The following is a 71853-nucleotide window of genomic DNA, read 5'->3' as shown; positions in this document are numbered from 1 at the left end:
CCCTGAGTTAGCATGTGCTTAAGTCTCCCATTCTTATCTTTGCCTCAGTGCTACACTTGACATTGCTCCTGGAGTCTGCTGCAAGCGAGGCAAGGGGCAGGATGAGTTTCCTCACGATTAAAAAAGGATGTGGGCTTACAGGGCAGCAGTTGAAGAAGGAGCAAAAAGGGTTTTCTTGTGTGTGTGTGTGTGTGTGTGTGTGTGTGTTTCTTTGTGGCCTAGCAGCGCGCGCAGTTTGATCCATCTTTTAGATTTAGGGGAGCTAGTCTCAAACGTTTGTCGGGGGAGACCTAGGTTTTTTTGTGGGGGGAGTTATTTGTCCTGTCTTCACGCTTTTTATGATGGACCATTGCTGTAGCCACCCCCAACAACACGTTCTCAAGATGGAGGGGGAGGGAACAGCTGCAGTCGCCTGCGGTTCCTGCGCAATGTTTGCCATCTTGCCAAAGGTTGCAGGCAGCTTTACCTGCAGCAATTGCATGTTGATTGCCCTCTTAAAAGACAAAGTCCAGCAACTGGAGGAATGTGTATCTATGCTCCAAAGAATTAGAGAGCTGGAGCTCTTCTTGGAAGCAACAGAGCACACCGTCTCCACCAAGGAGGAGACAGGGGACTCCCCTGAGAAGGAGGCTAGTTCACCAACACAGGAGCCAGATATATGAAAAAATGTGACTCAAAGAAGTAGGAGGCCCAGGGTTCGCTCTGATTGTTTAGAAATACACAATCGCTTTGAGGTCCTCTCTCCTAGCATGGAAGACGAAGAGCAGACTCCATTTAAGGATCTCTCCCTCATTACAGTCGATCAGGTATATGAAGACGAGCAGCAAAGTCAGTCCTCAGGGAATGTGCAGGCGACCTTGGAACGGACAGCTCACGGAAGAACCCCGACCAAACCTAAGAGGAGGCGTGTAGTGGTGATAGGGGATTCCCTACTGAGGGGAACAGAAGCAGTGGTCTGTGGGCCTGACAAGATGTCTTGGGAAGTGTGCTGTCTCCCCGGGGCTAAGATCCAAGATGTAACTGAACGACTGCAAGGAATCATAAAACCCACTGACAAATACCCCTTCCTCTTGGTTCATGTGGGAACCAATGACACTGCAAGCAATAGCCTCCAGAAGATCAAAAGAGACTACGAGGCTCTGGGCAGGAAATTGAAGCAATTAAATGCACAAATTGTCATCTCATCTGTCCTCCCAGTTGAACGACGTGGCCCAGGGAGAGAGGGAAAATAGTGGAAGTGAACAGCTGGCTTCGCAAATGGTGTAAACAGGAACGATTTGGATTCTTAGATCACGGACTGCAGTTTCTTGAAGATGGACTTCTGGCAAGTGATGGGCTGCACCTCACAACGGTTGGGAGAAATGTTTTTGCCAAAAATCTCAGAAACCTCATCAGGAGGGCTTTAAACTGACTAATGTGGGGAAGGGAGACCGTGCTCCTGAAGGTAGGAGTCTATCAATTGATGAAGATGATCATCCAAATGTCATAGACCAAATGGAGCAAACAGCACGCAGACCTAGTGGTGGGAGGAAAAAATCCTTAAATAAGAGACACGGGGGAATGATTAATGGACTTCAATGCGCAAAGCATGGGAATGCGCAAAGCATGGGAAATAAACAAGATGAGCTTGAGCTCTTGGTACAGCAAACTAAATATGACATAATAGGCATCACTGAAACCTGGTGGGATAAGTCCCACGACTGGAATGTAATAATGGGGGGATACAATCTATTTCAGAGAAACAGACCAGACAAGAAAGGAGGAGGAGTGGCGTTATATGTCAGGGATGTGTATACCTGTGAAGAGATCCAAGATTTAGAACCTCAAAGCCAAAGTGAGAGCATTTGGGTCAAAATTAAGGGAGAGAAGAATAACAGTGATCTCATTGTGGGAGTTTACTATAGATCCCCAAGCCAAACGGAGGACATAGATGATGCCTTCCTGGAACAGATGGCCAAGCATGCAAAAGGAAGGGAGATAGTAGTAATGGGGGACTTCAATTACCCGGATATTTGTTGGATGTCAAACTCAGCCAAGAGCATAAGGTCAAACAGATTCCTCACTGGCCTTGCAGACAACTTCATTGTCCAGAAAGTGGGAGAAGCAACAAAAGGAACAGCCATTTTAGATCTGGTCCTAACCAATGTTGATGACCTGGTTAGTGGCGTAGAAGTGGAAGGATCATTAGGCGCGAGTGATCATGCTCTTCTGAAGTTTACTATACAGCGGAAAGGCGCAGCCAAGCATACTAGGACTCAATTTCTTGACTTTAAGAAAGCCGACTTCATAAAACTTAGGGAAGTGCTGGGTGAGATCCCATGGACAGTAATACTAAAAGGAAAGGGAGTTCATGATGGCTGGGAGTTTGTTAAGAGGGAGATAGTAAAAGCACAACTTCAGGCAATACCAATGAGACGGAAACATGGAAGGTGCCTAAAGAAGCCAGGGTAGCTATCTAAAGAACTTTTAACTGAGTTAAGATTAAAAAAGGATGTGTACAAAAAATGGAAAAGGGGGGAAACCACCAAAGAGGAATTCAAACAAATAGCCAGCACGTGTAGACACAAAGTCAGAAAAGCTAAAGCACAGAATGAACTCAGGCTTGCTAGAGAGGTTAAAAGCAACAAAAAGGCTTTTATGGATATGTTCGTAGCAAAAGGAAGAACAAAGAAACAGTGGGGTCACTCAGAGGAGAAGATGGTGAAATGCAAACAGGGGACACAGAAAGGGCTGAACTCCTCAATGCCTTCTTTGCCTCAGTCTTCTCCGATAAAGAAAACAATGCCCAACCTGAAGAATTTGAAGCAAATGATTCAGCAAAGGAAACACAGCCCAGAATAACTAAGGAGATAGTACAAGAATACTTGGCTAATTTAGATGTATTCAAGTCTCCAGGGCCAGACGAACTGCATCCAAGAGTATTAAAAGAACTGGCAGATGTGATCTCAGAACCACTGGCAGTCATCTTTGAGAATTCCTGGAGAACAGGCGAAGTCCCGGCAGACTGGAGGAGGGCAAATGTTGTCCCTATTTTCAAAAAGGGGGAAAGAGAGGACCCAAATAATTACCACCCAGTCAGTCTGACATCAATACCAGGGAAGATTCTGGAGCAGATCATTAAGCAAACAGTCTGTGAGCACCTAGAAAGGAATGCTGTGATCACCAATAGTCAGCATGGATTTCTGAAAAATAAGTCATGTCAGACTAACCTGATCTCGTTTTTTGACAGAATTACAAGCCTGGTAGATGAAGGGAACGCAGTGGATGTAGCCTACCTTGATTTCAGAAAGGCATTTGACAAGGTGCCCCATGATATTCTTGTAAAGAAGCTGGTAAAATGCGGTCTTGACTATGCTACCACTCAGTGGATTTGTAACTGGCTGACTGACCGAACCCAAAGGGTGCTCATCAATGGTTCCTCTTCATCCTGGAGAAGAGTGACTAGTGGGGTGCCACAGGGTTCTGTCTTGGGCCCGGTCTTATTCAACATCTTTATCAACGACTTGGATGATGGACTCAAGGGCATCCTGATCAAATTTGCAGATGACACCAAACTGGGAGGGGTGGCTAACACCCCAGAGGACAGGATCACACTTCAAAACGACCTTGACAGATTAGGGAACTGGGCCAAAACAAACAAGATGAATTTTAACAGGGAGAAATGTAAAGTATTGCACTTGGGCAAAAAAAAGGAGAGGCACAAATACAAGATGGGTGACACCTGGCTTGAGAGCAGTACATGTGAAAAGGATCTAGGAGTCTTGGTTGACCACAAACTTGACATGAGCCAACAGTGTGACGCGGCAGCTAAAAAAGCCAATGCAATTCTGGGCTGCATCAATAGGAGTATAGCATCTAGATCAAGGGAAGTAATAGTGCCACTGTATTCTGCTCTGGTCAGACCTCACCTGGAGTACTGTGTCCAGTTCTGGGCACCACAGTTCAAGAAGGACACGGACAAACTGGAACGTGTCCAGAGGAGGGCAACCAAAATGGTCAAAGGCCTGGAAACGATGCCTTATGAGGAACGGCTAAGGGAGCTGGGCATGTTTAGCCTGGAGAAGAGGAGGTTAAGGGGTGATATGATAGCCATGTTCAAATATATAAAAGGATGTCACATAGAGGAGGGAGAAAGGTTGTTTTCTGCTGCTCCAGAGAAGCGGACACGGAGCAATGGATCCAAACTACAAGAAAGAAGATTCCACCTAAACATTAGGAAGAACTTCCTGACAGTAAGAGCTGTTCGACAGTGGAATTTGCTGCCAAGGAGTGTGGTGGAGTCTCCTTCTTTGGAGGTCTTTAAGCAGAGGCTTGACAACCATATGTCAGGAGTGCTCTGATGGTGTTTCCTGCTTGGCAGGGGGTTGGACTAGATGGCCCTTGCGGTCTCTTCCAATTCTATGATTCTATGATTCTATTCTATGATTCTATGACTCTCAACTGTTGCTGCCTGTTTATACTTTATCCCATTGAAGTGAATGAGAGTCATTAAGAGCAGGGTCATCTCCAAGTTAAAGAGGGCCCTCAGCAAAGTGCCCCCAGGGGACCCAATCCTGTGAGGGTTGAGTCCCCTTCAGATTTGCAGGAGGGCTCCCCTTGCAGGGCAGAAGGTCTTCTATTCTTTTTTAAAAAACTATAAGGCACAGCAAAGCTTCTGAGAGGCAGCATCCTTGCAGACACAGCCCCCCCCCCCCATGCATCAGACTAACAGGACATCCAGTGCATTGTGGGGGGAAATAACATGGTGGCCACCTGTTGGATTGTGGCTTCCAAAATTCAATCTTCCAGGAGAGCTAGTGGACTGAAGGAGGGCAACAGAAGAGGCTGGTCCTTTGGGGCACATGGGGCACTGCCCCACTAACCTCAGCCGACCCACACTTGATTTCCTTCTTACAATGAGTTCAGGGGGTGGCACTTCTGGTCAGCTCCCTCCTCCTTCATCTCAGGCTGCACACACACACACACACACACACACACACACTATAAAGCACATTTGAGGAACAGTCTTTCCCTCAAAGAATTCTGGGCGCTGAAGTTTGCCCCTCGCGGGGAATCCCCAGCAACCTTTAACAAACTACGGTGCCCAGGATTCTCTGGGGAGAGTGCTGTGCTTCGAAGGTGCTTTAAAAGTGTAGTGTGTACGCCGTCGCAGAGTTGCCTTCCTAGAATCACTTGCAGTGGAAGATGGAGACAAAAATATAGTGACCCATCTGCTCTGCCTGGCATTATTATGAGTCTCTCTGCCATCTAGTCTACCGGCACCCAGGAGGAGGAGCCACCGCTGGCAGGCAAGTTTCAACACCTTGGACCTTCCTGCTGGGTCATGTGGCACTGGCAAGTGCCTGAAGATGCATTGATAGAATCGATCCTGTCTCTTTCTGCATAGTTCTGCCTCTTCGCCCACACAGCCTAATTTTGCATTGCATTTCCTTGTCGTACTACAAGTTGGGATGTGACAGAATCTTGGAACCTGGCTTTGAATAACACACACACACACACACACACACACACACACACACACACTCAAGGCACATTGCCGCACCTAGAGAGAAAGGGGAGGTTGTTTCAGGGTGCAGCATGCGGCACGCAGCTTTCCTTAGATTATGTATATTAGCAGGTTGTCAGATTCCAAGAGGCCGCCTTTGCCGCAACAGCTGCAGCGTTCCTCTGGCAGCTGTCACATTCTGCGGAGACACTTTGTTCTCCTTTGAGAAGGGGTCACTCAGGTGGCAGCTTTGATGGGAGCAAGGCGCTGAACTGCCGGGGCTCAGCCCCTGCTCCTTAATTTGAGAAGCAGCCTATGGCAGGCGAGCTCATGCATCTTCCCCACAAACCACCTTGTCGACCTGCAAAGCTCTGTCACTGCTGTTCACTGGCTGCGGTGGTCTATTATTCTACACTTCTAATAAAGGAAGCATTGCATATTAAGAGAAAATGTCCCACAGATGAGGCTGCTCTGAAGGGGGCCGGCCTTGATTAAACTAGGTTGTTCCGCTAAGAAGTCCTCGGCGTGTTCTCTGAGCTATAGCTGTTAGCGTTGCAGCAGGGTGACAAGAATTGCCTCTTAACTAATTGGAAAACTCCCACAGAGTTTCAAAATACTCATTTGGATCAGCAAATCAGTAGCAGAAACGGTAAGCATGCGAATGTGGAGGAACCGTGGCATCTGCGCAGAGCCTATGTGCATCTATTAATTCTGGCTGGTTTGTTGCCGTCGTTCTCTCTGAGAATCAGCATGGTTTCATCAAACAGAGGGGCAGGGGATACAAAACTCTTCCTTTTCAAAGCCCATTTTTGTAGCTTGTTCCTACCTGGAAGACACACTAGCTAAAATTTGAAAGACTGGCTAAAATTTGAAACACTGGAATGTTTGCATGTTATAAACTCCTGTCCCCTGTCCATAGCTGTCCGCTTTCAGATTTGAAAATAAGGGATCAGTAAGGAAATCAGCCCTGAGTGCTCACTGGAAGGACAGATCCTGAAGCTGAGGCTCCAATACTTTGGCCACCTCATGAGAAGAGAAGACTCCCTGGAAAAGACCCTGGTGTTGGGAAAGATGGAGGGCACAAGGAGAAGGGGACGACAGAGGACAAGATGGTTGGATAGTGTTCTTGGAGCAACCAGAGTGAGTTTGACCAAACTGCGGGAGGCAGTGGAAGACAGGAGTGCCTGGCGTGCTCTGGTCCATGGGGTCATGAAGAGTCGGACACGACTAAACGACTAAACAACAACAACAAGCCTCGCAAATAAGGGATCAGCAGCCAAAATAAGGGATCAGCAGCCTCACCTGTCCCAGGGACAGTCTACGGTTCAGCTTTGTAACCAGAGGGTCAACTGAATAGAATCTGAATCACATGCACCACAAGGCCTATGCAGCCTCAACTTAAGATGGCTCCCTGAGCTGGCTTTGCAGCAGCACGTGCAACAAAACAGTGTCCAGCATTCAAAAAAACCCTCAGCTTGCATTAACTAGCCACACTCACACGAGGCTGTGGCAGCCTCCCCTGCTCGCCATGAGATCACCGCCTGCCATTTTAGTTAACCAGCTCCTTTCCTTTCCCCCATAACAGTCAATCAAAGGAGCCTACAAAACAAATCCAAAAGCTCCCCCCACGAGATCACTGCCCTCCGTTGTACTCAACCAGCTCCTTTCCTCTTCCCCCACCATGTGCCCCCGCTCCAGACAGACCTTATCCCTGGCAAGGGTGAGTGGGCCGTCGATGTATCCATCCGATTCCGAGCACAGGTACGTTCCGAGCCCCTCCGAGCCAAAGGCAGAAAGCCCAGCCAGCAGCCAAACGAAGCCTCAAGCGGTGGTTCCCACAGCGCAGCAACCCAGCAAAGGGATACAGCAGCAAGGAAGCCACCACACCGCTGGGAAGCGCTGAAGCAAAGGCGTGCCCCCAGGCAACGCAGCCAATTTGATTGGCACAAGGCATGCAAGCTCCATCCACCCCCCAGTCGTTCTCAGACTCCTTATTGGTGAGCAACGCAGCCGAGCAACGCAGCTGAGGAGCCTCCCTGGCCGGCAGGGAGGGAAAGGAGCTGCTTCCTTTGAAATCCAGGAAATTTATGGGATATCTAACAATCCAGGATAGCAGCGGGAACGGCACTGGAATAAGGGAATTTCCCGCCAAATAAGGGAAGGTTGACAGCTATGCCTCTGTCTGTTTCCTTCATCTCTTTTCCTCCTTTGCTTCTCTCTCTCTCTCTCCCCCTGAACATCTTAGGAAGTCTAATGCCAGTTATGGGAGAGAAAGCCTTCCCCCATATGAACTGGCCCATGACTCCAGAGGATCCTGTCCTAGGCTGTATACACACCATACATTTAAACTACAATTCCCCCCCCAAAGAATCCTGGGAATTGTAGTTTACTCCCATAGAGTAAACTCCAAGCACCCTTAATAAACCACAGTTCCCAGGATTCTTTGAGAAAGACGTGTGATTTTTAAAAATGTATTCTGTGTGTGCGCAAAAGCCTAGTGGTGCCAAAGCCTGCTCTGATCCATCTGTCATCAAACAGGAGAACAACATTATGTTCAGTGGCGCCTGTATAGTCTTCCCTCAGAAATCCAGCAGGAACCCTCAGTGATGTGTTACTGTTGGCAATTAAAAACACTTCTATTCATTTAGCTCACTCAGATACTCTCGTTTGCTGTCTTTATTGTGTGATTCCAGATTCCTTGGAGGGTATGGAGTTATCCAAACCCCAAGCTGTCTGAAGGCAATCCTGTATAGGGGGGGTTTTTTAAAAAATGTTTGATGTTTTATTCTGTTTTTATATATGTTGGAAGCCGCCCAGAGTGGCTGGGGCAACCCAGTAAGACGTGTGGGGTATAAATAGTAAAATGATCATTATGGAATGGGACGTCCCTATTTTCTTCAGAGAAATGTTGGAGGGTATGCATTCGGAAGTGCACAGGAAATAGTTATAAGCTCAACTAGAAAATAAATTGAAGCATTGAGAAAGTATTGGGCATGGAAAGAGGTGTAACAGAAAGTGACCAATGATCCTTCCACACCCAAACAGCAAAAGAAATCTTCTGTGACCCCTAGTGGAGTGATTTGGGGCCAAATTTTCCCAGATTTTTGGATTATCCCTGTATCAGATATACCCAGACTTACAGAAGTGTCAATATTTGTGTTCCTTGAGGACCACATGAATTAAATGGGAATGCAAACAGCTGCAAGCACACAGTAAACAGTATGGACAGCCCATAGTCTCACTGAACAAATGGAAACTGCTTATAAAAGTATATGCATCGTATTAGGAATACGTATACTATAGCCATTGTCCTTATTGGCTCATAATATGCTATTAGCCTATTGCTTTTTCACTAAGATGTTTTCTAAGGCTTGTAAGCTTCAGCCTAATTCATCAGATCTGACACAATTAAAAATCCCATTGAAATGAAAGCTTTTCATTTATGCAAATACGAACAAACAAATATAAATGTTCACTAAAATTAATTGTCTTTTTATATGAGTACCTTTCATTCTGGTTGACCATGGGCATATTTAATTAGCATTGAATGACTCCTTAATCCCTCACTGAAGTCACAGTCCAATGCTTTGGGCACTAGTTTGTCGCCATGGAAATATCACAAATAACAAGGCATTATGATTTGTCTCCATCAGTGCAGGAGAAAGAGAGGTTGTCGAGTATCAAGTTTTTAACAAAAATAGCCTTTTGTCTCTCACAAAGAAAGAATTATATGGGGGGAAATGTTAAAATCGCATGAATTGGCATTATGTAGATATATAAGCTCGGGTGTTTTAGGAGAATTCAGAGTAGTCAGAGCACATCCTAATTATTGACCCACAAACATCGCTTCCTTCGAAACCTCTTCCTACATTAGCAGAGTCTCTGTCTTCAGCTTCTGTCCTCCTTTGTGATAAGAACCTAAGAAATAACTTGGTCGCCATCAGAGGCCCAAGGCCCACCTTGTATCCTGTTCTCACAGTGGCCAACTGGAAACCTTTGAAGAGCATCCAAGCCAAACATGACCACAGAGCAGCACTCTCCTCGCTTGTGATTCCTGGCAGCTGGTATTCAGAGGCAGACTGCCTCCAAGAGAGGAGATAGAACACCATTCGGCGTTTCCTACAGAGCGTTTCTGTACTAGAGTTCCTTCCCTCATAGGACCATAGGAAGCTGCCTTATATAGTGGTACCTCGGGTTACAGACGCTTCAGGTTACAGACGCTTCAGGTTACAGACTCCGTTCACCCAGAAATAGTAACTCGGGTTAAGAACTTTGCTTCAGGATGAAAACAGAATTCGCGCGGTGGCAGCAGCGGGAGGCCCCATTAGCTAAAGTAGTGCTTCAGGTTAAGAACAGTTTCAGGTTAAGAATGGACCTCCAGAACGAATTAAGTACTTAACCCGAGGTACCACTGTATTGAGTCACTCCCTTGGGATCATCTAGCTCAGTAGTTCTTAAGCTGTGGTCCATAGATGGGCTTTAGGGGGGTCTCACTCACACACACACACACACACACACACACAGATTTTTCCAATGTAATAAAATAAATTGTATATAGAATTGTGTGTGCATTTGTTTATGTACATTTTTCTGGGATGAGAGTCATAGCTTTCACCCGATTTACAAAGGGGGCTGTGATGCAAAAAGGAAAGAAAGGAAAAATGCAGTGGCTTTCCAGGATTTCAGGCATGAGACATTCTTTTTAATAATAATAATAATAGAATTTCCAAAAATAAAGAAAAAGAAAAAAAGAAAATAACACAAGAAAAAATAAACTTACATCAAAAAAATCTTACAATTCCACATATTGAGATTACCCTGAATCTTACTGAGTTCCCCCCATTCCATCCATGGGTCCTCTTAATTCTATTTTAACTGCATATCAATATTTCTCCAATTATTTCGTCTTCCTAAATTATCCATACTTTCTATTTTGTTACAAGTGTATTTAGAATCCTGCTAATGTTTTGACCTGTTTACAATATTTTTGTATATACCTTTAAACATTTCCCATTCTTTTTTAAATTTATTGTCATCTTGGTCCCTGAGCTTCCCAGTTAACTTTGCCATTTTGGCATAGTCCATCATCCTGATTTGCCATTCCTCTTTAGTCGAGGTTGTCTCTTCCTTCCATCTCTGGGCCAGCAACATCTGAGCGGCCGTAGTAGCGTACACGTATGCTACTAAGGCATGAGACATTCTCAGTTTTACCTGGGGGTGCCAGGAATTGAACTTGGGAGCTGCTGCCTACAAGGCAGATGCTCAACCACTGAGCTACAGCCAGACCTATGGGAAAGGGTGAGATAAACTGATGCACTACCGTCCCCACAGAGTTGTGCTTCATTTCCCCCCGACATTGCAGACAGCAAAATGTCTTGAGGAGGTCCTGCCTGGGAACCAAGTTGTTATAGGTTTTGGGAGTGGGACCCTCCCCTGCAAACCCTAGAAATTAATAAATGATAGGATTTTGATTTTTTTTAAATATAATATTTTTATTGATTTTTACAAATAATTTCCCAAAATCATATAACATACTTTCTTATCTTATACAATATTTTGGACTTCCATCAACCTCATCTAAAGATTTTTCAATCTACATTTCTTAATTTCTCTATTACTTTGAATTATCCTTAACTAATGGCTCTCTTCATAATCTTCTCTGCAATATTTCGCATAATCCTCCTTACAAAACTTCTTGCAGTCCTACTAGCATAATCTGTTTGTTACAATTGCTTTTCAAATAATTCAAATATTTACTCCAGTCCTCTGAGAATCTCTGGTCCCGCAGGTTTCGGATACTTCCTGTCATCATATCTAATTCTGCATAGTCCATTAATTTCGTCTGACTTTCTTCTTTCGTCAGTAATTCTTCTTGTTTCCATTTCTGTGCCAGTAATAGTCTTGCTGCCGTTATTGAATGTAAAACAATTTACTATCCTGTTTGTTAATATCCTCCCCTACAATGCCAAGTAAAAATGCTTCTGGTTTTTTTATAAATGTATATTTCAACATCTTTTTCATCTCACATCATTTCCCAGAAGCTTTTCACTTTCTTGCATTCCCACCACATGTGATAAAAAGATCCTTCTTTTTCTTTACATTTCCAACATTTGTTACTTATTTTAGCTAATTTCACTGGTGTAATATACCATCTATACATCATTTTCATCACATTTTCTTTCAAAGCATTGCATACTGTAAATTTTAATCCTTCCTTCCACAGTTTTTCCCACTCTTTTAGCTGTATATTATACCCAAAATCCTTGGCCCAATGTATCAGAAACCGACCTTACCTCTTCATCTTTCAAATGCCATTCCTGCAGCAATTTATACATTTTAGACAATATTTTACAATCATTATTCAAAAGATTTTGATTTTGGGGGATATGAAGGCGATATACAAGCTGCAGAGGAAATCCTGGGCTAGTCTATACAAAATGACCTGGCCAAGCTCAAGGCCATGAAGAAAGCATACAGGGCCATCAGGGGCCATTCACAATGCAAGTTGAACTGTCCTTCCCCCATCCTCTGAAGTGTGAAGAGAGACTGGAGATTGGGAAGGTTGCCAGGGTAGCTGAGTGTGATGTCACAGGAAGCGCTTTGGGCCCTTGACATCAAAAAAGGCCGGATCTGTCTTGGGCAGGCTGGCTAAAGGTAGGCTGGGAGAGATGCCTTGGACTCCAGTGATGCACTGCTGTGGGGAACCAGCCCCTATTGACATGACCATGCTGCAAGATTTGTACTCTCTCCATGCAAACTGAAGGTATAAATCATATTTCTTAAAGCTGCGACAGCCTCCTCCGTGTCTAAATTCTCCAAAGATCCCTGGAATCCTGTGCACGAGTCAGCAGGGATTGGGGGAGGGGGAGGCTGTAACAAAAATACTTCCTATGTCATACCCTCCAACCTTTCTGTGATGAAAATAGGGAAGGCCTATTTAATAATAATAATAATAATAATAATAATAATAATAATAATATTGTTATTATTTATATCCCACCCATTTGACTGGGTTCCCCCAGTCACTCTGGGCAACTTCCAACGTATATAAAAACATAATAAAACATTAAACATTAAAAAAACTTCTCTATACACGGCTGCCTTCAGATGTCTTCTAAAGGTTGTATAGTTACTCATCTCCTGGGCTCTGAGGTCATATAACTCCATACTGTCCAATTTCTCTGATGTAAATAGGGATGCCCTACCACACCCTCCAACATTTCTGCGATGAAAATAGGGACATCCTAAGGAAAAGTGGGACATTCCGGAATCAAGTCAGAAACCGGGACGGCTTCTGTAAAACCGGGACTGTCCCTGGAAAACAGGGACACTTGGAGAGTCTGCTATGCCATGTTTTAAGATCTGCAAGGGATCTGTGGTTCACTTTTCAACAACATGGAAGACAGATCTTTCAGTCTTAGGGCAGCTCGGATGTGGAACGCCCTCCCATCAGATTTAGGACTGTCCTCTGCACTGACAGTGTGACAGCAGCAACTTAAGACACAACCTTTTCAGTGGGTTTATTGGGGTGATTGAGTTGAAGAAAGAACTGCAGTCCTTGCTACTGAATCGCTTTCTTTCATTACAGGGGTCTCTATGTTGGACATGTATTTTACTGGAATGCTTTTTTCCCCAATCCTGTGCATGTTTTATTTTAATTAAATGCTGTGTACCACTCTGGGAACTTCTAGGTTAAAGGGTATAAGAAAATGAAATGAAATGAAATGAAATAAGGGATGGGCACACTTCATTTGGGAGAATCAAACATAAAAGTGTATTATCTCTTCCAACATTACAAACATATTCCAACAAAAAAGTCTAAAGAAAATTAGTAAAGCCTGTCTTAGTAGAAGTCTGCTTAGTAAAGTCTATCTTTTCCCTTTTAACATTTTCAATATTTGCCTCTAGACATTTTAATCTTAAATGTCATTCTAAAGTGCACTTCTCCACCGAAAGGTCCAATCACATGGCAGATATTTAATTATCTAAATCAAGTACCCTCCAAGAAATGAATGTTGGGGTTTATTTCTTGAAGACTCTTACTCGGCTTGTATTTTCTCCTGCTTAATTGAAACTAATTTTCCTGTTGTTACAGAAAACACCTGGAATGGGAATGATATTTCCAAGAGGTAATTATGAAATCAAAGTGATACTTATTTGCTTAATTGCTAAATCTACATAAACTGAGGAATCTCAGTAATGCTCACAGATTCTCCCGCAATAAAAAATGCATAATTTTCTTCTTGTCCTGCTTACCTTGTTCCAAACAAAAGCCCTTTTGATGATGTCAACAGACAAAACTGCTTTTGATTGAACTTTTTATCTCTAAACTGACAACGATTCCTGTGATTCTGGGGTAGTTTAAACCATATCTTCAGCTGCCTTTGGTGTAAGTATATTTGGAGCTTGAGGGGTGGTTCAGGATCCTGGCTGAGTTTTAATTGGGGTATAACAAAGTCTCTCTTGCACAAACACATGCATGCGAATGCCAACACTTAGCTGAGGAGCAGTCAACTAAACTAAGTATTAAACTTCAACATCAACTTCATTGGACTGGCCATGTTGTGCAGATGCCTGATTATCATCTTCCAAAACAACTACTGTATTCTGAACTTCAAAATGGAAAGCGTCATGCTGGTGGTCAACAAAAGAGGTTTAAAGACTCTCTCAAGGCAAATCTAAATAAATCTAGTATAAACACCGACAACTGGGAAACACTGGCCTGCGAGCACTCCATTTGGAGAAAAGACTTTACCATAGGCGTCATGAGCTTTGAAGATACCTGAACTCAGGACAAAAGGGAGAAACGTGCTAAGAGGAAGGCATGCTTGGCAAACCCTCACCGTGATCAGCTCCTGCCCGGAAACCTATGTCCCCACTGTAGAAGGACGTGTGGATCCAGAATTGGCCTCCACAGTCACTTACAGACTCACTGTTAAGACCATGTTTTTGGAAGACAATCTTACTCGGCTACGAGTGATCGCCAAAGAAGAAGAAGAAGATGCCTACATTTTACATGATGCATCATGATGGAGCATAGATCTTGATAGCAACATGTCACACAGTGACCCAACATGTCATGCAGGTCTGTGCCCTTTCAATGAAGTTGTCTTTAAGATACACTCAGGTTGTCCTGGTCTTTATTCTACTCCCTCCCTCAGTAACTGTAGGTATAACAAGATCATGTCCCTCAAGGCAATCACACATGCACACAGCGGTCCAGTTTTGGACTCTGAACCTGATGGTTTTCAGAGGAGTGTATTAGTTCACTTATTCCCCAATGTAATAAGCCAGCCCTTCTGTGCTTTGGGGCTTTCCAGTTCTTTCTGTAGAGTAAGGTCCCAGATGTCTGCTCCCCAAGCCTTCGTCTTCATAAGAAAGATGTTTTCAGATGAAGAACTGTGAGGGTAGAGAGACTTCGCTGACCATCACGCAGTGGCTTTTTCCATCTGCCTTGGCCCACCCTCCAGCCGTGGGAGCCTTTCCCAGACCATGACTTCTGAGAAGAGAGTAGAAGAGAGAAGAGGGGTATTTTTAAAATAAATAAATTATAACTTGTGTGTCTTTGTTTCTCAGTTTGATCCTTTTGTATGCTTTGTGGTATTTTGTGCATTTGGCTGGCTGTTATTTTGATTGATTATAGTTTAGTAACTCTTAATTGTAATTGTTAAGTGTGAACTGTTTAATTATTGTTTGCCGATGTTTAATTTTACTGTTTACTGTTATATTCTAATGGATCGTTGAATATTGCTTTATTTGATGTGTTTATTTTAAAGTTATGCTTTTATCGTGACTTGTATTGCATCAGATTGTTATTAGGTGTGTGATCTTTGCTGTCAATTTTGTTGGTTCTTCAGCTCATAAACCGCCTTGCATGTGGTAATAGAGGAAGGCAGTACACAAAGGTGAAATGAAATGAAATGAAATGATGGCACCATTACACACACTACCAAACCATAGAGAAGGTGCCAGCTCCAGGATGTAAGGGGCAGCAAGAAATCGCTATTTAAAAGTACTCCTAAACAGCAAGTGGTACAGGAAGGTATGAGGCTGCCTAAGACCAAGTCAAAGTATTGGTGCATTTAACCCAGTATTACCTCCCTCAGGGACAGCTGGTGTTCTCTGTATGTTGATGGACTCCAACTCCCATGAGCCACAGCAGGAATAGCCAATGGTCAGGGATGATGGAAGCTGTAGTCCAGCGACATCTAGAGGGTAACATGTTGACTATCGCAGATCTACTTTATCAGAAGCTCTCTAAAGCCGGGGTAGGGCATTGGGCCTGGCATGAATCCCAGTTTGGTCTGCAAAGCTATTTTCTCCAAACTCTGTGAGCCTGTCGCACACATGGCATCATTTTTTTAAAAAAAAAAAGTTTAAAATTTTTATTTTTTACCAACAAACAAAGCACAAACAGTGAAACCCCCCAGGCGGCTGATACATTGGGTATACATAATCAATAATAACATATTCAAATCAACCATATGTACAATTTTATATACCGGTACATTTAACACTCCTCCATCCACAAGGTTTATTTAACTTTTAACATTATAATTACCCCAAATTGTTCAAACCTACTCAAATAATTCAATATCACACATGGCATCATATATGGCACAGGCACAGCTGCAAAGGAGCAACAGGGAGCCTTAAAGTACACTTCCTATCAGGGCACTATGTCAGAGGACTTGGGGGGGGGGGAATATTTATTTGGCTGCGGCAGCGCCCCCACCCCCACCCCACCCCCAATGTTCAGGGGACAGAGGAGGCCAAGCATGGACCCACAGCTTCCATGGCTGACTTCTCCTCCTCCTGCCACTGCAGCTGCCGGGGAAAGAGGCCCTGGCTCTTCCTGATGTTGTGCGTGTGGCACGCAACTTGTGGCATGCACAGCGCACACAGCCTGTAGGGAGTGGGGTGTGTCACAACAATGGCAGGAGCTGGGGCCTCTTCCCTCAACAGCAGCAACTGGAGAAGCCGGTACTCAGGGCACTCAGCACATGTGTATGACATCACACACACATGACATCACCGCCCACTCCTCTTATGCTTCTTAGTTGACGCGTATGCTTCTTATCATTCTTTGGCACGGAAGCCTTGTGGACTGCTTTTGGATGTGGTGGCAGCAAGCCAGAGAAGGGTGGGCAACAGTATAGACAGTGCTATTTTTCTAGGAGAAGAGAAGAGTTTGGATTTGATATCCCACTTTATCACTACCCTTGGGAGTCTCAAAGCGGCTAACATTCTCCTTTCCCTTCCTCCCCCACAACAAACACTCTGTGAGGTGAGTGGGGCTGAGAGACTTCAGAGAAGTGTGACTGGCCCAAGGTCACCCAGCAGCTGCATGTGGAGGAGCAGGGAAGCGAACCTGGTTCATCAGATCACGAGTCTACTGCTCTTAACCACTACACCACACTGGCTCTCTAGGGGGGAAAGGTGCTGGAACTCACCATGAAGACCTTCCTTGTTCTCTTAGAATGACAATGGTGCCCACCTGAGAGGTGCTGGAACTGAGTTCTGGTAAGTTCTGGCTGGGAAAAAAACAACAACAAAAGTTATTAAAATATAAAGTACCCCTTATTCCACATCATCGCTCTCATTTGGGGACAGTCCCTAGTTCAGTGGTAGCACATAGCTTGCATTCAGAAAATCCCAGGTTCGTTCGCAAGAATTGACAGGCAAGGCTGGATTTGAGACCCTGGAGAGCCCCTGCCAGTCTGTGTAGACAATACTGAGTTAGATGGATCGATGCTCTGATTCAGAGTAAGGCAACTCCCTGTGTTTCTATTAAAGAAATGTGGTTGTCTTCAGCATTGATCTGGTTGAACTCTCTTACTACTTACTGTATACGCATCCTGATGTTCCTTTGGCAGTCCAAAAGGATGTTCCTCCGTTTCCCCAGAGACTAATGTCAAGGGGCAAGTGTACACGTGCTCTGCTTGCTGACCTCCTCGGTGACACAGTTTTGTAACTATCAGGTATTGATCTACTCTGCTTTCTAAGGCACAGTTCCTGCATTGCCTGCTACTGAGTAGCAAGTGCACCTGCACTAAAATATCTAGCCAAGGACTGTTTTGTTACAGAACTGGAAACTTGACAGTGGCGACTGGGAACAGTTATCATGGCCATATTTCGATCGGGTGCAAAAGAATCAGAAGAAGCAGCAGCAGAGGATACATAACAGTGCCATAAAGCATTATGTGCCCTGAAACTAGTAGAAGGAAATATTGTTAATCTAGCAAGATGACAAGATAAGTCCCAGGTCTTTAAGTGTTGTGCACCCTTGGAAAATCTCTATTTTAGGATCCTTTTATCTTGCTTTAATTGTCCATCAATGTTTGTGTTTAGATTTATTATGAATAAAGCATTGGCCCTTAATCTATGGGTTGCCGGACATCGGTCTTGCACTTCTTGCAATGGTATAGCAAGATATCAAGCGGAACAATATTTCACGTTGAGCATTTGAAAAATGAATCCATCAGCCAAAACAGAGCTTAAGTACTTGATTTGTAAATTGCGTGGCATGATTTTATCTCACATACAAATTAGGGACATATGCAGCAACATCTATCAAAGCTTTGCCTCAGATTATAGAAAAGAGACTAATTACAAACTGTGATATTATGATGAAGTATACGGAACGTCTCCAAGTTGCCAATAGATCTTACAAATATGCTTACCTAAACATATTACCTTCTGTTAGTAATTACAAGATGTAACTCTATTTTGTTTTTGTCGTTTTCTGTTTTTGTATTTTGGGTATTGCTGGCAACCCTGAGAAGGAAGAGTGTTTGGAAGAACTGGATGGAAAAAATGTTTTTAACTGCAGCTGCTTTTAGATGTTCTTAATTTATAATGGTTTTTAGAACGTTTTAAACTGTTTTAAAATGCTTTGGTTTTTTGTATTTAATTTGCTTATCTGTTTGCCACCTTAAGCTCCTTGGGGAAGAAAGGCAGGATAGAGAATCAAAAAATAGTAGTCGTAATAATAATAATTTTATTATTCTTATTATTTATAAGTTGCCCATCTGGCTGGGTTTCCCCAGCCACTCTGGGTGGCTTCCAACAGAATACAAAAACATAATCATGTATGTTTTGCTGAGTGCTGCCAATTGGTGTATGAAGAATGATCACCTTCACATGTTGTGCTAAAGTGGAATTTCGGGTTTTCCTTTTAAGACCATGAACTTTTCCTAACTACGTTGAGGAGAGTGGAGAAATGTTGAATTTATATGTGAACATGGGGTGCATAATTACCATGGCTCCGATAAGAGGCTTACTGTGAGCAGGTGTGCACTGCTTTATTGACAATGCGCCCCAACAGTGTCAGCGTCATCAGAGAAGACATTTGGCAGGAAAGAATGGCAGCTTCTGACATGACTGCCGTGTTGAGTTGTGAGATGTGTTTCAAGATCAGTTAAGCTCACTCCTGGATGCATCTAAAATAAGCCAAGGGGTTTTTTCCAGGTAAATTGTACAACTATGAAGTTTCAGAACTGCTTACCTGGCCACACTTCTGCCTCCTGAATCCACACAGATGTCCCTTGCATTGTCTTGGCATGTTCCCTGCACCCTTTGCAGCTCCACAAAAGAATGCTTCAATTAAAGATATATGTTTTTAAGATATAGAACTGTGTGTGTGTGTGTGTGTGTGTGTGTGTGTCTTGCTCTCTCACACATGCACCTCCTTTGGAAATATCAGCGGCTGGCTTTTGCTTATGCTGTCTATGTGTCGTATTTGATGCAAAGAAGGAATATTCGCCCATGTCCCTCAGGATCCTGGGAGACTAGAGGTGGATTTAAAGGTATTCCCTGGTAACCATTCTTTTCTTGGGCTCCAGTCCCTTGGCAACAGCTGAGACGTGCTATAGTCTGGCCTGCGTAGGCTGATCTGTGCCGAATGGCCTTGCCTTCAGAACAGTCAGCCGGATTTAGATAACCTTTCAATCCCTTGCAAGATTTCTGGATTCGATTGGCTGTGAACACCGCAGTTACAAACATTTCGCCTAAGGAATTATCCGGTAGCAGTGATGCAGTTAAACCTATTATTGTGTATTTTCACTGGCTTAAGCTTCCTTTTCCTTCTCCACAAGCTGCTTTCGCTCATAATAGGATAGGTCACTCAAATACCTCCAGGCCATTCATTCCCCAGGCTATAGAACTGTTTCTTCCCACCTCCTCACCCAAAGGATGCAATACTATGCTAAACGTGGCTCTTGGTTTTATTCACTAGCACCAGGGGAAAATAACATGTCTTCTGTTTCTCAGAAGGCAAACCATATTTTTAGGGATGCAACAAAGATGTTTTAAGTATCCATCTGAAAAGAAAAGTGCAAATGCAAACAAACCCATGTATCCTATAGGCTCTCTGTTTTTTTCTCTATGCAATGTGTAAGAGAGTCTCCGTTTGGTCATTTTTCAGGGTGCAACAGAGAGAGACAGTGTTCATTTTCTGCTTATATGTCAAAAAAACCATGAATGCATACATGACAGTTATGTCTAAAACTGAACTGAAAGGAGGCAGAAAAAATGAATTCCTTTCAGATTACTATTATTATTAATTAAATTTATATTCCGCCCTTCATACGAAGATCTCAGGGAGGTAGATGGCATGGAAAGCAACTAGCGATTGCCTTTCCGTTTCACAAAAAGTCACGCTATATGCAGAGCCAGCCCAAAATATTTTACTGCTCAAAATAAAGGACAACGTAGCTCCTCTTCATGACATCCACAAAAGACAGCTGGAATGGCGATTCAGTCTAGCTTCTACACTGGTGTCAAAACAGCACCTTCCACTATAACCCAGGACAGCAGGCTTAGCTTAGAGCAAAGATTGCAAGCATGGTGCCCACGGGTACACTGGTGCCCTTCAGATCTTACCTTGGCACCCATGAAACCTCTGAGCCACCCTTGCAAAGTATAGAGTTGAAGGAGGAAGTTGGAAGAGTGACATTTCCCCCCTGATTCCTCTTTGAACTTTTTGTGCTTTCCCAGGTTCAGATTGATACCACAAGCATCCCTATTTTCCAAGGACCAGCCCTGATTTCAGAAGCTGTCCTGGTTTCTGATTTGATCCTGGAGTGTCCTTGCTTTTCCTTTGGACGTCCCAATTTTCATCAGAGAAATGGTAGAGGGTATGGAATGGGATGTCTGTTTTCATTGGAGGAATGTTGGAGGGCATGCTGCGTACCTGGGTTCTTTGATAAAGTGAAGTGTCTTTCTTTCTGTCTGTCTGTCTGTCTGTTTCTTGGGAGGGAGTGTGCTGATCTGGGGGGACAGGGAGAGAAGTGAGCAGAAGGGGCTCACTCAAAAGGTTGTTGACCCTTGGGCTTAGAGGGTGAAAGTCAAGGCTACATGGCTTGCATGGCTTCCTCCTCCAACATATTGCCGCCATTCCTCTAGCACTTTGCTGCCCCCACATCCACTGTCAAAGACGGCTTCCTCACCCTGTTCATGTGAAAATGTGTATTTTGGAAACTAATGTAACAATGTGTCTTGAGCTCTTTTTCTTTTAAACAACATTAGATCCGTGATTTGGGAAAGGGAAGGCTCACAAACGGCTTTGAGAATCTGATGAAAGCCCTGGACTCCCTCCCCAGGAAAATGTACATAAACACATACACACAAAACAGACCCTCCAACATTTCTCCGTGTCATGGTCTGGTTTATGGGAGGTTGAGGACATCAGGACTGAGGGCAAGACAGTGGGATGGGAGCAGGAATGGGAGTCCGGAAGCCAGGAGTCAGGAAGCCAAGTGTCCGAGGGTCAGAGAGCCGGGAGTCAAGAATCAAGGGTCCAAGGGTCAGGAAACCAGGAGTCAAGGAGTCAAGGAGCCAAAGGTCCAAGGACCAGGAAGCAAGGAGTCAAGAAGTCGAAAGGGTCCAAGGACCAGGAAGCAAGGAGTCAAGAAGTCAAAAGGGTCCAAGGACCAGGAAGCAAGGAGTCAAGAAGCCAAACGCAGCAAGGCAAGAAGCGTGTTGCTGTGGCAAAGAGCCAAAGGGACATGCTGACCTTATATCCCTTCCCGGTTCTTGCCACCAGGTGCTGTGAGTTACCAATCGGCCTCATCTGTGCCTTGCCTCTTCAGAACAAACTTAGGAAAGCCCCAGTCCTGCAAAGCCCTACTGGTCACAGGACCTGGCTCCTGCACACACTCCTGACACTCCGATGAAAATAAGGACGTCCCATCCATAATGATAATTTTATACCCCAAACATCTTACTGGGTTGCCTCAGCTACTCTGGGCAGCTTCCAACAAATATAAAAGCATAATAAAACATTAAACATTATTTAATTAAAAAAAACCTTCCCTATACAGGATTGCCTTCAGACGGCTCCGGGGTCAGATAACTCCATACCCTCCAACATTTCTCCAATGAAAACAGGGACATCCTAAGGAAAAGTGGGACATTCCAGGATGAAATCAGAAACTGGGATGGCTTCTCTAAATCAGGGGTGCCCCTGGAAAATAGGGACACTTGGAGGGTTTGACAAAATTTGGCGTGCAGGGCGTTTTTGTTTGCTGTGTTATGTTGTTCGTATGTTTTTATTGCACTGAATTTTCTCTCTGTGTGTGTCCACTTCAAAGGGTCCATGAACTTGGTGGGGGGAGGTGGAATAGATTTATCCAATGCAGTAAAATAATTTGTATTCAACATTGTGTGTGTATGTGTTTATGTACATTTGCAAGGGGAGGAAATCCATAGTTTCCATCAGCTTCACAACAGAGGAAGAAAAATCACAACACAGTTCTGATTCTTGCAAATATACAGAAACCATTCCACGAATTTTGCAACTGCATGAATTCCATTTTCTGGATGGAATTGCATTTTGAAGTTTGCTTTAAATCAGGCATTGGGAACCTTTGGCCTTCCAGATGTTGTCATTGGTCCCAGCAAGGATAGCTAGTGATCAGGGATGGAAGTTGTATTGCTGCCTTATTCTGTTGGAATTACTGGAGGGTTTTGTTTTTGCCTTCTGCACAATCAAGAAAGATATAAGGTGTTGAGCAGCATTTTTATAACATTTGTAAAAATAAAGTAAAGAAAATGATCGGTGAAACTTAAGTGGTCTTACTAAGAATTCAAGATATGCCTCTGTTTCCATAGGAAACAGCCTTGTGTGATTGTGTGTCGACTGATGGTTAGGTCTGCCTCCACCCTCTACTTGAATACAGCCCCCAACAATGTGATATTTGGCCCCAAAGTGGTTACCCATCCTGCCTTGCTATTTTCAAAGGAAGGTTATTTTATGGTTTTTATTTTTTTTTAATCAGGGGAGGGGGGTTTTGTATTAAGTCTGTTACCACCAGACCTCTTGGCCTCCTGCTCTCCTGCGATTTACTACACAGCAGTGATCTGATATCTTCTCACTGAGACAAAGTAGTTTTTGCCTGCTCCTTTGGGTTCCTTGTATTCCTCCAAATTATTCTGATTGATATAGACCTCAATCCATGCTAATTATCCAGGGCTTCTCTTATAAAAGTGGGGTTTCCATGGTAACAGCATAGAGAGAACAGGTGCATGAAAAGCTGTGATATATTAAATGACAGTTACCCTCTGCCTCTGCTATGCAGATTGCCATTCTCAGAGTTTATTTATAGCAGGTAGTAATTAATCTGTGTGAATCTCATTTCATTGAAGGGGGGGGAATGAAGAATGATTAACCAGAGTCCTAATTATCTCCATACCTTTGATTCTGAAAATTTTGTCACCATCAGATACTTCTAACATGGTTATCACTTATATAGAGATGTCGTTACAGGAATCTTTGGGCTAATGCCTGCAACAAACAGTGAGTGTTGTAGCTTTCACCTTTACGATGCTGAATCTTGCACTGATGCTGAGAATTTATAAAGGGCCAATCTTGCAGAAAGAGGGCAAACTGTGAACTGTCTCAAGCTAACACTACGAGATGAAATAACTTCCTGGACAACCATAACCACCAGCATGATGGGGGGAGCAATGGGACAGCTGCCTCAAGCATACTCTGAGCAGGAGTACAAAGCAGACTCAATGGGCTTGTGTTATCTGGTCACACACAGCCCAGCCATCAAGTGGTCAGAATTCCCAGGAATCTCAATGCATACTCTGGCTTCCTTGGAAGGGAGGTCACTGGAAGCTTATGTCTTTGTGACAAATTGTTTTATTTACATCTATATTGTTGCATGCCACCCCAATCTCCGAGCAGAGTGAGATCTCTGGGGTTCTGTTTCCTTGGAATGAGGGGCAGCAGAGACTGTGGTGCGTTTATTGTGATAATTATACTTTTACAGAGTTGTGCGGAAGTTGACCCCTTTTTAATATTTCTCTTTTCTCCTAGAAAAACCATGCAACACATGCTTTTAACGTTTTTTTAAAAAAACATGACTTTTACTTGCTGTAAATCTTGTCAGATTGAATGTACAAGAGAGGCAGGTGATACTTACGTTACTGAAATATATTTACATGAATTTGCATCTGAGACTGACTGATACAGTATTTACAGACTGGCTCTGAGGCAGGTATAGCACAACTTCTGCTTTGGCGATCACTCGTAGCCGAGTAAGATTGTCTTCCATGAACACGGGCTTAACAGTGAGTCCTAAGTGACTGTGGAGGTCAATTCTGGATCAACACATCCTTCCACAGTGGGGACATAGGTTTCTGGGCAGGAGTTGATCATGGTGAGGGTTTGCCAAATGTGCCTTCCTCTTAGCACATTTCTCCCTTTCATCCTGAGTTCGAATATCTTCAAAGCCCATGACACCTTTGTCCCCACTGTTCTCCAGTTGGAGAGCTCGCAGGCCAGTGTTTCCCAATTGTCAGTGTTTATTTAGATTTGCCTTGAGAGAGTCTTTAAAGCTCTTATGTTGACCACCAGCATGACGCTTCCCATTTTTAAATTTGGAATAGAGTAGTTGCTTTGGAAGATGATAATCAGGACGCGACCAGTCCAACGAAGTTTACCTATAGCACAGCACACTTGCTGCTCTCACAGTTAAAAGTCACTCACACAGTTGATAACTGTACTAACTGGGGGAAAACTCTGCTGCTTAGCATAATTTTCTCTATTTCTAAAGTTCAAAGGTATGTGCTGATTGGTATGTGGCCAACACATAAGAGGAAGGTATCACTAGGGTTGGGGGAATGTGAAGATTTGCAGAAGCTCAATTTCTTTTTTTTTTTAATAGGAAAACCAAGCTCAACCCTAGACAGTAGGGAAACCCCCAAGCAGCCACTGGCAAGTTGTGAGTTGGAAAAGAGAAGCTATGGGGAGGGAGCGCTGGCGGAAAATGACCGGCACAAAGAGGGCATGGCTTTGGCAATCTGTGTCACTTCAAAATGCCACCCCATCGGCTGGCAGGAGAAGCTAGCTGAGGGAAAAGGCAAGGAGCAGTGAGCGAGGAGGAGGGTTAAAGGCGGACAGTTCTAACTTTTGCCTTTTTTGTTGTTCTTTAGTCCATTTCGCTTACCTTTCCTCCTGTCCCTCCATAACGGAGGGAATGATCTCATTATCTGGACAGATCCTTTCCTGGCTCAGCTGAGAAGCTATTTCAAAATTCCCTGGGACTGAAGTGAGAGCTGCCCATAGATATCCATGGGAAAAGCCAAGGTTTTGATGCAGCTGGCACTGGGAAATGGCATGTCAACGCCTCCACACCCAAAAAAAATTCCCAAAAGGAAGCAGCGAAGAAAAGAACTTCTACTTTTCCCAACTCTGCCAACTCATTCTGCTATGCTAAAACATTCCACAGCATTCCCAGTTCGTTGTGTCCTTACTGCAGGTTTGAAGGGGCTGTAGCTGGGAGAGGACCACATTGATCACCGTATGTCAGACCTGGAGTGCTGTGCAAAGGTATTGGACTTCTATTGTGGGCTCACGGGTAGCATGAAGCTCAGAAAGTCATTTGCAACAGCCTTGCAATATATGCATTGCCTTCATCCCCATGTTTCAGTATGGGCCAAGAGGAGAATACGACAACCCTTTGGTGTAGCTCACTGTAATACCTATTAAAGTGGACCGGGGTGCGTGCGCTGCAAAAGTAGGTTATGGGAGTCGCATGATGCAGCCCAATGTTACTAGCACTGGTGAGAGGTCAAGCTGAGGCTGGATCGCATTCCCAATTAAAAACCATGCTCAGGTAACCCATACATGGAAGGGACACATTTAGAAGACCCCACTTCTATTTATTCATTTAGCCCGTGGCAATATTTAGCATTTCAAGAAGTGCTTCAGAAGAGTTAGGCTTCATCATCCTTATCTTCTTGTAAATCCCACCTGAAAAGTAGGATTACCGCCATCATCCTGTGCATTGGTAGCTGAGCAGATACATGGCAGAGGCAAGATTTGGATCAGGAATTTCTGAAACATTGCTTCATTTCTGAACCACAGATGCCACAGTAAAGCTGATGGTGCAATCTTTTAAAAAAAAAAATAAAAAAAAAATCTTTATGGTGCCAGCCTAGAGGGCTCTTTGTTATTCCGCTTTGTCTCCTCTGCTTTACAAAACGATTTCTTGATCTCCTCTATGTTACAAAGTTACTTGGGCAGGGCAAACCGCTGCCTAAAGAGTCCTGCTAGTTCAAGGGCTGTTCAGAATCAAAGGTAGTAGAGGCAGCGCCGCTGCAAAAAGCTTTCCTTCACCCCCACATTTTTGCAGCTTCCCGCCTACTGCTCTGGCACTTGTCAGCATATTATTATTTTTTTCATTTTGAAGAAGAGGGGGGTGGGAAGAGACACACCAATTTTTGAATAAGATTTTTGAATAAGAAACAATTTTTTTTGAATAAGAAACAATTTTTGAATAAGAAACAATTTTTCAGTAACACCTTCCCAGATGGCAATTAAAAGCATGGAGTCGGCATTAAGGGATGGGACGGAGGCCTCGCCGCTTCCCCTCCAGACCTTGACGCTCTCGAGAACAGCTGTGGATTTGTGTGATTAAGCAACAGGAACTTTCAAAAGCCAAATGTGAGTTTGCTGAAGGAGGTTGCATCCTCGCTGATTAAGGATGGTGCTGTGACATCAGGAGGAGCAGAGACCTTGAGGAACAATTGCACAAACAAGAAAAAAAAACCTGTGGAATGGGTGTTTGGCTGTATACACAGCATACTTTTAAAGCCTATTTAAACACGCATAAATTCTCCCAAAGAATTCTGAGTGCTGTTGCTTGTTAGCAGTGCTGGGAATTGTAACTCTGTGAGGGGTAAGGGACAGTTCCCAGGATTCTCACGCACTTCTTCCCCCCCCCCCCCCAGTTTGTGAACTTTATTTTAAGGATGTGTACAAATTTGTCAGCATTTAATGCAAGCTTCTCCTATTATACCATTCCCAGAGTTCCCTGGCTGCGAAACTACTCCAAGGGAAACAGGGGTATCCAAACAACTTTCAGCATTCTTAATTAACTGCAGTCCCCAGGAATCTTTGGAGGAAGCCATGACGGTTTAAAGTAGTATGTGTATTTAAATGCAAATTTCTGTACTTATTTTATTTTAAAGCACAGATTAGTAACACAAATGGACTCATGACATCTGTTAGAATTCCTGCTCCATGATTGCAGACATAGGATTGTTGTCTATCATATGACTGTATATGTTTCGACTCCGCAGAGTGGGAAGTGATGGAGACAGGACGTTTGTGTTACTGTGTTCCGTGAAGTGGGACTATTGTCCTTTGTTCCTTTTCTCTTTGCTGTCTGATGCTAGAGAGAGAGGGAGCCATGTTGCAGTGCTCCGTGTGTGTTTATATGTAAATAAAGTAGATTAGCCAAAATGCTGAGTTACTGAGGTCTGTTATGCATGATGCGCAAACTCTGCAGATCCCTAAGTGTGCTGGTGTTGGTTGGCATCAGTCGCTGTGATACTCGGGCTGAAGAAAGCTTATGAAGCTCCCAAATGATCGACCAGGAGGGAGGGAACATGCCAGTTGGGCATGTGTCTCTGCCAGGGTCCTACTTGAGTGTAGGCTGAACTCCTGACATGATCATGCACTTTAAACATATGGTGTGTACACAGCCTGTATGTTTTTGTATTGGCCTAGCCCACTGGTGAGGCAAGGAGAGGTGCCCGCCTTGAGTGGCAGAAACCAGAGTCCGTGCCCGCCTTCAGCCCAGTGTGCAGGGCTGAGGAGAGGGATGGAAGTTTAAAAAGATACTACACTGAGATCTTTTCATGCACAAAGCTGCACATTGATGGCGTGGGTTGTGCCCCCTCTCTGATTTATTTCAAAATAAAAAAGAAGACATTGATTAGGCTGCAATCCTAAAACTACGTCCTGGAGCAGAGGTTGGCAGCCTGTGATGCCAGAGCTGCAAGCCTCGTTTGGTGCAGGTGGCATGGAAGGAAACAGCATATTTGTTCTCTCTCTCTCTCTTAAGATCACTACCACCACTTGCCATCTCTCTGTCTTCCTCCGCTGAGATTCTTAAGAGGGAGAAGCAGCTCTGGGCTGACTTTGGCCTCTCCCAGTGTTAGCATGTGGCCCCTCAAGAGATGGCCAATGGGGGGGGGAGCTGGGCCACTCCTTTAGTAGAGAGTACGTCCCACTGAGCTTAGAAGGGCTTCATGGGATTTCACTGTGCATTCAATATTACAGTGGTACCTTGGGTTACATACACTTCAGGTTACAGACTCCGCTAACCCAGAAATAGTACCTTGGGTTAAGAACTTTGCTTCAGGATGGGAAGAGAAATCGTGTGGCGGCAGCGGGAGGCCCCTTTAGCTAAAGTGGTACCTCAGGTTAAAAACAGTTTCAGGTTAAGAATGGACCTCCAGAACGAATTAAGTTCTTAACCCAAGGTACCACTGTATTTTAAAAACTGTAAATAATATTGCAAATTTTGGCTGAGATTTCCTTTGGGGAGTCCTCACTAAGCCCAAGATTTTACATCCGTAAGATGGGATTTCTGCAAATAAAAGGGGACTGCTAACATGCTCAGACCTGCCTCTTTGCCCAAGCCAGGTAGGCTAAGCTTCAATATGTTTATGTGAAACTTGGACCAAAGTGTTCCATAGAAATTAAATAGCTGGAGAGGTAGCCTGAAGGGGAGCAAGTATCTCCCCTACCCCCGGTTGGAGGTGATTTACAATGCTATGATGCTGGCTGTAAGGTAAAATTTCAGTTCACATATGGCAAGACAGAGGCTAAGCGAGTTTGCCCTGCCCTAGCAGTGTGTGCATCCTACAAAATTCCCCCATCCTGTGGATGCAATTGTGCAGGGATTCTTCAGTAGATGTCAGCGTACGACGAGTTCCGCGAAGGTCAAAAGTTTCAAACCCATAGTTGCATTGGCTATAATAGATAGATAGTTAAATAAAAGCTGTATCGAAGAAGTGAAGTTGTTTTATTAACGCTATTGCTTGATGTTACCTTAGAGGAGGTTTTTATTCTCAACATCATCTTATGCCAGAACATGTTACCTTTGAAATCAACCTTTCTTCCCAAACGCAACCCATGTTTTAGCAGCGGAAAGTTATGCCCTTCCCAGATGACAATAAGTGCAGAGCAGGTTTCCTTTCATAGCAGTCATAAATCAGCTCTAGAAAGTTCTAGAAGTGTGGGCTGTCAAGCCGCTGAAGGTTGATGGCCGCTTGCTGACTCATAGCAAAACACTGAAATGACTTCCTCAGAGTGGGGTTTTTAATAATGATATGTCAACATCTGCCTCCCTGGACGGTGATTTGATTTGGGCCCTGACCTTGTAGTTTTGGTACTTACTGGATAATATTAGTGAGCCAGCTGAGTTGACACCCTGGTTATTACAGTTATTTCTCAACAAGAACTTCTTCAATAAAAAGAAGTTCGGAACAACAGCCATATAAACTTGCTCTGGCTAGATATGAAAGCATCCAAGCTTGGTTTAATTACATTTGGCATGTCTTCAAAACAGTGGATTGCCATGACTTAGTGAGCTTTAAAAAAAATCAAAAAAATCAGCTAATTTAACATTTTCCCCATCACGCTGTGTGAAGAAAAGGAAGAACTGAAGAACAAAGCAACTTCAAGAATTTCTTACTTTTCAATGTCTCTTGAAATGGGGTGCTTCTTAAGTAAGTGCTGCCGGAGACGTCTGCTGAGATTTGTTTGATGGCAAGGTGTGTAGATAAGAACACAAGAAGAGCCCTGTTTGGTCAGAACAAAGGCTTATTTTGTCCAGCTTCCTCTTTCTCACAGTGGCCAAGCAGATGCCTACATGCAGCTGCTGGGTGACCTTGGGCCAGTCACACATCTCTGAAGTCTCTCAGCCCCACTCACCTCACAGAGTGTTTGTTGTGGGGGGGGGGAGGGAAAGGAGAATGTTAGCCGCTTTGAGACTCCTTCGGGTAGTGATAAAGCAGGATATCAAATCCAAACTCTTCTTCTTCTTCTACAATAAACCCACAAAGCAGGACACAAGAGCCACAGTCTACTCCAGGGGTCTCCAAACTAAGGGCTGCGGGCCAGATAAGGCCCGAGGGACTCGTTTATCCGGCCCACAGCAACCCCCGCTGCCCGCTGCTGCCACCCGCTCTTACCGGCGCTGCACTGCACAGCTGCCCACTTCCGAGTCGGTTTTGTAGATAGATGAAAAAAATGATATTTGGAGACATTTAATGAATAGGAAAATTAGTCAAAGTCTTAATAAGGAAAGACACTGAAAAATGATTATATGTAATCACGATCTGGCGGGACGTGGGTGGCGCTGTGGGTAAAACCTCAGCGCCTAGGACTTGCCGATCGCATGGTCGGCGGTTTGAATCCCCACGGCGGGGTGCGCTCCTGTCGTTCGGTCCCAGCGCCTGCCAACCTAGCAGTTTGAAAGCACCCCCGGGTGCAAGTAGATAAATAGGGACCGCTTACTAGCGGGAAGGTAAACGGTGTTCCGTGTGCGGCTCTGGCTCACCAGAGTAGCTTCGTCACGCTGGCCACGTGACCCGGAAGTGTCTGCGGACAGCGCTGGCTCCTGGCCTATAGAGTGAGATGAGCGCACAACCCTAGAGTCTGGCAAGACTGGCCCGAACGGGCAGGGGTACCTTTACCTTTACCTAATCACGATCTGATGCAGGCTGATCTGAAGAACTAAGTGATTTTGATTGCTTCAGGTTGGTGACATTGGGTTGCAACTATTAAGATTGCTGCGACCCTTTGATAGGTGAACAGAAATCACATGTGTAATCTGGAAGTGTATACAAAGCATTTCTTTGAATGTGGGTCTTTATAGCCTCCTCATTTTTGAGGCTGTCTCTATGAACATTTGTATTTCAATGAAGGCCTGTCTTTTCACTTAGAGCGTGCATCCTTTTACAGTGGTACCTCGGGTTAAGTACTTAATTCATTCCGGAGGTCCGTTCTTAACCTGAAAGTGTTCTTAACCTGAAGCACCACTTTAGCTAATGGGGCCTCCTGCTGCCGCCACGCCGCCGGAGCACGATTTCTGTTCTCATCCTGAAGCAAAGTTCTTAACCTGAAGCACTATTTCTGGGTTAGCGGAGTCTGTAACCTGAAGCGTATGTAACCCGAGGTACCACTGTATTTTGGGGTTCCAGGAGAGATACCTGCAGTCGAGGAACCCCTTTTTAAATTTCTCCAGCACACACACCTCCATCCAGGCAGGCAGAAGGTACTGTCGCAGTTCAGCCAGGAAAAGCACTCAAAGAGACTAGGAAGAAAGCTGGGGGGCAAACTCTGTTCCAATGAGGTGACTGGCCTGGGGAAAATCCCAAGGACGAGATAAAGGAAGGTTTCCCCAGCAGCAGCAGCAACGTGAAGAAGCAGATTTCTATGCAAATCTTCATTTCGTTCGTGAACAACTCAAACAAACCACATAAATATAATCTATTTACAAAGTGGGTTTTTCTCTCCTTAGAGATCTGCTTGCCAAGCATCAAATCAAATAAATAAGAAATCTGACTGCACAGACATGCAGTCATAAGTATACTTACCAGTAAGCAAATACCTTTGCACTTGATAGGACTAACTTCTGAATAAGTGTATTTGGAATTCGCAAAAAAATGTTAAAATGAAACTGCATAGTCAGAAACGGCACCAAGGGGGCTTTACGGAGAGCAGAGTCTGGCATCATCAAAGCACACATTGCAGAAAGGCAGATGTAGCTCGCTCTTCACGCAGCTCTGCCTGATTTTCTTATATAAAAAACACATCATGATGCACTGCAAAATAAGTTGGAAGCTGCGCCATCACATTCTGATAAATCATTACATTCCACCTCGCAGAGCCCTTTGTATCCCTTGCCTTCGTCACAGGAGAATGGTGAGATTTAGTTTTATCCGGCATAAATCTAAAAATATGCTTCTCTTCTATGTGAGATGGAGAGAGGGTATCACTACCATACCCACGAGTTTGGCCATCATCTGATTTTAATGAAAGTGGGAGATTAAAGATGAATGTTGAAGATTAACTATAATAAGATGCTTTCTTTGGAGTGATCTAATATAATTCTGAGTGAATTAGGAAGCAGATTATTGACCTGTCTGCTACAGCATTGACAAGTCACAAGCTTATTATGGTTGTTCCATCAAGTAAAAGAACAGTTTATTAAGACAATTTATCCTGGTTCTTGCTCTGTCTGCACATTGCAGTATTCAGGCCACTGAACTCAAACTGCAATGCTTTCTGTGGATGTGGAAAACTCAGCCCCACAGACAATTTCATGCAAAACATTTTGCTCTCGATGTAGCCACTGATTCAAATGTTGTAATTTTACTGTGTTTTCATGGCAGGGCTGGGTGGGCAAGGTATGCATGTTGCAGTCAGGACAGAAAGAATGCAACACCCTTAGCCTGTGACATGATTTTAGCCCATTTACTGTTCAATTAATGTAATCTTGATGTCAGGGACTGGGCAGAGGAGGAATGGTGGAGACTGCCTCCCCATCCTGACCTTTCCAGGGAGGAGGAAGGGGGAGACAGTAAAATTTATAACAGGGGTTTGCGGGAGGTCACAGCACAGAGGCAGATGAGGGGGGAAGTTGGGAAATTGCAGGAGAGCCAGAGCAACACCTGGCTGACACGTCATTCGAAAGCATTCCAGACCCTCCATCTCCCAGAACCCGGCAAGCTTTAAAAGTAGGAGAGCAAAGAGCTCAAAGACAGAGGGCACTTAGCAGCACTGGTAGAGGAGGTGATGAGGATGATGAACAAGGAAGTGGGAGAGACAGGGGAGTGGAGATTCACTCGGGACAACGCCATTATCCAAGAGGCTGAGTTCTATAACCTCTCTCTGTAAAGATTGAAATAAAAAAGGACAGTAATAAACTTTTCCTTGTCTTTATGCTTTCCTGGGCGACCAGCCAGGAGCCGCTGACAGCATCCCGACACCGAAACATGTTTCCTCACACATAAGTAGACATAGGCGTGCAACCAAATAAGCAGGTATCAAATTTGTAAAAACTACCCTGTGATCCTCAGATAGAATTTGTAAAAACCACCCTGTGATCCTCAGATGAAGGGTGATATAGACATTAATAATAAAATAATTTCAAGCAGTAGGTTTTTTAATTGATCGATCACTTGTTGCTGCCCTAATAAATGGATGAGGTGGAGAATGGAAGTGCTGCAAGCCTCACTGTATAACTATACTTCATTTTGAAGATACACAATTGTGTGTGAAGAAGAATTCTTTCAGGGCACTGGAGTCCTGGGCAGCCATACCTGAGTTCAGTCCCTGACACCTTGAGGTCCATGGGCAAAGCCTGTACTCTGTTGAACAGGCAAAAGCAGAGGGGCAGGATCATCATACTACACGAGACCCAGTCAATCTAGAATCATCATAAAGGTAAAGGTAAAGGTACCCCTGACCGTTAGGTCCAGTCGCGGACAACTCTGGGGTTGCGCGCTCATATTGCTCTATAGGCCGAGAGAGCCGGCATTTGTCCGCAGACAGCTTCCAGGTCATGTGGCCAGCATGACTAAGCCGCTTCTGGCGAACCAGAGCAGCGCATGGAAATGCTGTTTACCTTCCCGCCAAAGCAGTACCTATTTATCTACTTGCACTTTGACGTGCTTTTGAACTGCTAAGTTGGCAGGAGCAGGGACCGAGCAACGGGAGCTCACCCCGTTGCGGGGATTCGAACTGCCGACCTTCTGATCAGCAAGCCCTAGGCTCAGGGGTCATCATATGACCTGCCAGTTGCAGGGGCTGAAGTGACACATCCCATCCCTGAGGGCTGAACACACATGGCCTTTAGATGAAGAGACCCACTTCTCTGACCTGACCTTTGACACCCAACTTGCGTGTTTTCTGGACGTACCCTATTCCTGCGACTGTAATCTGTTTTAATTCTGATTTTTTAAATTGTTTTAACCCACCCTAGGACCTGCTGGGGAAGGGTGAATCATAAATATAAATTCTTCACATTATGTTGAAATTGCAGCTAAGACTGACACCCTTCTTTGGAAATTAAACCAATGTCCAGATTTTAACATTCAAAAACTTTGCTTGCAGAAACTTAAACTTATGGATGAATTAAAACATAATATTTACAGTCACACGCTTCTCCAAGCATAGGTTTACAGTCTCTTCTTCTGACTTCCAAACAACTGTATTTTCCTCCCTTTCCAGAGCTCAGCGCTCAGCCTTCTGTATCTCAATTAGGCCATGAGAGATTTCCACTTTTACCTTGTCTTGCAGCTTTACTCTCTTTCTTTCAAGCAGAGAAGAAGCATCCCGACACTCTATTCAACTTAGCAGTGTTCACAGTGGATTCTAAAACACAGTCATCTTGCTTCACATAAAATGGAGTCTCTCCTTCACTAGATACCTCCCATGTGACCAACGTGAGCCAATCGCATAAGAACTGCTAGAGAACTCTCTAGAATTCTAGAATTCAGTTACTAACTGATCAAATTTAAACACAAAGAAATACCTACAAGTACTTACAGTTACTGTACTTAACACTTCAGACCATGGATTCAGGCCAGACCATGAGTCACTCGCACATCCATCTCCAGCCCCTGGCCAATCCCACTTACAAAGCCCCAAACTGGGAAATCTATCCTGTTGTGGCCCAAACTTAACAGCAGAACCACCCAAGCAGGCTGAGCATTGCTTCCAGGGCTGGTCTGTCCTGCATCTGTGGCACCTGACTCCCTCCTCGCCACTCCGAGGCCACTGTCATATCAGGTATCAGCAGGTACATACACGCTGATAGGCTCACCTGGACTATGGGACAAGACAGGAGGAGGAGGAGGAGGAGGAGTTTGGATTTGATATCCCGCTTTATCATTACCCGAAGGAGTCTCAAAGCAGCTAACATTCTCATTTCCCTTCCTCCCCCAGAACAAACACTCTGTGAGGTGAGTGGGGCTGAGAGACTTCAGAGAAGTGTGACTGGCCCAAGGTCACCTGTGCTGGTCCCGGGGGGAGGTTACCGGGAGGCGTGGTCAGAGTCCGGTCCTGGGTCGAGGGTCTAGAGACTGTCCACCAAGGGCAAGGCAGGGTCCAAAACAAGAAGCCAGGTGTGGTCAGTAACTCTGGAAGAACAGGTCTGGGTGCTGGCAGAAACAGGTTTCCAATGACGTTGCTCCCGCAACCTGGGACTGGGCTGACTGGCCTTTATTTCCTCTGAGGCCAGGGACGGTCCCAGCCCCCAGGAGACCCGCCTCTCCTGGCCTTAAGGCGAGCACTCCTCCTCAGAGAACTTAGTTCCCTCCGTCTCTCTGCCCTGAGCCTCTGCAGCTCAGGAGAGGCTGGAGGGTTATTGGACCCAGGGGCAGCTTCACCTTCCCCTGACAGGGCTGGGAGAGGCACACCTGCAGGCAATGGGCCCTCCATCACCTCTGGAGCCAGAATGGATACATCTGGTGTCTGCTCCTGAGGATCTGGCACAGGTGCAGGTCCTTCAGATTCAAGCCCCTGCCCCGGCTCAGCCAGACCTGGAGGCGGGGACTCCTGTGCAGGCTGGGACTCCTCAGGTTCAGATTCTGAATCAGATTCCCAGGCTATCACAGTCACCCAGAAGGTACATGTGGAGGAGCGGGGAAGCAAACCCGGTTCACCAGATTACGAGACTACAGCTCTTAACCGCTACACCACAACAGTCCCTGCATCACTGCATCACTAGCCCTAAGGTGACTGTCACTGAGAAGAAAATGAAAAGATGGGGGGGGGACCAGTAGGCTTTTAAAGTCCAGGGTTCCACCCCATGCAAGTTGAATACCAAGATGGTATTCCTAGAAATTAAGTTAGGGATTCATAGCAATCCCTTCATTAGCAACCCTGTTTAGGGAAGTTTTTAATGTTTGATGTTTTATTATTGTGTTTTAAATATTCTGTTGGGAGCCGCCCAGAGTGGCTGGGGAAACCCAGCCAAATGGGAGGGGTATAAATAATAAATTATTATTATTATTATTATTATTATTATTATTATTATTATTATCCTTCTAGCATTACTGTGGAAAGGGGACCATGCCAAATGAAGATTTACTGGACAAAGAATCGATTTGATATTTAGTGTCAGCTGCCGAGATGGTTACTGTAAGTAAACGGAAATATTTAGGCGGTTAAATAACAATTTGTGGTATAGTCAAATCAGGTCTGGAACTATTGCAGGGATGGGCTCAAAAATTAAGGTATACTAGGGGACAAAATAAAATAAAGATTCATTTTTAGCTATGTTGAAAAACTTACTTTATACTGCATATAAATAATGATGACAATGTTCAAATGCCTCTTGTGAAATATGCTACTATGTAGAATTCTTAAGAACATTTCAGCTTCAAGTGAGAATGTAATAAGATCTCAAGGATATTTATAAATAAAGCAAATCTTTGCAAAAAATATTACTACCCTCCAACACCAATAATAATAATAATTCCCAGGGATTGTGAATGAAACAACCCAAATTTGTATTTCATTTTTTTGGTGTGTGGGTATGTTAAATTTTTATTCAATTGTATTGTTTTTCCTTTATTTTTTGAATGTTGTTTAATTATATATTCTTGATAAAATAAATGTCCCTAGGAAATTGGGATGCTTAGAGGGTATGCAATGGTCTGCCTCCACTGTCGGACCTAATACTTTCCTTTCTGTCTCATCTTCCCAATGTTGTTCTATAAAAAGGCATAGAAGTGTCTCATGCACACTAACGATAGCTTTCCATCATTTAAATAACCAAAGAGGCTGTCATATAGCTTTCAACTTTTGGGAATGCTTCATGAAAATAAATGTGGCTTTGATCCAGTTTCTGTAAAATCAAATAGAAATCCACTTTGCAGCTTATTATTTTTTTAAAAAGATGTTAAATAACAGACTAGGATCTGTGGACTGATTTCTGCAATGTATTGTGTCATCAGAAATCAATCAGGAAGCAACCAGAGGATACCTATTGAAATGTTCCTGGAAACGGGCATAGATACATTATACCCACTGTTTCTGAGACTAAATTTTGTGTCCAGCTAAATTCTATGCAGAGTAGACCTGCTGAAATAATGATCCTGAATTATTTGTGTCTATTAATTCCAATGGGTCTCCTCTGAGTATGACTAATACAACCATAAAGAAAACATTAGGCAAACAGGAGATCTTGCAACACAGCCTTATACATCTGTACTGAGAAGTAAGCATCACTGAGCTCAATAGGACTTCTTTCCAGGTAAGTGCGTGTAGGATCGCAGCCTTAAACTGTCACCTCAGTGCTAATGCAGATGCACTGAAAGAATGTTTGCTGACTAAATCTAAATGTGTCTTATGGCTCAGTTAATAATGATGCTTTGCTATGGCTTAGCACCAGGGGTCAGCAAACTTTTTCAGCAGGGGGCCGGTCCACTGTCCCTCAGACCTTGGGGGGGGGGCTGGACTATATTTTGAAGAGAGAGAGACATGAACGAATTCCTTTGCCCCACAAATAACCCAGAGATGCATTTTAAATACTGTAAAAGGACACTTTCTACTCATGTAAAAACACACTGGTTCCCGGACCATCCGTGGGCCGGATTTAGAAGGCGATTGGGCCGAATCTGGCCCCCAGGCCTTAGTTTGCCTACCCATGGCAAGCAAGACTTGAAGGAATGGGAGGTGTGACTTGTCAGTCACTTTTCTGGATGACCCGGAAGAACCAAGATTAGATCAATTTTACAGTAGAAAGAACATAGGAGAAGCCTTGCTGAATTGGGCCAGAATCTAATCTAGTCCATACCCTGTTCTCACACAGTGGCCAACCAGATGTTTGTGGGAATCACTAAGACGGGAATCACCCCTCCTTCAGTTTCCAGGACCAGGTATTCAGAAGCATATTGTCTTCAGGAGTGAAGGTAGAATGAAGCATCATGTTTAGTAGCCATACTGGAAACATTTTCCCTTCCTGTAAATAAACCCCTTAGTCTACATAAGTGATAGAGATGTGGAGTAAACTATTACATTTCTTACAACAGGTAGCATAGCTACAGTATTATTTATTTATCATGTGGATAGGAAACAGGAACCATGTTCTGAGCTGCAGAGAAAGCCAGAGTCCACTTGCAACATACAATGCAACACTAACTTGCATTTTGATTCCCACACACCCAACTCTAGCATACCTAACGTACTGTTTAATCCAACCTCAATATGTAAGTGCAATAATATCTAAAAATCACATGAATCAATACCATCTAGAAGGCTGGTCACATGTTTCCAGAATCCATTTTTCAACAGGAAAAGCAAGCTGCCATTCAGAATGCAATGGAAGTATATGGTGTGGCCAAATCGATATAGGATTAACAAAGATTTCCATTATCGCTGTGATTTCATTTTTAATGAGCTCACGATCAGTCTACGAAGCAGAAGGACGCACGTTTCTCTGCTGAGTGATCTCATCTGTAATTTCATTAGGAAAACTGAATTTTGCAGATGTAACTTTTTGAAAGGGGGGGGTGTGAAATTTTGTCTCTTGGCAATGCTTCTTTCTGACTGAAAAACGAAGGAAAAGCCAGCCACCTCTTCAAATGGTGACTGACCGTTTCGCAATGTGCCAAGTTTAGTTGCTTGAATGTGAATATGACAGCTTGTGAAGTCCAGTTCGTTATCTTCTCATAAAAGTGACAAAGCTCTTGCAGTTCATAAAGTGCCGTGTGGCTGAAGTTTGCAAAGGTTGTTTTTTTCCCCCATCCAGACCAATTTCTTTTGAATTTGAGTTCTTTCACTCATCTTAGCTACCTACAAGAATCTGAAACATATTGAGCGCCGATTGCCCTGAACCTTTTCATATCTTCTGGGGGCCCTGAAATTTTGCCACCTCTAACTTCCCATACAATGACACTGGGAGCACAGCAGTGTCAGCACAGAGCTCTCCCAAGTCAATGGTGGCAGTCCATGGTACTACTGGCTGTATCAACCGATGGTTCCCAGGTTCACATTTTTCATGTCCCTGGTAGAGGTCTTCTTGGAGAGCCAGTTCCAGCATATGTTTAGAGATGCATCCTGCACCATAGTGTCCCCTTTCCTGAAGCTTACTATGTTCGGTTTATCGGACTGTGAAATGACTTGCCACACTCTGGGCAGTCTTGCGAATTTCCTTTCTTTTGCTCACTTGCCAGGTTAGCAAACTCTCAGAGTTTGTGGAAATCTAGGTCTGCAACCTCTCTCTAACTCCTGAGATTTCTTTTTTTTCACCATCTGTGGCTTCAGGTGCAGCCTCTTGTTTCAAGAACTCTGGGGGCCTTGGCTGGTTCCAGTGTGAGATCAGGGTCATTTTGCAGCATCACAGACACGTGGCCATCTCAAAGCTCAACTCCTCATCTTCTACTATCAAAATGGAGTTAAGATTTAATATCCAAGTTTGCAAAACAAAACGTGGAGCTATCATTTTTACTTTTATTTTTAAAGCAAACTTGCTTTGTGCATTGAATGAAGTACACTATGGCTTACAAAAGCTCATAGCAAATAAACCAGTTAGTCTCTAAGGTGTCACAGTGCTTTTGGTCATATTAGATAACTTATTCTTTCAGCAAACAAACTGGTGCATGGTTCATATGGCAGGCACCGGATTTTAGAAATTGGCAGTAGTGGTAGAAGAAAAAATCAAGCCCTCCTTTATAATCTAATCTGTTTTTAACCGCCACACTCTTTCCCTCATATTAAAAATGTGCCTTTTTGACACAAGCTTTCTAACTCAATTCACAAGCTACAGAAGAACGGGGAGGGTAATATTAGAGACTCTTGAGAGCTCCTGCTAAAGTTGTGAAAATTCAGTGAAAAATGGGCAGCATTTTCCTTTTTGATAGGCACCGGCATTATCTTCCATCACTAGGAAATGCTATAAAATGATAGTCTGTGAGAATACCTTGAATTGATATTTCAAAGGGTTTCTTTTGAAAGGATGATTTATAGATCACAAGACCAATGGGGCTTTTATCAAAAGAAAATGGATTCTTTTGTTGAACTATTGAGAAAAGATTGATGATGTGCTACAGCCAAGCTTAGTTTTGGTGACTTGGTGGTACGTAAATCACTAGCATCGTATAAGCTCAATACTTATTATGCGGCATCCCAAACAACACACACAGACTAATTGCCGGCAAAGTTGTCTTCTTCCAGAAGAGGCCTGAACGGATGGTTTTAGCATAATGGTGGATTCCATGTGATTTATGAGTCTGCTGATGCAGGCCAGTCATTGGACCAATTATGTACTGTATAGCAAGATGCACATAGAGCTTCAGGATGCTGATGGCAACATAGTGTGTGCACACTGAGAGGATGACCTCCCAACCATCCTAAATATATCCTAAAGAAGCTTACAAAAAGCTTGGCCTATCGCTCAACATCCGAAAAACCAAAGTGCTGCACCAACAAGCACAAAACAACCCCTCTGCAGCCCCACAAATCCAACTCAATGGTGTAACATTGGAAAATGTTGATCACTTCTCCAACCTGGGCAGTTACGTATCTTTCTGCAAGGGCCGACATTGGTGCCAAAATCCAGCATCACCTAGCTCTGCAAGTGCAGCTTTTTCCCAATGGAAGTGCAGAGTGTCTGAGGACCAGGACATTTGCTTGTGAAACATGGTCCACTTATAAACACCGTGTCCAACTCCCTGAAAGATTCCATCAATGGTGTCTCCCAAAAATTTTACATATCACTTGGGAAGACAGGCGAACTAATGCCAGTGTACTGGAAGAAGCAAAGATCACCAGTGTCGAAGCAATGATTCTTCAACACCAACTTCGTTCAGATGCAAGCAGAAATTCCCAACTACAAACTCCAGAGAGCAGCTGATCCCTCCTGAAAATGCAGTTGGCATCCATCAACTGACCTTGAAACCCTGCATTCGGGAGTGTTATTCAGGGAGGTTTATGGGTGAACACTGTCAGGAGCTCATCCTACACTCGAGTAGGACCCTGGTAGAGACACATTCCCCACTGGCATGTTCTCTCCCTCCTGGTCGTTCGCTCGGGAGCTTCAAAAGCTTTCTTCTGCCCGAACATCACAGCGACCGATGCCAACAGACACCGGCACATTTAGGGATCCGCAGAGTCTGCGCAGCATGCGCGTGACAGACCTCAGCAACTCAGCATTTTGGCTAATCTACTTTATTTACATACAAACACACACGGAGCACTGCAACATGGCTCCCTCTCTCTCTAGCAACAGACAGCAAAGAGAAAAAGAACAAAGGACACTTCACGGAACACAGTAACACAAACATCCTGTCTCCATCACTTCCCACTCTGTGGAGTCAAAACATATACTGTCATGTGATAGACAACAATCCCATGACTGCAATCACGGAGCAGGAATTCTAACAAACACATCCTAAGGCAATCGGGTGAATACAGGGGCCATCTGATTTGGGTGACTGGTGTTAAAGGTTTCCTAACTGTAAGGCAGAAGGGTAATGGGACAATTTATCCAAAGATGTTGTGAAGTTTTTTCTGTCTTGGGAAGTAGCTTCGCTCCCCAAAACCCCTTTAATATTTGGAAAATAGTTCTGCACAAAGTTTGGCTCTGGTGCTTCTATTCAGAGAGTGCTGGATTCAGAAATCCTTTGAGCAGCCTTAAAAGTCTTTGAAGCTCTGACTAGACTAGGGCAGAGGAAGGAGAAATTCATATGATAAATATACTGGGGAGTAGCACTTTCTAAAAGCCTGCTATAAACTTAATCCATTGTTACACGTATTTTATTAACCCACTTGAGTGGACACCACAATGAGGATGAGGGTAAAATTTGGACTAAATCCCCCACAGAAGCCACAGCTTCATGCGCAATGCTCCTCTAATGTACTTCTGGAACAGCTTTGCTCCCCGATGATTTATATTTGTTTACTTTTCAAATCCCTAAGCCTGACATACTGTAAAAAGGATAGGTCCATAACTAATAAGAGCCGTATGTTTGTCTAGCGTTTGTTGCCTGTGCCTTTTGTTCTGCTGTGTTAATGTGCCGTGTCTCCAGCCTATCCGTAGACAATAACCCATAATGCAATTTGGACTTGGATTCATTAAACATGATTAGCACAGCATACTAATGAAAATCCAAAATTAGCTTGTGGAATAGAACACCAGACGACCTTCCCAACCCATTCAGAGAAGCTCACCTTCGACGTAGCAGAGCTTTGCTCACCAGTAGATGCTATGTGCATTCATCTATCTTGCAAAGAGAAATGTTCGCAAGTTGAATAAAATATTCTGGAACACTCCATATGCCCTTTTAATTCCCCCTACCTATCCCGTTTATTTTGTGTTTATTTTGCAACAAACATTTTGTTGCAGAAATAATACTTAGATTTATATCCTGCTTATTTTTACTGGCTCCGTTGCACACCAAGTCCTACACTCCATGTTTGTGCTGATGACACACTTTGAAGATGTTGGTTTGCATTTAAGTTCCATACCTGTCCCTTCTCTAATGAAAAAGTGCTACCATCACATTTGCTATGAATGCAGGAAGGTGATTCCGTTTCCCCACCCCCACCCCAAAATTATATCTCACAAACATGGATTTTATAGAGCATTCTCAGAGTGTCAACACTGATGGTGGCATAGAAATTCTCTCCCTTTAACGACACAAATCTGTCAATTAGTTGCACACAGCAATTACCGGCCCTTTTCTTTAATATTTGTGAAGACTCCAACCTTTCCAAGGATGATAAATGACTCCGTAAAGTATGCAGTGCAGGGATTTGCTAAATGTGCACTTTTCCTCTCTCCTTTTATATATTTTTTATAATAATCCCCCCCCCAAGTTATTTTACGCAATCAATAGAGAAAAGACATCATTTTTTTGAAAAAAAGAAAAAAGCACAGAGGAATAGTTTAAATGAAAATAAAGTGCCTTCTCATTCAGCAAATGGCCAGAGCAAGGAGACATTCTTACACTTGGGCTAATTAACGGAAGAGCTAACATTGTTAGCCAAATTAGGAACTAAACCTCATTTTAATTGTTTTGAAACTGAACAAAAAAGAATGAAAAGGAAAGCACTAGTATATTCCAAATATGACCTTTGAGAATTCCAGCTTCATTAGCATTTCAAACAGCACAGCACAAATTAAGATGGGAGATGTTCTGGAAGTGAGCTTTACATGGTACACAATTAAAGAGTTGCAAACACTTGTTCCTTTGTCTCTATTAATTGTGGAATAGTATGTAAGTAGTGGTTTTACCCCAGTCACTATTATTCAGGGTAGTATCCTTCAGTTTATTTATGAGTTTCTTTTGGAATGCCTTGAAGAGAGGGTCCTGTTCACATTCAATTTCACATTTCCCTGCCCCAATAATTCAATTCAATGTTTCCCTATTACTCTTCCTCTTTCCTCTTCAGCGTCCTCACTGAGGTGGCCCAAATTTTCATGGCTCACCTTCCCCCGCCATGCCACGCCACGCCTCCTCCTCCTCCCCTCGTAAAGCTCTCTCCTTGGTCTCTAAAACATCCCAGTTTCTTTGTCTGTATTTCTCCTCCATCTCTTCTCCAGTCCCCTCCTCCTCCTCCTCCTCCTTGCTCGGACCAGAAAGAATGCTCTCAGATGTTGGCCATTTATCTCTCAAAGGATGCTCTCATCATCCTTATCTACCAACGCTTCGCCAGATGTGTGTCTGTCGTAGGTGAAGTCTTCACTGCAGTCAGTGCCAGGCATATTAACAGACCCACATGATGGATTCGGTTACAACATAGGACAGTCCCATCTCTCTGTTGTGCCATACTACAATTTCCACAATTCTCTGAGTCTTTGTTCCTCTTTGCCAGTAGTTGTTGGTGTGTCTGTCAAGAATGTGTGCCCTGTGCAAAGGGCCTGTTGCCCTCACAAAGTGGCTTCTAACCCTCAAACATGGATCCACCCAACTTTCTTTGGAGCAAGATTTTGCGAGGCCTCAGGCGGGCACGACAGACCGCAAAACCGAATAAGAACACTGAATTAGGTAAGTCAATAGCCTCTGTAATATAAATAAATCCTTCAGCATATTTTACCTCTTCAAAGAATCATAGAATTGTAGAGTTGGAAGGGACCCCGACAGTGCCTATATGGTATTGAGTGACAGAATAATTTGGCCGTGATAAAGACATTTTGTCCATGGTATGGTTATTTTCCACCTAATCATTTTGGCACATTGGCACCCTATTTATAAAATTTAACAATTCCAAAATACAGGCACGCTTTCACTTTTGCAAGATTGAATATATTGCTTCGGCTGTACTCGAGGGCCGATTTCAAAAAATTCTACAGGGAAAACGGTTATGTCCATGTGGAGATGGCAGGGAAAGGTAAAAGACCCATGGACAGTTAAGTCCAGTCAGAGGCGACTATGGTGTTATGGTGCTCATCTCACTTTCAGGCCGAGGGAACTGGTGTTTGTCCACAGACAGCTTTCTGGGTCATGTGGCCAGCATGACTAAACCTCTTCTGGCACAACGGAACACTGTGATAGAAAACAGGGCGCACAGAAATGCTGTTTACCTTCCCACCACAGTGGTACCTATTTATCTACTTGCACTGGCGTGCTTTCGAACTGCTAGGTTGGCAGGAGCTGGGACAGAGCAACGGGAGCTCACCCCATCACAGGGATTCAAACAGCCGACCTTCTGATTGGCAAGCCTAAGAGGCTCAGTGGTTTAGACCACAGCGCCACCCACATCCGTATGGAGATGGCAGTATTGAGTCAGTGGTTCATGAGCTTCTGGCTTGCACTCTTTATAAAGATACGAGGAGTGAGGCTATTACCCTTCTACTATTGTCCAATGGTTGCTCAACCATTGCTACTGTGTCCTTTCTTCTAGCAGAGCAAAATAATCAGATGACAGCAAAAACTGCAAAAAATAATAATCGCAGGAGTAATTAGAATAAGATCTATTATTTGATTATTGATGTAAACCTCCAAAATGTATTTTGTATAGTTAAGTTCTTACCTCTATATTCAGTACAATTTATTTTATTTTATTGCTATGGCTAGTGGCTGATGCAAATAAAGATTGTTCTGATATTATCCGAAGGGGCCCTAAGGGTCATCTAGTCCAACCCCCTGCAGTGCTAGAATCTCAACTAAAGCATCCATGAAAGAGGAACATCCAGCTTCTGCTTAAAAAGCTCCAAGGAAGGAGAGTCCATAATTGAGGTTCTTCCTGCTCAACATTTCCATTTGGAATTCTAAATATCAATCTGTTGTGCAAAGGAAGGAACCCATTTTAAAAAACAAAACCCTATACTTACCTTCTCAGAAGTCAGCCCCACTGAATTCAGTGTTGCTGACCCCCACACCCCACGCCAGGTAACTGTGTACAACCGTCACTTGCAGCCTGATTCAGAAATCTTAAACAAATTTACCTGGAAGTAAGTCCTGCTCATATTATTCATAGGACTGCAGTGTGCATTAGAGAGAGAGAGAGAGAGAGAGAGAGAGAGAGAGAGAGAGAATTTTCGCCTAACCTAGAGTTTGGGAAGAATTAGCAGATAGGTAAATCTACCTCGAATTTCTACTCTTACTTTGCAGCATAAGTCATTGCAGTGATTCCCACAATCATAGAGGTGGTGTGTAGAAAAGAGAAGTTGAGAATTCTAAAGTGATTGTTATCAAACTGTAATTCACCCTTAGAAGCAGCTTCGAAACCCCCGAAAATAATGATACAGCCACAGCCATGCAGGCTGATGATTGGACAGTCAACAATGAAGTTGGTGAGCACATGAGTGGCAGGGAGAGCAATGAGATCCCTTGTCTACCGGCACGATTTTTCTCTTTGTCACAGGCAATGTGCTCTGGGTTTAAGAAAATAATTACAGTGGGGCCTCGAGACTTAGTAAACAGTAATAGCCCAAGGATGAATCGGATTTGCTGATCCCAGCCAAGAATGACAATTAAGATGTAATATTTCCTCCCATTACCCCCTTACTGTTCATCAGTGTTGAAAAGTCAATTTAGACTTCACCATCTCTAGGTTGGTCAATGTGCTTCAGAGCAAGCAAGTAAACTGTCAATCATGCTACGCTTCCATTTCCCTGTTGTTTTTCTAGTGGGCCTAGTGAGATTAGAGCCAGTTGGAAACATAAAGCAAATTATTTCCTTTGCTTTGCAGTCTCAAACTACGCGTATCAGGAGCCAGATAAATGTTAACTCTTCCTCAGCAGCTAAAGAGGCACGTGCTGTCTCCACTGTAAAAGGTGGCATGTGTATGAATCGCAAGTGGGAAGAGTACATCATAATAATATTATTATAATAGTTTATTATTTATACCCCGCCCATCTGACTGGGTTTCCCCAGCCACTCTGGGCAGCTCCTAACAGAATACAGTGGTACCTCGGGTTACATACGCTTCAGGTTATATACGCTTCAGGTTACAGACTCCACTAACCCAGAAATATTACCTCAGGTTAAGAATTTTGCTTCAGGATGAGAACAGAAATCGTGCTCCGGTGGCGCAGCAGTAGTGGGAGGCCCCATTAGCTAAAGTGGTGCTTCAAGTTAAGAACAGTTTCAGGTTAAGTACAGACCTCCAGAACGAATTAAGTACTTAACCTGAGGTACCACTGTATTAAAAACACCAAACATTAAAAACTTCCCTAAATAGGGCCGCCTTCAGATGTCTTCTAAAAGTCAGATAGTTGTTTATTTCCTTGACATCTGATGGGAGGGCATTCCATATGGTGGGCGCCACTACCAAGAAGGCCCTCTGCCTGCATACCCCCTAATCTAGCCCAGCAAATGCTGTATCATTTACAACAGCTGGCAGGTGACCATTATTGACGCTCAATATCAGGGGTGCCCAATGGAGTGATCTCAAATTGTCGTCAAGCCATAATCACCCCTGAACACCAGTTGTGCTTTCTGGAACCGATCAGAGTTGCAGTTCAGTAACATCTTGAGAGCACCATGATGGTCGTCTGTTCCTTAGGCACAGCCATACAGGGCTGAGATACAAGTACTGAGGGGAGGTGTTTAAAAAAAGGAGGTGCCATTTCCCCTATCTCGATAAAGGTGGCAAAATGCCTGCCACAGACCACATATCAAGAGACAACACTAGTGTGTAAGTACTGTGAGGGGGGAGAAAAACCCCTGTAAATCCCTGTTCATTTCTAAGCTAGCCACCACCAGCTCACAGATAACAGTGTTTCAAAGCTCCTCAACAATAATTCTGCCACTCATTTTCTGGTCACGCACCTAGATCCCTCCCACTTTGTACAGAAGCTGTACAAACCATAACCATTTTCACAAGTGACACTTAAATCAGCCCCTGAGTTCCTAGTAGCTGTCGGATAAATGAAAAAACCTGCATTGATTAGAATGTACATTCAGTTTTTAAAGTGCCTCTTCTCCACTGTCTATTTACAATATTCCATTTATTTCTATCTTACTCAATTCACAAGCAATGCATTCCGGTCTAAAAGAGGTTCTTCATCTTTCTTGTACAAAGCCTCCTTTATATTCCTCCAGAAGGAAGATATGGACCATTTTTCTTTTCCTCGAGGTCCTTCAGGGCAAAAGAGAAATATTAACTACACAGAGAAAACAACGTTTTATTGACAAGCTCCCCTGACCATTGCAATTTCCAAAACAAAATCAACATAACAAGAACAAGCGCCAAAAACTATAAACTATGTTTATACCCAAAATTTCGGTAAAAACAAATAAAACCATATTTTAAAAGGCTGATCATTTGTACAGTCAATAAAACATTTTCTTACTCTTGTTACCTGGCACTCAAACTTAAGAACGGCTTTTGTGATATATTTCTGTTCATTTTCTTATCCACTGAACATAGAAACAGGTTTATCCAAAGACAGCTAAAGTTGATTGAACCAAGTTTCCCTCTGAGCTTAATATAACTTGCAAAATAGCAAATAGTGAGCCAGATCATTTACATCACTAGAATTTACCCCTATATAAATGATTCTCATAAAAAGTCTTATTCAATCTCCCATAAAGAACTACAGGATTTATGGTACTTGTTGTCTGTGATAAAAGTGTGTGTCTGTTTGTGTGTGACGTATATACAGTGGTACCTCGGGTTACATACGCTTCAGGTTATATACGCTTCAAGTTACAGACTCCGCTAACCCCGAAATAGTACCTCGGGTTAAGTACTTTGCTTCAGGATGAGAACAGAAATCGGGCTCCAGCAGTGCGGCGGCAGCAGGAGGCCCCATTAGCTAAAGTGGTACCTCAGGTTAAGAACAGTTTCAGGTTAAGAACGGACCTCCAGAATGAATTAAGTACTTAACCTGAGGTACTGTATTGTTATGAGTTTGTTGAGGAGGGATTAGGCTGTATGCAGAAACCCTTACAACTCCTGGATCCAGCAAATGTTAAAATATTGCCAAACTAGCTTCCTGGTGAGGTGATAGCCAGGGCAATGGGCCATTCAGGCAGTGGTTTTCAACCTTTTTGAGTCTGCAGCTCCCTTGACCAATCACATTCTTTCTGTGGCTCCCCTTTGGAAGCCACTCTTTGTTGTTGTTTAGTCGTGTCTGACTCTTCGTGCCCCCCTGGACCAGAGCACGCCAGGCACTCCTGTCTTCCACTGCCTCCCGCAGTTTGGTCAAACTCATGCTAGTAGCTTCGAGAACACTGTCCAACCATCTTGTCCTCTGTCGTCCCCTTCTCCTTGTGCCCTCCATCTTTCCCAGCATCAGGGTCTTTTCCAGGGAGTCTTCTCTTCTCATGAGGTGGCCAAAGTATTGGAGTCTCAGCTTCACGATCTGTCCTTCCAGTGAGCACTAGGGGCTGATTTCCTTCAGAATGGCTAGGTTTGATCTTCTTGCAGTCCATGGGACTTTCAAGAGTCTCCTCCAGCACCATAATTCAGAAGCATCAATTCTTCGGCGATCGGCCTTCTTTATGGTCCAGCTCTCACTTCCATACATCACTACTGGGAAAACCATAGCTTTTACTATACGGGCCTTTGTTGGCAAGGTGATGTCTCTACTTTTTAAGATGCTGTCCAGGTTTGTCATTGCTTTTCTCCCAAGGAAGCCACTCTAGTCCAGGATTTTCCCGTTCCGTGTTCCGCCCCCCCCCCCTTGGCGCTATTTTTGGTGCGTGTATAAGTGGAAGCGCATGTGTGAACAGGAACCCAAGTAATGCTGCTACTCTGCGGAGCAAAGCTGATGCACTCAGCATGACAGTTGCCGCCTGCCTTTCCCGAAATCAGTGCGCACAGGGTGGGAGGGAAGATGGAGAGGTCAAAACAAGATTAAGATCCGAAGCGGAAATATTTTGTTATGTCGGGGAAGGAAATTGAGAAACACAGAGGATATGTGTGCAGGCATGGTCCTTTCCGCAACATTCTCCCTGTCTCCATAAATCTGGGTGGGTGTTAAAGAGGATAGCATATACCTTGGTGGGGAGAGGTAGAGAAGAAGAGGGCGATGTTGAGGATAGAAGGAGAGAGAAACTCAGAAGCCAATCCTCACTTTCAGGATTATTTTCAAATCCCTCCTTATAGAGTACACAGACACAGACCATCAAGCTACTTTACAATTTTTGTGCATTTCTCAAGTCTTCTGTGCAAAACTAAGGGACCGTTAGTTGCTGAAGCTGGGGAGGATTTTTGTTTGTGCGCGAAGAGGGAGATTTTAAGAAGTCATGCAAAAGCATTTCCCCACTTTTTTTAACCTCTGCTTTATTTCGGAAAGATGCAAGTTAAAGCTGCAGGCTCCCATGAATGATCCTCAGAGAGAAAGAGAGAGGGGAAATATATGCATTCTATATGTGTGCTATCGCTTAATATATTCTCTCTCTCTCCTGTAGTCATGTTTTGGCTGCAGAACTGCATCACTTAATCTGGGAAAGTGCAGATTTCAAAGGATAGCTATGTTTTAGTTCATGTGTTGGTTTGGAAGGTGTGAATCAAACCATCAGTTCTAGCGTGGGGGGGCACTTTATCTAAATTACATAGTTCGGTATTTGAGCGATTGGTATTAATAATTGTATTGTGAATTTGTATTGTTCTAATGAGGCTATTGTTGGATTGTAACTGAAAACTAATAAAAATTATTATTAAAAAAGAAAGAGAGAGAGAGAGAGGTAATGCAGGAAGATATGGGCTGGAAGTTAATGAAAGGACAGCCTGGGGAGGCTCCCTTGGGTGCTGCATAAACCAATGATATATGGTTTATTTACACACACACACACACACATACAGTGGTACCTTGGGTTAAGTACTTAATTCGTTCCGGAGGTCCGTACTTAACCTGAAACTGTTCTTAACCTGAAGCACCACTTTAGCTAATGGGGCCTCCTGCTGCCGCTGCACCGCCGGAGCACGATTTCTGTTCTCATCCTGAAGCAAAGTTCTTAACCCGAGGTACTATTTCTGGGTTAGCGGAGTCTGTAACCTGAAGCCTATGTAACCTGAAGTGTATGTAACCCGAGGTACCACTGTATATATATACAATGTGAGCCGGGGGGGGGGGGATACGATAATCTTTATTGTCGTTGTCCCATACTGAAATTGAAAAATCTACATAAAACATTCAAAACCCAACAAGCCTGCTACCCCAGCTATCCCAACCTGGTTAGCCCCCTAAAAACTCTGATACCCCATTTTAAAATACAATATACTCCCATAGAGACTCCTTACACTGTGTTTAAAACCAAAATCGCATTTGGGTAGAAACTGTTTCTCAGGCGGCTAGTCCTAGTCTAGCATTACACTCCAGGGGGGTCCCATCTCTTCCATGCCTGCCATGTTGGATTCAAACTGTTGGATTCAAACTGGTAAATGGCGTTTCCATGAGCTCTGGTTTCTATCACGGTGTTCCGTTGCGCCAGTAGCAGTTTAGTCATGCTGGCCACATGACCCGGAAAGCTGTCTGTGGAGAAACACCGGCTCCCTAGGCCTGAAAGCAAGATTTACACCACACCTCAAAGTCGCCTTTGGCTGGACTTAACCATTCAGGGCTCCTTTACCTTTTTTACCTTATCTTCACCTCACACTGTGCTGTGACCTCCTATAAAACAGCATAGGGGAGCCAGATTAAGGTTGCAGCCACTGCAGCCTTTGTACATAAGCATTATTGCTTTGCAGAAAATTAACTTCTTCCTAAGCTTTTTATGATGAGATTCCCAAACTGTGAAGTCACAGCAGAATATGCATTTGTTTTTCTCTTCACATGTGTGGCAACAAGCACACATGGTCTCCAAAGAGATCTGCTCTTTGACACGTGAAGCAACACTATTCCTAGACACCAAAGGGTCGAATTTTATAAACTTGTCTGAATCTCTGTGTTTGAGCACATTATTTTCATCTAGCATTTTTTCCCCTGCAGCATCCATCACCATAGCAACAAAACTCCCTCATCACATACCTACAGGGCATCTGAAATTAAGAGGCGGGGGGGGGGGAGGATGTCTTCTTAAAAAGCTAAACAAAGCAATAAATGTCTGTATCTAGCAATTTAGGGATCTAAGAAAAAACATCCAGAGATGTTCCCATCCCTAGCACAAATGCTAATCGGCAGTTGAGCGAGGCTTTTAATTCCCATTGGGCTGCAGCTACCCACATCTAAGAGAATCACTTTTGAAAATTCAGCATATGATATGTGCACTAAGAATGTGCTGTGTTATGATGCCATTCGTAAATCACATTCCAATTTGGCAGCTGGACATCCACAGAGTTCACCTGAGGACCGCAGGTAACAGCTGGAAGCGAGCAAAACATGATCTCATAGCAATGCCGCAAAAACCTATTGCGGAAAACAGATACCAAAGAAACCATCAAGATCTAATGAAAACATTGGAGACATCCCGGATGCTTTGAGAGACAAGATGAAAAAGTTTCATTTCCCAAAGACCAGTTGGTGGACTTTGCAGAAATTTGAATGTTTAAGCATGGAGCGGCACACGCAATCCTGATTACAAATTCATTGCTTTCCTTTTCAGCCAAGCATATCTGTTTGGTTGCTTTTCCTCGGATCTTCACTTCCATCACTGTTAGACCAATTTATGAGTGCTCCACCCAGGCGTGCCTTGTCTTGACAGCTCTAGGAATGTTGCAGGCTGAAAGTGCTCCTGAAGATCCATTCATTACAGCCAATGACAGCAAACTTTGGAGCTCCAAGCCAGAAAAATGAGTGTGTGCCTGTTTATTTTACCTGCATGCATTTTTCTCTGAGCTCATAAACTGAAGGACAGCCAATCCACTTGGCCACAGGTGATCTTCTCCCCCTGCCCTGTTCTCCACTTATCTGCAAGCTGCCTTGCCTAATTTTGTACACCTTGGTGTCAGAAGCGGCACGAAAACACGCCAGCATACAGAAGGTGGCTGCAGATTATCAGACTGATGAAATAAAGAAACCTAAATGATATGATCTAATCTAAAATAGGGTGCTCCGAGTACTTGTAAAGCAGTCACTCGACAAAAACAAATAACCGATCCTGATCCAAAGACCATTAATCACCGAGGAGAAAGGAGAAGTCGTTTCTCCTGCCAATTCTAGTGACGGTTCGGAGACACCCCAAATTCATCATTCTTTGGGAATAATTGGCTATGTCAGTGTCAAGCTGAAATTTCCCCCCAAACACCTGACACACAAGTGACCAGAAGCACCACTTTCTTCATTATCTCGGGATGATACATTTGTTCTGTTCATAGAGATAAGGCTCCCAAGAGGCTGCCGAGCTGAGAGTCTCAAACAATCCCTTACAATTGCCGTAATAGAAGTGACATGTGTTTTCCCTTCCTCCCCGCCCCAGGAGTTCTTCCAAATTTCCTCTGAGCTGGTGCCTGAACAGCTGATGAAGAAGAAAGGTACATTGCAGCCTTACCTAATTTATTTTAGATGGCATCAATGGCCTTTGTTGTTGTTGTTGTTGTTGCTTTTGCAAAGGTGTTTATGAAGTGTAACTCCACCGAGAGCTCCACAAACAGCAAGAAGACTATTAGCATGTGTGCGTGTGTTTGTCTACCAGATAGTTAATGATATCTCAGCACATGCTTATCGTAACTGGAGACATATGTGGAGACTTGGGAAGCCTAACCCCCAGCTGTGGATTTAACACCCAGAGCTCCCAACTCTATTTATTTTCCTTGCGTGTGTGCAATGCGCACACACCAGACAGCAATTTGCATTCGAAAGCTCAGAGCAAAATCCTTTGTAGGGTGCAGGCATGCAACATCCTCACCTTTACTTTCAGCTAGCAGCAGACACGAAGTGAATGACCTGTGGTGTTCTGGGGATATTAAAGGGGCTGCGGGCAGAAAGGTACATGGCAGAAAATAAATGCAGCCATACAGTAGGAGGTGGATTGCTTTTGCTTCTTTAAAGTTTCACTCTAGAGAGATAGATGGTAAATGCAAAGCTGGGGCAGCACTATTCATGCATGATCCCCTTGGTTTGGCTGGAAGATCAAAACCCTGTCTGAAACTCCAAAATCTGGGGCAATTTGTGTGCTCATATAGTAGGGCTATACTGCCCCTGGATTAATTTGGCTAATCCTCAAGCCAGCCATCAGGCCTAACCTTTGAAAAGGTGTAAAATATTTCCCAGTTAGGTCTATGCTCTATTTGCACAAGCCTGTGCCTTTGCGAGTTAGCCAGTTACAGTATTTTTTGCTCTATAAGACTCACTTTTTCCCTCCTAAAAAGTAAGGGGAAATGTGTGTGCATCTTATGGAGCGAATGCAGGCTGCACAGCTATCACAGAAGCCAGAACAGCAAGAGGGATTGCTGCTTTCACTGCGCAGCGATCCCTCTTGCTGTTCTGGCTCCTGAGATTCAGAATATTTTTTTTCTTGTTTTCCTCCTCCAAAAACTAGATGCGTCTTGTGGTCTGGTGCGTCTTATAGAGCAAAAAATACGGTAATGATGTGGAATGACTTGTTGGCCAGGCCAACTTGAATCCACACAACCTATCAGGTGAACTGCAACATGCCTTAGAAGGGACACAAACACCTGCAAATTGAACTCAGATGCCTTTTCAAAAATAGATACAGAAGCAGTCATAGCAGCAAAACTCTAGCAAACTTCTGTTTCAAAGGCAGCAAGCTTTAGCCCCACCTACTTGTCATAAGCAAAGTTCTGCTTAGTGCATTCCCGGCAATATTTCTCTGACGAAAATAGGGAAGTATTTCTTATTCTTATTTTTATTCTTATATTTATATTTATACCCTGCCCATCTGACTGGGTTTAATAAAACATTAAACATTTGAAAACTTCCCTGTACAGGGCTGCTTTCAGATGTTTTCTAAACGTATAGTTACTTATCTCCTTGGCTCGGAGGTCAGAGAACTCCCTACCCTCCAACATTTCTCCAATGAAAATAGGGACATCCTATTCTATAATCATCATCATCATACCTTGCCCAGCTGATTGGTTTGCGCCAACCACTCTGGTGGCTTCCAACATATATAAAAACATAGTAAAACATTACACATTAAAAAACTTGCCTATACAGGGCTGCCTTCAGATGTCTTCTCAAGGTTGTATAGTTACTTATCTCCTTGGCTTGAGGGTTGCATAACTCCATAGCCTCGAACATTTGTCCAGTGAAAATAGGGATGTTCTAAGGAAAAGCAGGACATTCTGGGATCAAATCAGAAACTGGGATGGCTTCTGTAAATCTGGGACTGTCCCTGGAAAATAGGGCGACTTGGAGAGTTAGCTAGTGCAGTGAATGCAGTCTGGAATGTTTATAGACCAGGGAAGAGAATCCCATGGCCCTCCAGAGGTTCCTGGACTACAGATCCCATCAGCCTCAGGTAGCATGACCATGGATGATGGGGACTGTAGTTCAGCAATATCTAGATGGTCCCAAATTCCTAATTCCTGCTGCAGACCAGCAGATAGAAACAAGTAGCTAAAATATCCTGACCTAATAGTTACATTTAACAGAGAAGTAAAAAAGAAATTGGAGCATGTGCTTAATAATCACCTTCATCCGTGCTTACATCCACCTACTGATAGATTTTGAATTTCAAAGAAGCTTGAACATGCAGTCTATGCGGGTATTCACTTAGGGACACCATTTATGGCAACTGCGATATTTGTCAGCAGAACTGCTCCAGTTGCAGAAGTGCTTTAAATGCTTCTTGCAATTCCTGTAGGCTGAATAGCTCCTTGTTGAGGGGCTTGCAAGGTCAGTTAAGTATCTCTAAATTTAGAATACCTCATTTAGGGCTGCCAGAGCTGTGAAAATATCTGAGCAGAAATCTCTGGGTGGTTTAGGTATCTGTCCAAAGTGTTCCATCACCGAGGTTCATATTTGCTGAATACCTCTGCACAAAGAGTCTTCACCGTGCTAAATGTATCTTTAACCTAACATTTATTATCCTCTCTGAGCTGCTGCATAATGATGCTTGCCTGCACAATCTGAACTGCCGAAATAGGCAGGAGGTCAAGATCATGTAGTCTGTTGATAGCTAATCCATAACTTAATTTCTGGTAGACCAATTAAATGCTTGCTGGTTTCTAGGATTCTTGCAAAGAATGTACTAAGTGGATTTTGATCTAGTGGGTCTCATGTTGATCTGGGCTTAAGTGTTGTGCCACCTGACCTTTGGAGTTCACTCACCTTGAATATTAGACAGGCACCATCTCTGGTGTGGGACACAGGTGGCGCTGTGGTCTAAACCACAGAGCCTAGGGCTTGCCAACCAGATGGTCAGTGGTTCAAATCCCCACAACGGGGTGAGCTCCTGTTGCTCGGCTTCTGCTCCTGCCCACCTAGCAGTTCGAAAGCACTTCAAAAGTGCAAGTAGATAAATAGGTAAACGGGAAGGTAAACGGTGTTTCCGTGTGCTCCTCTGGTTCGCCAGAAGTGGCTTAGTTGTGCTAGCCACATGACCTGGAAGCTTGTCTGCGGACAAACGCCGGCTCCCTCGGCCAGTAAAGCAAGATGAGCACTGCAACCCCAGAGTCATCCATGACTGGACTTAACGGTCAGGGGTCCCTTTACCCTTTTCATCTCTGGTGTTAACTTGGCACCTTCTTTTAAAACTGTGGTCTGTATTGTCCAACATCTGTATTGGAAAACGAGCACAAAACCAGCAGCTGAAGTTCCAAGATGGCGATGGCTTAGCAAGCAGGCTTCGGAGCTCCGCAGATAACAGGACTGTAATTAGCATTGATTGCCACCCAGGGAACTAATTTTTCCTTTTTTTACTTCTCTACTTTTAAACTTACCAACCTACTGAGATTCTAACAGCACCTTCTTGTCTATGCTATGTATTGGAATAGTTTTTAAGATGTTTTTATGGTTCTGTTGCTTGTTGTTTGCTGGCCTGGGCTCCTTTGGGAGAAGGGGCCAGATATAACCCTAATAAATAAAAATAAATCTGATCCAACAAGAGAAAAGTACGCACTCAGGATTAGACGCCTTATCTTTTGGATGATCCTGAGTAAGTAGCTCTGCATATTTAACATACAGCTATGGAAAACAAGGATTCTATTTTTTTTTCTCCTTTTCCTAAAACAAGTGTCACACAAGATTTATCCCCTCACCTCTGCATACCCTCCAACATTTCTCCGATGAAAATAGGAACATCCTATTCCACGATCATTTTACTGGGTAGCCCCAGCTGCTCTAGTGGCTTCCAACATATATAAAAACATAACAGAGCATTAAACGTTTTAAAGCTTCCCTCTACAGGACTGCCTTGAGATGGTTCAGGGAGGTCAGATTTCTCCGATGAAAATAGGGACGTTCTAAGGAAAAGCAGGATATTGCAGGATCAAATCAGAAACCGGGACAATTTCTGTAAATCCAGGATTATCCCTGGAAAATAGGGACACCTGGAGGGTCTGTGCCTGGAGAAAGGGGCCACATTCAAGTCTCCTATTTTATTTTAAAATAATAATGTGACAAGAGATTGTGATCACATCCACACCATACATGTAAAGCACACACACACACACACACACACACACAAATAATAATCCTGGAAACTGTAGTTTACCCCCTCACAGACCTGCAATGTCCAGAATCCTTAGCAAACTAAAGTTCCCAGGTTTCTTTGAAGCATGTGTTTTAAATATGCAGTGTGGATGTCACCTCTATGTGTTTCTCTGTGTAGGTACCAACATACATCATTTCCTTTAATCCTGTATCTTCTGCAACGGATTGACAAAACTCCCATTATTTCCAGTACTACATGATCAATTGCATATCTGTAGTCTCTGAGAGAGAAAATATCTGTACATGTACTGACATTTAGCGTTACGGCTTCAAGATGATTCTCTAGAATCTTGCAAAGATCCCTTTACCTCCAATATGGGTTGTAACAGTGCTTTTTTTCTTTTTTTAAAAAGTTTACCTCGGGTTAAGAATTTACCTCGTTCTGAAGGTCCGCTCTTAACCAGAAACTGTTCTTAACTGAGGTATCACTTTAGCTAATGAGGCCTTCCGCTGCCGCCATGCCGCTGGAGCACAATTTCTATTCTCATCCTGAAGCAAAGGTCTTAACCTGAGGTACTATTTCTGGGTTAGTGGAGTCTGTAACCTGAAGCGTATGTAACTTGAAGCATCTGTAACCCGAGGTACCACTGTACTCTCATTTTCCTACTCATATTGAAATACTGCTCCTCAATGAGGCCAAACTTAGATTCACAAAATATTTAGGGGTATGCGTACCCCTGTGTACTCCCCAGAAAAAAGCACTGGGTTGTGTACAGGAGCGGTGGACCTTTTTGCAAGTTTGTCACAACTCACACTAAAATATGAGATGCTGCCATTTCAATACATGTTGCTCTTCATATGGGCAGCTTGCCTTGGTGCAATTTTACCTCTCTAATGGCCACAGCATCAAGGAATACATTCCATGTGTAGATGAGCCATCATCTCAAGTTTTCTGCCCTGTGTGTATGGCTTAACACAAAATGGCTGCCATATTAGAGACAGGGAGGAGAACAGCAACCCAAAATGGTCTGGGCATCAGCTGCCTCAGCAGTGCCAGATTTACGTATAAGCTAAGCAAGCTATAGCCCACTTAGGGCCCCACTCTCTTGGGGGCCCCAAACAAATTATGGGGGGAAAGCTGGATGTACATTTCCGACATACAAGATAAAAAACAAATAAAATAAAATCTACATACAGCAAGTGTTTTGTGTTGTGTAGGCTCCTATGATGTAAGTAATGGGCCCCGCCTGCTCGCCTGCTCCCTAAAATATCACTGGTTTGCTCATTTCTATAACAATTACTTTGATACAATGCTTATTTTGTTATGTGCAAATGGCTTTGGATACCTATTAGGTCCATAAATTACCATATAGCATATATTCAACACAAAAAACAGCAACAATTTGCTGTTGACAAATTACAGCTGGACATATAAAGGGCCCAATTACCTTCAGTAGCTTAGGGCCTCATCAAACCTAAATCTGGCCCTGAAGCTGCCTCTGTTGATGTGGGGCGGGGAGGCAACTGAATCAGACCCACCTCGATCATGGATAGAAGCTCTTTATACCTCTGCTCTGTCCAGAAAGAAAAGGAGTGAGGATGTTCAAACCTGGCATACAATGAAATATTGGCATGTTTAAGGGTGTATGTTCAGTGTAGGAGAGTCTGAGTCATTGCAGACAGGAACTGAGCAGGTAGAGCAAACACATCTCTCAGGCATTGTGGATTTTTACTCTTGATAGCCTTTCACAGGAAAGGGTATTATAGGAATACTGGCTTGCTGCAGGCACCACATTGGCAAATCTGTAGCTACTGTACAAAATCAGTCTTATGGACCCATCGTATGCGTGCATACCAAGAAGCTCTGTGGGTAGGTTTGCAGCCTTAAAAATATAAGATTCTGTTAATGTATCATGGAGGGATGCCTAGTAGTTAATGCTCGAGATTGAACATCCCTATTTATAGCTCATTTCTATTATGACAATTGTGTGGTCAAATTCTGTGGAAGCTATGCAGGACGTTTCCGAGACCTAGATTTTTTCTGAACAAAGCAAAAGTTAACTTTCAGTGCTGCTGGAAAGATTAATGAATGGGTAGAGTCTGCCAGTCGTATACTAAATTACTCATAGCCAGAACTAGTTCAAATCCTGTTATTTCTCAATCATGGAAGAAGCTTTCAGATGAAGCATGTTAAGCTTGCTCCTACACAGAACCAACGATCCTGAGAATTTGCAACCTATTCATTGGATCCAGTTAGCTGAAGTTAGGACCCACTGAGATTTATGGGACAAGTTAGTCACGGCTTAATTTCTATGATTTCAATAGGAACTAACTACAGGGAAGCTAATCTAGATCAGTGTCTCCCATATTCAGGTCTCCAGCTGTTTTTGGACTACAACTCCCATCACCCCTAGCTAGCAGGACCAGTGGTCAGGGATGATGGGAACTGTAGTCCCAAAACAGCTGGAGAACCAAGTTTGGGAAACACTGGTCTAGATCCAACCCAGGGTGTTGTATTAGCATCCTCCACAGCATCAATCTGAGCAGAATTCATGCCAGGTGACATTTTTTCAGGGCCTCAACACAGAAGTACATGATTATGAGGATGAGGATGATGATGGCATATCTAAAACATTTGAATGACTCCTGGTATTTAGACAGTGGTGCACAAGAATGGTGCAAGCTGCAACCCTCAGCCTTATTTCATCTGGGTGCAACGGAGGGGGCAACATAGCAAAGGCAGAGGCAGCAAGAGAGCATCCGTTCACTTTTTGCTTTGCCCCAACCCACTGTTTGCTCCGGCCTTCCACACTCCTGGCATGCAACACCTGAGAGATTACCCCAAGAGAAAACAGCCCTTAAAGAAAAAAGGTTCCCCACCTGAAGTCTAGATCCTCAACCCCTAGAGTGGCTTCTTCCCCCCCCCCCTCAACTCTTTGGTTCAGTAAATAAGTAACTTTTGTGAGAGAGTCTTATTCCCCACTGTTCTGCTGCTTTGAGGGAGCCTTAAAAGGGCCCCAGTCTGTCACAGGAGTCTACCTTTTCGGCAATGCAATGCCTCTTTGAGAGTTAAAACAGTAGGAAGGCCCATCTGGGGACCCTCAGTAAGTAAATGAGATTTCAAAATCCTTTGGAAGTTCTCTAGACCCGTCACACAAACAGAAGGTAAGCTTCTACTGGGAGCTGGAGAAAGAAGAGCTTAAGGCATGCCACACAATCTAAATTGTGCTGGAATTATTGGGCTGCCAGGTCCACAGCAGAAAAAAATGGGTCTGGGCTCCAGGTTTCCCAGTGGGTATATGTACCCCATATGTAATCTTGGGGTATCACTTCAGCGACCTGACCCAACTCAGAAGTTTGCATCCCTGCCACAAACACAGGTCACAGAATTGACATCATGTCGGGCCTATGAGTCCTGCCGCTCATATCGACGGTATCCCTGTACATAGGCTGAGACGGTGGTATTGGTCAGTGATCAGGACGTCCTGCACCTGGATCCGTGTCCTTTGCCACAGCAGACTCTGTGAGCTGTGACCAGGAACAGCCCCACTGCCTTGTCTTAGAGGACCTCAGCTCAGCAGGAGCTGTTGCCTGGCAACTGGCAGGTATCCACAGAAAAAGACCTACCTCCATCATGGGCTGATGAGGTATTCATTCCTCCTCCTTCACCTCGGGGAACAAAATCGAAGAGCAAACATGAAGGCACCACTTGAGCAATCCAGTCACTGGGATTATAATTTTTATTGTGATAATTTTTTGTGAGCCTCTCGAGGTTATATAGCAGGAGATAAGCACCCTAAATAAAATAGCTGCGGCCATTGTTAACTTACTTCCACCTCTGCGCAGCTGCAGTTCCTGCACCCTGGCCCATGTTCTGGAGCCACAAAGATGTGAGATGCTGCAGCAACTTCTGCCCTGATCCCACGTTTACTTATGATTCACTTCACGGCGCTCAACTGCCTTTCTGAGCGGCTCACGCACCAGCTTTTCATTCCTTGTCGCGGGAAGCGGGGGGGGGGGAGAGAGAGAGATGTGTCAAACTGATTGACAAAAATTATATCTAATCACCTTACGTGCCGCAGTTGACATGTGAACATTCAGTTGAATTCCACAGGAAGAGCTTCCAAAAACTGTTCTAGCAAGAGGACATATTAAATCATTCCTCTCCTTGCCTTTTGTCTTTGGCGTCTTCCTAAAACATTGTCCTCTGTTTTGCTTAAACGGACATATCCAGCCTAGGAAAGAAGGCTTTCCTTAGCTTCTCCAGCGGAAGGAGAGAAAGACATTATTCTCCTACCATTTTTTTCTTCTTTTCAAGAGAGAGAGGAAGATGCTCAGACAGCATCCCCTACTGGCCATGCCAAGCTCATCTGTGTGCAGCTGGTGCAGAACACAAAACTGATCCTTTCCAAGTTTCCCTTTCCTGATTCTTTCACAAAGCACGAATGGCTCCTCTTTAACTCATCTCAAAATACATAATAATAGAGTTATACCTAAACATTCCAAGTCTCAAAGGTGCTTTGCGACGTGGAATAACCACGGCACACAGTGCTCCTCAGGCAGGTAGCATCCTCTCAAAAGATTTTGGAAGATAACAGCATGGATCAGGAGAATTACCAAGGCATTAACTTCTCTGATTGCATCCCCTGCAGTTTAATAACAAGGGCTCTGTGCTCGGAGGTGTCGCAGCTGAATTTCAGACTCCCGTGAGCGAGGAAAGCAAAAGCTTATTAACCGAATGAGGGAAAGGGAAAAGTTTATTAGCGGGGTTAGATGGATCTGGCTTGCATTGGGCAAAAGCAACATGCTTCCTTAATTACATGCAATGCCCATCGCCCACAAGCAGCTGCACTGTCGTGGTGATGCAGTTATATGTCATCTTGATAAGACAAGAAGTGGGGAACCAAAAGCTATTAGATTGCTAAAATTAAGAGTTCTTCTCTCGGGACAATCAGCTCCACCAGGCTCCGGACATTTTGCTGCCTGAGACAAAGGGCAAGATGGTGCCCTTCACCATGACACATATGGAAGCTGATGGGACTGGTAGTTGAATTCTACTCCAGTACTGGTGAAAAAAGTGTCTTCCACTGTACTTGAGGGCATTGGGCTAGTGCAGGGGGCACAGGGCAGGGAACACTCGCAGCTCTGGCAAGTCCCTGCATCTCAGCATCTGTCACCTGAGGCAGCTGCCTCATTCTGTCCCATCATAGGGCCGGCCCTGCCCCTCCTGAAAGTAATGCCCTTTCCAGCTGCATGGTTGGCCTGAACATTATGGGTCCAAACCAGCCATAGTTGTGGGCAAATCATTATGTCGTTAGGCGTCACTCAACATACATGGTTTCTTGCATCATGCAGCTGAAGCTGGCATGCTGGGAAGTTCCTAAATGGTTTCTCATCCATGCAATGACCATAATCAGACCTTCTTAGCTTCATCAGGACTGATGCACCATGGACTTTCAGATCATGCCTTTGGAAGCTTTATGAAACGTCTTCCCCAGTCAGGTCTGCCCAGCATCTTCCTCGTTTAGTTTTAGGTGTAGGTTAAGGGACTTCAACTTGATGGGAATACGTAAACAGAAACACATCAGCTAGGCACACAAAAGGCTGTTTCTTCGTGTGATTTTGAGCCAATCTATACTATCCAGCAAAAGTTGGAACACTCCAAACTTACATTGAAACTGAAGGAGCTCGGTATTTATCCTCAAGTTTGAATTCAAATTACTTAACTGAAACATAAGTGCAGTCAATTTTGCTGGATCACACCCAGTTTTAACCTCTACTGTTTCATGGCACTCTTTGTTTAGGTAAAAGTGAAGTTGTGTGCGTTTGGTTTCAAAAGCAAGGAGGAATGTGGTATTATAGGATCTATAAGAATGTGAGGACATTTGGTGCTGGCAAAACATTGACTACTTATACAATACCATGCAACGCTCTTTCTCTTGTTTAGTGCTTCTCTAGAGGACAATGATCACTTATCTCTCTTTGCAAGGGTATTTTGTGGGGTAGACAGAGAAGGCGGTAACTTAATGCCATGACTTCTAAAATTACATACCACCAATGAGATTAACATCCTTCCCCTCCCCAAGGCACATTTACTGAAGATAATACAGAACTTTAAAATCCTGTTGTTCAAACTCCCTGTGCTTTTTAAAGTGCAGGAGACAATCTGTAGTTGCTTATTTTGTATCTAAGCAACTGTCAGACTCCATATCTACTAATAAGAAAGGGTGTAATTATATGCTGCAGCTTTAATTAGCAGCAGATGCCTATGTTTATGAAATAAAATGTAAGATTTTTCTGAAGTGCAGAATCCTGATTATATGCAAATTGAAGATACATTTTTGTTGCTTTTGAAGGCTCTTTTTAGCTATAGCTTATTTTATATATTCTCCATATTATCCATTTTACAGATGAAAAAGAGGGACCTCTTGTGGGCTAGTAACACTTTTCTTCATATTCTCTCACACGCTTTTATGGGTTCAGACAGCTTCTTCTTCATTTATTAAATATTTTCCAGGATGGGATACATGCCTGTATACTTAAAATATTTTTAATATATTAAAAATACTTTTAATATAATTTGACTTGGAAATCAGATCATTAAGACATATGAAACATGTTATTGAAAAACTATTTTTTTCTTATACAAAACTTTAAAACATCACACATTTTCTAAACCTTTAGGCATTAGTCTGAAGTCTTGGGTTGTGTTCAACTAAGTTCTACTCAGAGTAGAGTCATTGAAATTACTAGTCCCCAGTTGGTTGTGTCCATTATTTTAAGCGGGTCTAGTCTGAATGCTGACAACAAGGAGATCAGGTTTCCTTTTCTAAAGCCTTGTTTATTACTCCCAAAATATCTTGAATGCTTCCTGTTCATGTTGAAATCTGTACCTAACTTGTTACATCCATAACATTCATGCATATTTTTTTTAGCAAAAACATATTTAAATAATTAACAAAAACATTCATTAATAACAATACAAAAAGAAAAAACATACACATCTACGTACATAAACTACATACATAACAAAGAAAAAGATAGAAAAAAGCAGCAAAAAGAAAAGACAGTAATCAAGAACACTTAACTATACCAACATGATAACTTAAACTTAAACAATCTAGGTACCTATCACCTGATAGGTACTATTTGATATGATTCAAACCTATATTAGTATTGCTTGTATATGGGTTGAATCTCTTAATGTGTTGATTTCCTTCTGCCTCATTACAGTTTCAGTTCAAGTTTGCCTACGTTTTCCTGAGTTTAATGTTTTATCCTCATCTTAGAATGAGGAGACCTTGTATCTGTTTGTGAAGTCATTTGAAACCCAACCAACTTTTAATTTGGAACCTTGTTTCATTAAATAATTATTGAAACATTCCCATTCTTTTCTGACTTTCTCTGATGATTTCTTATTGATTCCACCATTTTCGCAAGTTCCAAGTACTCACATAATTTTAGATGCCATTCCTCTATTGATGAAATAAGTTCACTCTTCCAGTACTTTGCTGATAGAACTCTAGCTGCTATCACTGCATAGAGGAGTATTCTTTTGCTTTCATTTGCTACGTTATTTATTAGGATCCCTAATAAAAATGCTTCTGGTTTGTTTGTTTTTTGAAATGTAAGCTTTAACATTTTTTTTAACACCTCATAATGGGAGGGGAGGAGATAAGGCAAGAACTGAGTCGCAGCAGGAATCGCTACTGAAGGCTGCAAAATAAAACAAGCAATAGTTTAGAAAATCACTGCACAGATTTCAGTTGAGGTCCATGGGCAGTCTCCCCTCGTCGATAATGAGCGCGATGCCTGCTGTCCGCTGCACCTTTAGGAGCGAGGAAGTCCAGCGACGTCCTTCCTGGAGAAGCTCTGGAGCCAAGTGAGGATTCCTAGGTAAGATCCTCCCTCTATTGTGTGGGCAGGTAATCCCTCCCCTACCTGGCCTGGTCTCCTTGGCAACGCTTCCCCCAGGTGGGATTGGACAACTGACTGAGGTAGGCGGAGACCTCCAGGTATCACACCTGAGGGAAGGCAAAGCCAAGCCTATGCTGTTGGGGCCACTCCAGATCTAGGGGCTGCACGCGTCCACGCAAAGGGCGCCCCCCGTTTTAAGCGGGGAGCGGTCATTATTGAAACATTCCCATTCTTTTCTGACTTTCTCTGATGATTTCTTATTGATTCCACCATTTTCGCAAGTTCCAAGTACTCACATAATTTTAGATGCCATTCCTCTATTGATGAAATAAGTTCACTCTTCCAGTACTTTGCTGATAGAACTCTAGCTGCTATCACTGCATAGAGGAGTATTCTTTTGCTTTCATTTGCTACGTTATTTATTAGGATCCCTAATAAAAATGCTTCTGGTTTGTTTGTTTTTTGAAATGTAAGCTTTAACATTTTTTTTAACACCTCATAGATCGTGTCCCATAATTTTTTTATTCTAGGATTCTAGGACTCGTATAATTTGCATGTCCAACATTTATTATTTTCATTTTTATTCATTTTGGCTAATTCTGAAGGGGTTAAAGACCATCGAAAAACCATTTTCATGAAAAACTCTTTAATTAGGTAACACACTGTAAATTTTAGATTTCTTTCCCACAACTCAATATTTTTGTAATTCTATAGGGTAACCATCCATGCATTTTTATCCAAAGTTGCTTACTCCCATATTCTTAACCAAAATACCATGGCATGAACCCTCTCCAAAACAAATTTCACATTGCTAAATGCTATTCTCTGCCTGCTGCAGGATTGGAGTGCCCAGCTGGTCAGGGAATATTTTTATTTTTTTATTGAATTTATATACAGCCATATACCTGGAGGTCTCAGGATGGGAATTGGAGAATCACTAGTCTACTATGGTCATTTACTTTTCAGCAGTGTACCTTGTACTGGTTTCTTGAACCAGGACACATGAGTAAACTAACCGTAACAATCCTATTTTTAAAGATAGGGAGCCATAAAAGCTATGGAGGCACAGAGGCAAACAGTGCAGTGACACCGCATGACCATGTGAAAGGAAGATGGCTAAATTAAAAAGAAGTGCAATGAATCTTTATAGAAAAGGGAATGCATAGGGAAAGCCCAGCTGCACAGCTCCAATGACTGCCACTTCCTTTGCCCAACACTGATCTCATTCCCCAGCTGAATTTCGCCCTGTTTTTGCCCAGGGGGCAAAACTCATCATTGACTATCATATCTGTGGGAATGTTCAGGGGGGCAGGAGAGGATATATTGTTTAATAATATCCTTCCTGACTTGCGTTAGCAAGTTCTGTATCTTAGCAGAGTTTAAACATTCCCTTTAAACGAACAGCGGTTTGCTTCTTGCAGGCTAGTTTTAGCCTCTAAATATAGGATTCCTGGTAAGATCCCTTATTGTCTCTCTTAAAAAGAATAAACACAACAATCTTATTAAAGATTATATAAAAGAAATATAAAAGTAGTTTACTCACATTCATTCAATTCATAGTTAGATCCCTGAAGGCAGACTTAGGGTACAAAAGTATATATACATGTGGAACTATCCCAGGCATAGGCAAACTCCAGCCCTCCAGATGTTTAGGACTACAATTCCCATCATCCCTGACCACTGGTCCTGTTAGCTAGGGATGATGGGAATTGTAGTCCCAAACATCTGGAGGGCCAGAGTTTGCCTATGCCTGAACTATCCCATAAGGGAGTTATGCCTGCAGACAGTCACTTCTGCTCTCACATAGAGAAAAACAAAATGGAGAAGAGAGAAGCAAAAGATGGTGTGCTCATCTGCCTTGCTCTTGTTACTCAGGCAGACAAGGCCAGATTAGACCCTGCCTGCCTCTAGTCACATGCAGAGGAAGTTTGTCCCAGCTCAGGAGGAAACAGGAAGTTTTCTCCTGGCTGGTAGAAAGCATCCCCTAGCGCAGGCACCCTCAAACTCTGCCCTCCAGATGTTTTGGGACTACAACTCCCATCATCCCTAGCTAACAGGACCAGTGGTCAGGGATGATGGGGATTGTGGTCCCAAAACATCTGGAGGGCAGAGTTTGGGGGTGCCTGCCCTAGCATGTCCACTCTAGGAATGTTGTACTTGACTGCTATGCGTTTCACATCCCACAATACCCTCCAACATTCCTCAGATGAAAAGAGGGACATTCTATTCTACATTAGTGTGTGCCCAACGGCTGTTACCAAGAGGAGCGTGCAACAAGAATGTACCAGCAAATGTCTTGGTAGCTATAAGGCTGTGCTCCCATGCACACTAATTTCAAAGTCCCATTTGAACTGCGTGGGGCTTACAAGTAAACACATTTAGAACTGAATTTCACCCCTGCCACAGCTTGTTTGAGGGAACTGGGGCATGAGTGGGCTCAAAACATATGCAAGAAAGGTTTCTTACTATTTACTGAGATACAGAGGCTGCATTTGCAACTTGAAGCATGTTTGTGGCAGCAGAAATAGGGTTGCCAAAGAAATGAAGGCTGTGAAGCTTTTCCTTGCATGAAAATGAAGAGCAGGAAGAAGCTTCACTTTGTCAATTGCTTCAGTTTAAAGGCGGCGGTGAACAACAATTGGATTGCAGACGTCTTGTTTGTTTTTGTTTTTGGTTCCTAGACATACCAGGATTGTCTCAGTCTCTGCAGTGCTGACCTCATGACAAACCAATAAAATGTCACGTAAGCGCAAGGAAGGTGTCTTGAAGGAGTGGACACAGCAGATTCTGTGGGGAAGGGAGAGAAAGTGCCTGGCTCCCTTACCCTTCTGTGCTGGCCCATTTAGTTATTGCATCAGAAGACAACAAAAGACCTAAACGAGAAAAAAGCAGAGGAGAAGATCAGGAGAAGGGGCTTCACAGATTTCATTAAGAGCTCACAGTCTTGAATAACCACAACCATCAGCCCACATTAAGGATATAAGAACCATCAGTACATTCATATTAAATTAAACATATAGGTTGTTATAAGCCCTCATATTTCCCAAGAGGTATGCACACAAAACTGATATCTATAAGACTTATGTCCAAATGTCACCAGAGCAGGATGGTCCTCAGACCATTGTGTGATAGGCAGTGGATGTTTATCCTTCCAGTACTGAAGTCTCTTAGCGACCACAAGAGGTTTCAAAATCCATGTTTACTGTCCTGTCATTAACACCCATGCAAGGGAAATATGGTTTAAAATATGGTTTTGAATGTGGTATGCATCTGCAAATGTCAAGGATTTCACACACGCGCAAAAACTTGATATGGACAACAACCTCAGGCCAAAAATAGCACATCATTGGACAAACTTGCAGGTTCCCCATATCTGTGTTGGCTGATTAATTTCCACTATAGAGGAACTTCGGCAAACAAACAAGCTAAAATGACACGTTTCTGATACACAGACAGGAATTTGTCTTATATAGAGCTGTATCATTGAGCTGCAACCCTTTCCCCAATTCAGCCTATTGCACCTTCTCATTATCCAGCATTATATTGGGGATTTGAAATGTAAGGAGGGCTGCCCCCCTTTTTCCGGGCAGGACTCCAGTGCTTTCAACATCAGGGGACCAGCTTAGGTAGAGTGTTGGACTTAAACCAGAGAGAGCAGCATTCATACCTCCACTAAAGCATAGCTGTCAACTTACAGATTTGAAAATAAGGGACCAGCAGCCTCGAAAATAAGGGATCAGCAGCCAAAATAAGGGATTTTAGTCAACCAGCAGCCAAACGAAGCCTCAAGTGGTGGTTCCCATAGCGCAGCAACCCGGCAAAGGGGATGCAGCAAGGAAAACCACCATCACCTCTCCGCTGGGAAGCACTGAGCAAAGGCGAGTACCCAGGCAACATGGCCAATTTGATCGGCACAAGGCATGCAAGCTCCACCCCCCAGTCGTTCTTAGACTCCTTATTGGGTGAGCAACGCAGCCAAGCAACACAGTTGGAGCCTCCCTCGTCCCTGGCCGGCAGGGAGGGAGGGAGAGGAGCTGCTTCCTTTGAAACCCGGGAAATTTAAGGGACATCATCAATAAGGGACAGCAGCGGGACATGGTGCTGGGATAAGGGACTGTCCCGCCAAATAAGGGACGCTTGACATCTATGCACTAAAGTGACGAAGTTTGCTGGGTGATCTCTCTCTCAGCCTAGCCTACTTCCCAGGGATGTTGTGAGGTTCAGATGGGAAAGGGGAAGCATTCTGAGCTCTTTGGAAGAAAGCATTATTATCATTTGGAATCCTGCAGATCATTCTTCAAGAATGCCTGTGCTTTTGTAACACTTCTCATTAATTTCAGTGACACTGACCCCCCAACACACACCCTATTTTATGCAGCTAGGAGAGGTAAGTGCCAAATGCCTCATATCATGCAAGTGTATTGTATAGATTCACAGGTAACACCCAAGTTTTCCCCATGACTTCCAAACCATCTCCTTTTAAAGCTTCTCTATACAGTGGTACCTTGGTTCCCAAACTTAATCCGTTCCAGAAGTCTGTTCCAAAACCAAAGCGTTCTAAAACCAAGGCGTGCTTTCCCATAGAAAGTAATGCAAAATGGATTAATCTGTTCCAGACTTTTAAAAACAACCCCTAAAACCGCATTTTAGCATAAATTTTACTATCTAACAAGATCATTGGTCCATAAAATGAAAGCAATAATCAATGTACTATACTGTAAAATATACAAGGTAGTATTGTAGATGATTAAAAAAAAATTCTTACGTGCACTGATGATAGTCATTGTTTGGATGGGGGGCTTTTATCCATTTCACACAATCAATCAGTAGCTGAACTGGGTGCCACACAGTCACAAAAACAAGTCACAAAAACGAAGTCACAAGCCAAAGTCACAAGTCAGTCCCATAAAACAAAGAACAAGTCATAGTCAAAAAAAATGAAAAAGCCACACAAACAAAAACGCAAAAAAAGCAAAAAAAAAAAGCTCCAAATATCACCTCTCTGTTGTGTGGGTGCTTGGGACTCAACAGCCAACAGACTCAACAGGAAGCCTCTGATTAGCAGTGGGGAACTCAATTTACAAACAGGACACACTCAACAGGAAGCGGAATATGTTCAGCTTCCAAGGCAAAGTTCACAAACCGGAACACCTACTTCTGGGTTTGCAGCATTCTGTTTCCAAGTTGTTCATAAACTAAGCTGTTCTAAAACCAAGGTACCACTGTACTTTGGTTTTCTTAAGCCTGCATCCTTTCATTTTGACCTTCGCCAGTGCCGTTCATAATTTCCACTCATACCAATGATGCATTTGGGATAGAGGGAATTCAAGAGCAGCACAACACAACAGAAAAAGATTTTGGAGAAGCAGCTGGTTTATTTCCCTCTGCTGACATCTAGCGTTAGTCTGGCACAGAGAAGAAGCAATCCTATTCCCTTTGGCGATGAGAAGAAAGGTAAATGGCAGAGGCAGAATAAGCTCCCAAAAATTGACCTTTTGTTTTTGTTTTTTTAAAAAGATCTATATTAGCAAATCAAATATCCAAGCTGAAATCGCTTAACAAGTGCGGGATGTGAGAGTGAACACAAATGCACAAATGAGCAGTCCGTATAAACACAGGATCCGACAGTCCGTGTAAATGAATTACCAGAGGCGTGGCCAGTTATTGCAGCGGAGTCTGATCAGAAGGTTGGCGGTTCGAATCCCCGTGACGGGGTGAGGTCCTGTTGCTTGGTCCCTGCTCCTGCCCACCTAGCAGTTCAAAAGCACATCAAAGTGCAAGTAGATAAATAGGTACCGCTCCGGCGGGAAGGTAAACGGCGTTTCCGTGCGCTGCTCTGGTTCACTTAGTCATGCTGGCCACATGACCCGGAAGCTGTACACCGGCTCCCTCAGCCAATAAAGCAAGATGAGCGCCGCAACCCCAGTCAGCCACAACTGAACCTAATGGTCAGGGGTCCCTTTACCTTGTGCCACTTTAAGGTGTAGATTTGCAGAGCCATCCTAGGGATTTTTACTTCTAAGGAGAGGCTAGCCATGTTCAGTGGGGCATACTGCCTGCTCCCCCCCCCTTTAAAGCTTAAAATGGTTTGCTAACAAACTCTCTTCAAAGGTCACATTCATATGCTGTTCTACACAGCAGCAAGAAAAGACAGGCATTTTAACTTAGTTTTTTAAAGGTAAGAGTTTCTAAATTATTTGTACAGAAACACAAAGATGGCTTGAGAAAACCATGCAGTCTAAGCTCTGACATCCCTTCTGCTGGAAGAGAATAAGGAAAGGCTTTGGGAACCCTTCCCCAACTCCCCCAAGTGAGGGGTTGTGACCTAGTTATGTCTGCCAGTACTGCTTACTCTATGGTCTTAAACCCTTCATGCATTAACTAGAGCTAAACATGCCTGCTGCCCATTGTGTACAACAGAGGTTGGGAAACTGTGGCCCTTGTTTTTTCTCCCCCCACCAAAAAAAAAAATTCCTGGGAAGTGTAGATTGTCGAGAAGGTCCCCATTCCCCCCACAGAGCTACAGTGTCCAGAGTACACAGGGAACTCTGAGAATTGTGGATCAGGGAGAGGGGCGTCCAACTAACAACTCTCAGCACTCTTGGAAAAAATATAGCTCCCAGAATTATTTGGGGGTAGTGATGCCTGTTTAAAGTACTACCATAGTGTTTTAAAAGCATTGTGCGAATGTGACCTGCATTTATCTAGTGAGAATACCTCTTAGCATTATTTGTTGTTGTTTAGTTGTGTCCAACTCTTCGTGACCCCCTGGACAAGAGCATGCCAGGCACTCCTGTCTTCCACTGGTCAAACTCATGCTGGTAGCTTCGAGAACACTGTCCAACCATCTCGTCCTCTGTCGCCCCCTTCTCCTTGTGCCCTCCATGTTTCCCAGCATCAGGGTCTTTTCCAGGGAGTCTTCTCTTCTCATGAGGTGGCCAAAGTATTGGAGCCTCAGCTTCAGGATCTGCCCTTCCAGTGAGCACTCAGGGCTGATTTCCTTCAGAATGGATAGGTTTGATCTTCTTGCAGTCCATGGGACTCTCAAGAGTCTCCTCCAGCACCATAATTCAAAAGCATCAATTCTTCGGCGATCAGCCTTCTTTATGGTCCAGCTCTCACTTCCATACATCACTACTGGGAAAAGCATAGCTTTAACTATACGGACCTTTGTCGGCAAGGTGATTGATGTCTCTGCTTTTTAAGATGCTGTCTAGGTTTGCCATCACTTTTCTCCCA

At 43.6% G+C, this 71853-nt stretch overlaps 1 protein-coding gene and 2 long non-coding RNA genes across 9 annotated transcripts; 1 reads left to right on the top strand and 2 right to left on the bottom strand.

The window, feature by feature from the left end:
- Nucleotides 1–14703: 14703 nt before the first annotated feature.
- On the bottom strand, nt 14704–17001 carry LOC308460073. Of its 2 annotated transcripts, none has more exons than XR_013978452.1 (2): nt 16274–17001; nt 14704–14984 (listed from the first exon to the last, which is right to left on the bottom strand). It is a non-coding gene; the product is annotated as an uncharacterized lncRNA (long non-coding RNA). The 2 variants fall into 2 exon arrangements; XR_013978453.1 differs by lacking the exon at nt 16274–17001 and adding an exon at nt 16067–16258.
- A 9269-nt stretch (nt 17002–26270) lies between these two features.
- LOC308460059 lies at nt 26271–34222 on the bottom strand. 2 transcript variants are annotated; one of them, XR_013978435.1, is made up of 3 exons: nt 34086–34222; nt 29485–29591; nt 26271–28760 (listed from the first exon to the last, which is right to left on the bottom strand). It is a non-coding gene; the product is annotated as an uncharacterized lncRNA (long non-coding RNA). The 2 variants fall into 2 exon arrangements; XR_013978436.1 differs by lacking the exons at nt 29485–29591; nt 34086–34222 and adding exons at nt 31391–31819; nt 33951–34072.
- A 236-nt stretch (nt 34223–34458) lies between these two features.
- On the top strand, nt 34459–53101 carry LOC308460036 (uncharacterized protein). 5 transcript variants are annotated; one of them, XR_013978401.1, is made up of 6 exons: nt 34459–34599; nt 35853–35942; nt 37618–37717; nt 43626–43795; nt 45464–45543; nt 52559–53101. XR_013978401.1 is itself a non-coding variant. In XM_080976078.1 (6 exons), the coding sequence occupies exons 4-6, from the start codon at nt 43705–43707 to the stop codon at nt 51621–51623; spliced, it is 330 nt and encodes a 109-aa protein (XP_080832204.1). In that variant the 5' UTR covers nt 34459–34599; nt 35853–35942; nt 37618–37684; nt 43623–43704; the 3' UTR covers nt 51624–53101. The 5 variants fall into 5 exon arrangements, 3 of the variants coding, with proteins under 3 accessions (XP_080832204.1, XP_080832202.1, XP_080832203.1); XM_080976078.1 differs by having other exon boundaries at nt 37618–37684; nt 43623–43795; nt 51465–53101; XM_080976076.1 differs by having other exon boundaries at nt 51465–53101.
- The last annotated feature ends 18752 nt before the right edge of the window (nt 53102–71853 follow it).

This window comes from Podarcis pityusensis, assembly GCF_964106645.2.
Source record: "Podarcis pityusensis genome assembly, chromosome: 12".
Taxonomy (NCBI): Eukaryota; Metazoa; Chordata; class Lepidosauria; order Squamata; family Lacertidae; genus Podarcis; species Podarcis pityusensis.
This window is presented reverse-complemented; position numbering and strand designations above follow the sequence as displayed.

Bases quoted from the DNA above. Each gene is read 5' to 3' on its own strand.
- LOC308460036 (XM_080976078.1), top strand. From the start codon at position 43,705: ATGGATCCACCCAACTTTCTTTGGAGCAAGATTTTGCGAGGCCTCAGG. The intron at 43,796-45,463 runs GTAAGTCAATAG...ATTCACCCTTAG, and splicing joins GAATAAGAACACTGAATTAG to AAGCAGCTTCGAAACCCCCG. The intron at 45,544-51,464 runs GTGAGCACATGA...CCAATTTGGCAG, and splicing joins GACAGTCAACAATGAAGTTG to CTGGACATCCACAGAGTTCA.